The following is a 69450-nucleotide window of genomic DNA, read 5'->3' as shown; positions in this document are numbered from 1 at the left end:
ATTTTCTGTTGCTATGACCTATGATACATATGTCATATGTTTGATGAACAGGTGCAAAGTCCATAAATTCTCCCAAGAATTTTTTTTTCCATAATTAATTATGAACCAGTGGCTGATATCGTGTCAAAGAAGTTGAGGACTTTGCTTCCAATCTTTCCTCAATATTTATTGTACAAAGACCGGTCGGGTCAATCAAGTAAGACTTGATTAAATGATGATGAACGGAAACGGTCCAAAAATCGGGCCACTGCTCGCCGTTCATCAACAAGGATGGGTGGGTCTCAGTAAGTGTCATTAAAAACGTTGGACAAAAGAATCGCAAAAAGGTGCCTACGTTATACGCTCCCAACTTTTAAAAGAAATTATCAAAGAGCCGCTTATATTGATGGAAAACATTAATTTTAATAAAAAATAAATAAAATACCCTTCTTAAAAGACAAAAGTATCTTTCATCAGCTATGGGAGAAACGGTTCTTCAGGGAGACACTTTTATGATATTATACAAAAAATTAATGTTAATTTTCTATTAATAGGCAGCTCTCTCAGAAATTTTCTCAAATGCTAATAGGCACTGCATATTTGAGAATTTCTCTCTAATGTTGAGCACCAATTTGTAAACCTTTCAAAGTTGATAGTGATGTATGCCAAAGGTTGGGTGCCTTTTTGTAATTTTTCATAAAATAATACTCTATTTATGGCGCTTGAAGTTGTTAGTTTGAGGAGTTATTTGGCGATAAGAACAATAACTCATTATTCCTAGGGAGCTTGTCAAAAGCCTTCCTTCAAAGAACAACATGAAAAAACATAATTAATTCTTAGTTATGATAGGCGCATTATTTGTTAACAAAAGTAAAATTTGTATCAACAAAACCAAAAATATAAGCCCGATAACTAAGTCACATGTGTACTTTAGTACTTCAGCATATATACATGTATCGCCATACCTCCATCTAAAATGAGTATTTATCTAAAATGTGTACTTGGACACACATGATAATCCAAACTACTTAATTTTACTTGATTTAATAACTCAGTTTTCATTTTATTTTTTTGTTGTTCATTTACATATAATGTTTTTATTGGTATCACTTATTTATTTAAATGTTGATTTCCTTTTTTTTCATGTTTTCCTATTTTGCATATATTCGTATATGTCTCCAAAAGTACCCCTACTCATGCAACTTAGCCCCATGATAAAGATTGAAGCATAAAAAAAAGAGGAAGACTTGTCAAAGACCGAAAATTGAAGGGGAAGGAGCGTGGATCTTTCCAAGTAAACATCGATCCTAGGTCGTTGTGATCATTGACTTGGTGCTTATAAATACCAGATAGAATGCTTAAAACAAGACATAACAAGAGAAGTGATCATAATCAGAATCATGGAGAGCTACACACAGTTTTTTGGGTTTGTTCTTGTAGCTCTTGTCCTGGAAGTGGGCTTGGCCCAGGACACTCCACGGACGATTGTGACTTCTGATTTCTTCAATACCCTCCTTCCTCCAGATGGTTGTGAGGGGAAAGGCTTCTACAACTATGATTCATTCATATCCGCCGCTGAAAGTTATGGTGGCTTTGGCACCACCGGCGGCACCGACGTTCAAAAGAGGGAGATGGCTGTTGGAAATTTCTAGAAGGGAATCTAGTGCGCCAAGATAGGAGGCAGATCACGAAGAACACAGATCATGCAAAAGATCAGGAAAGAAGATCAAGTCAAACAAAAGTCAAGAGCAGATTAAGATTCTTTGAAAGAAATAAGAGTTTATCTTAATCCCTTTTTTTCCTTGCTGTGAAGATCTAGCTTATCACGTTCCTGTTTCTTTGCTCCCATCTTCTATATATAGAGTTGTACCGTGGTTCTGAAATATGAATGAAAAACAGACTTTTCCCTTCTCGTGGATGTAGGCTTAAAACTGCCGAACCACGTAAATCCCTCTTCTGTTTTTATCTAGCTTTCTTTGCTCTTGGATACAATGGTTTTCAACATGGTATCAGAGCAGGTTCTTGAGAGAGAGTGCTTCATAGTGTTTATTGTTCCTAAAGAACGCTAGTCACCAGAAGTATCACTCTGATCAGAGGATTGTTCGTTAGTCTTCTAAGTCTGATTGAAGACAAATTACAGAAGAAACCAGAGCTTCGCCTGAGAACAACAATCCTTCTGGCAAGGTTCTGCCTTTACGGTAACAGTTTTTTTCCTAAATCTCAGAATTGGGGATTTTCTATGCTTCGGTGATGTATTCTCATTATCGTCTGGATTAACTTCACCATTCATTGATTCTCGTTGGAGGAAGAGAATTTCTGTTTAAAAAGAAAAACAGAGACCACGCGAGGAAGTTCGTTTAATCATTCTCTGGCGACGTCAGTATTTTTTGGGATTTTCAGTTGTCGAGCAGAGTCCTCTTGAATCCTCCCAGGTCCTTTGGTAGTCATCTGTGACTAACGACTGAAATTTATCACCCATGCCCAAAGTTGTTTGCGCTCGGTGTTTTTTTGGATCTTGTTCAGTTTGATCTCTTGTGTATTTAATTTTTTGCCCTGCTATTTGAGGAGTCGGTGTGCTTTTTTCTCTGTCTTCATGGAAGAATCTAATCAAAGCAGCAATGTCAAAGAAAATCCAAGAAACAACGATCATAACGTCAACACATTGAAGATTACATCTACTCTTCTCAATGGCAAAAATTACTTAAGCTGGGCAAAAGCTGCTCGTCTGTTTCTTAGTGGACGATCAAAACTTGGATTCATCAATGGTTCTATAAAACAACCTGATAAAGATGATCCAAAATACCAAGAGTGGGAGTCAGAAAACGACATGATTATGTCGTGGTTAATCAATTCTATGGAGCAGCCAATTGCTAATTTGTTTCTTTACCAAGAAACAGCTAAAGAGGTCTGGGATACCTTGAAAGAGTTGTATGGAGAACAAAACAATCTGGCTCGTATTTATGAAATTCAAATGGAAATTTCTAAGCTTACTATGGGAGATAAGCCAATTCAACTTTATCTTGGTCAGCTACGAAGTCTCTATGATGAACTCTTACAATACCGACCAGCCACCTTTGATCCTGATGTTTATAAACATAGATTTGAAGAAGATAAGATCTTCAAAGTTCTTGCTGGTCTACCTGATGATTACGAAGCAGTTCGAAGTCAGATTTTGATGACGTCTCCTCTTCCAACATTTAACAATGTTTGTCAGACCATACAAAGAGAGGTAGCCCGTCGAAAAGTTATGAACGTGTCCTCAAAAATTAGTAGTGAAGAAAGTCTTGAGAAAATGGCATGTTATGTTAACAATAAAAAGGGAGACTCCAAACTACTCAATGATAGCAACAATGGCCAGAGAATCCGAAGCAGATTCAAATGCAATCACTGCGAGAAGATTGGACACACACGTGATAGATGTTGGGAGTTAATTGGTCGTCCAACGAAAGAGAAATCATCATCCAAACAATCAGATCTAGCCAACTTTGTGACCAAGGAAGATCTTGAAAAATTCTTTCAAAAGTTTTCAAAGACGAATCTGGTTTCATCTCAACCAGTTGAATCTGAAGGTAAGAATCATGCTCTTATTTCTGTTTCTGCTGCTTCAACTTGGATTGTTGACTCTGGGGCCACCGATCACATGACTGGAAATTCTTTTAAGATTACTAGTTTAGACAAAGAACAAAAACAACACGTCTTTACTGCAGATGGGTCTCCTATAGCAGTTGAAGGAGTTGGTAGAACTACTTTTCTTGAAAAAGATATTAAATCTAGTGTTCTCTATGTTCCTAAGATATCTGCCAGTCTAATGTCTGTGAGCAAATTGACAAAAACTCATAATTGTTTGGCTATTTTTTCTTCAAAGGAGGTGATTTTTCAGGATCGAAACTCGAAGAAAGTGATTGGTAGAGGACGCGAGCATGGAGGTCTCTATATGATAGATACGTGTGATGCTAGTTTCCTTACTTACAGAGAAAAAGAATCTGAGTACCAAAAGTGGCATGCTCGCCTTGGACATGTCTCTGATAGGAGTTTAAAGCAGCTGGTTCCTAATCTCACCATTGAAAGCAGGGCATGCGATGCTTGTGAGTTTTCCAAATCAACAAGGTTGCCGTTCCAACCTAACAGTGAGAGATCTTCTAATTTTTTCAGTTTAGTACATTCTGATGTGTGGGGGCCTGCCCCTGAGGATTCTTATGCTGGTTTTAAGTATTATGTTTCATTTATTGATGATAAGTCTAGAATGACATGGATCTATTTTCTCAAAAATAAAAGTGAAGTTCCCACATTGTTTGAGGAATTTTATAACATGGTTCTCACTCAATATGGTTCTAAGATCCAAAAGCTTCGATCAGACAATGGAGGAGAATATGTTAATGACATTCTAAAAAATTTCTTGAAAGAAAAAGGCATCCAACCTCAGTATACATGTGCAGGAACCCCTCAACAAAATGGAGTTGCAGAACGAAAAAATCGTCAGTTACTCAATATTGGTCGATCTATTATGATGCATATGAATGTTCCTTCACGTTTTTGGACTGATGCTATTGCTACAGCTTGCTATTTAAGCAATAGAACTCCAAATTCGAGTATAGATGATAAAATTCCTATTGAATTTCTTTTAGGAAGGACAGTTTCAATTCAACATCTCAAAGTTTTTGGGTGCAAATGTTATGTGCATGTTCAAGAAAATTTTAGGAACAAGTTTCAGAAACGAGCTACAAAATGTATTTTTCTAGGTTATTCTAGTTGAAAAAGAGGATACAAGTGTTATGATCCTATTTCTCGGAAACTTCTTGTTGCTCGTGATGTTAAGTTTTTTGAGCAGGAGCCATACTTTGGTGTCTCAATTCAGGGGGAGCAAGTAAGTAATGAAGATTTGCAGCACAGTGAGCAGGTTCAGCCTCTTGTTGATGTTTTTAACAACACCTCTGTTGTTGATCACCAGTCTATAGAATCTAACCCCATAGATCATAGAGAGGGATCTATCATGGAAGAACCTGAACAAATATTCCCAGAGATCAATGTATCTGAATCAACCCAAAGCCAAGGTCCTGAGCTACCTATTCGTCGTTCCACTCGTAATACCAGACCACCAATAAAACTGAGTGACTACTACACCTACTTGACTGCAGGCAAAGTTCATTCAATAGAAAAATATGTAACATTTCAGACCCTATCTCTTCCGTACCAAACCTATGTGTTAAACACTTACTCCCAAACCGAACCAAAAACCTTTGATGAGGCAAACAGGGACAGTAGGTGGAGAGAAGCTATGAAAGAAGAACTTACTGCGTTGCACAAAAATCAAACTTGGGATCTTGTTCCTCTCCCTGAAGGAAAGAAATTGGTTGGATGCAAGTGGGTGTATAAACTAAAGTTTAAAAGTGATGGGACAGTGGAACGGTTCAAGGCTCGTCTAGTTGGAAAGGGTTTCATGCAAACAGAAGGAATAGATTACAATGAAACATTCTCTCCAGTTGCCAAAATGAACACCATCAGGATTTTACTTTCTGTTGCAGCTAATAAAAGGTGGGAATTAATGCAGCTTGATGTGAAAAACGCTTTCTTGCATGGAGAACTTCATGAAGAAGTTTATATGGAAGTTCCGCAGGGTGTTCCAAACCCAAGTGGGTATGTCTGTAAGTTAAAAAAGGCTTTATATGGGTTAAAACAGTCTCCTCGTGCTTGGTTCTCTCGCTTAAGCGATGTTCTTACTCAAATTGGTTTTAAAAGAAGTTCAGCAGATTATACCATGTTCACCTATACTAGAGGATTGAAAATTGTTATCTTACTTGTTTATGTAGATGACATTATTTTGACAGGAGATGACACAGAATTCATGGCGCAAGTCAAACAACTCCTTAATAAGCAGTTCGAAATCAAAGATCTAGGTGTTTTAAGGTATTTTTTGGGTATTGAAGTTGCGCACTCTGACAAAGGTATTTTTATTTGCCAACGGAAATATATTCTTGACCTATTAAAAGAGACAGGATACATTGGAGCTAAGGCTGCTGACACTCCTTTGGAACTAAACTGCAAACTGCGTAAAGAAGATGGAGACATTGTTGAGAATATTCAAGGTTTTCAGCAACTTGTTGGTAAACTCATATATTTAACTGTGACCAGACCTGATATTGCTTATGCTGTTAGTTTAATAAGTCAGTTCATGCATAAACCAAGATCCACACATGTTGAAGCTGCCCATAGAGTGTTGAGGTATCTAAAAGGGACTCCAAGAAAAGGAATACTCATGAAACGTGATCAACAACTAGAAGTAATCGGATACGCCGATGCTGATTGGGCAGGAGATCCAAATGATCGCAGATCTACGTCTGGTTACTGCACATTTGTTGGAGGAAATTTGGTAACATGGAAAAGCAAAAAACAAACCGTTGTAGCCAGATCAAGTGCTGAAGCTGAATACAGAGCAATGGCAGCTTGCACTTGTGAACTTATGTGGGTCAAAGCAGTACTAAAAGACATGAACATTGAAATAAAGAAAGCTATGAGCTTATTGTGCGACAATATGGCTGCAATATATATTGGAGCTAATCCTGTCTTTCATGAGCGCACCAAACATATTGAAGTTGATTGCCACTTTATTAGAGAGAAAGTTCAAGATGGTACCATCACTACTCCGCACGTTAAAAGCGAAAGGCAACTAGCTGATATCTTCACTAAGAGTCTTGCAAAGGACAAACATCTTTACATATCAAACAAGTTGGGGCAGATTGATATCCTGCTCACCAACTTGAGGGGGAGATTGTTGGAAATTTCTAGAAGGGAATCTAGTGCGCCAAGATAGGAGGCAGATCACGAAGAACACAGATCATGCAAAAGATCAGGAAAGAAGATCAAGTCAAACAAAAGTCAAGAGCAGATTAAGATTCTTTGAAAGAAATAAGAGTTTATCTTAATCCCTTTTTTTCCTTGCTGTGAAGATCTAGCTTATCACGTTCCTGTTTCTTTGCTCCCATCTTTTATATATAGAGTTGTACCATGGTTCTGAAATATGAATGAAAAACAGACTTTTCCCTTCTCGTGGATGTAGGCTTAAAACTGCCGAACCACGTAAATCCCTCTTCTCTCTCTCTTCTGTTTTTATCTAGCTTTCTTTGCTCTTGGATACAATGGTTTTCAACAATGGCTGCTTTCCTTGCTAATGCCATGCATGAAACAGGAAGTATGTCCGCAACTAGCTCTCTTATGTGGCAACAATCTACCATGCAAAAATACTCCTTCTCAATTTGCATTATACAAGCAGTTGGTACTCATGAAGTGAAGTGTTTAATATGTTTTTTTGACAATATGAAAACTGTAGGCTTCTGCAAGATAAGCGAAACAGAAGATCGTTCCGACCATTGTAATCAAAGCTATCAGCAATATCCTTGTGTTCCAGGCAAAAGTTACTTTGGCAGAGGACCTTTGCAGCTATCATGGTATCAATCATTTACATATTAATTTCTCATACGTTAAGACAAATGCATGATTTCTTAGCATCATTTTTGCCTTATCACTGGTGTTTTTTCTTTTTCCTTCTCAAAAAGACGGCTGTGCTCGTACTTTTGTCTCCTGCTTTTATCATTTTCCTTGAGATCTAGTTAAAACATGAGTCAAATATGAAAGAAATTATATTCTCATGGTACTAATCCCTTGAAACCATAAACCGTGGGATCACAACACTCCTTGAAGAGTTTACTGCACCGCAAGGTTCTTGTTAAGGATTGTTAACCTCATGCTCACAGAGAAACTAAATCGACGATCAATGACCTTTTTATTTGTTTGTTTTAAAATGCCACCAAATTCTCTCTCTCTCTAGATATCTCTCTAACTTTAAAAGGATACACACAGGAACTACAACTATGGTGCAGCAGGGCAGGCCATTGGCTTCGACGGCTTGAACAACCCAGAGATCGTCGGGCAGGATGCAGGCATATCTTTCAAGACAGCAGTGTGGTTCTGGATGCTCAACAGCAACTGCCACCAAGGAATCACCTCAGGCGGTGGCTTCGGCTCCACCATCAGAGCCATCAACAGTGGTGAGTGCGGCGGAGGAAATCCAGGAGAAGTACAGTCGAGGGTCAGCTTCTACCAGCGGTTCTGCCAGCAGTTCGGCGTAGACCCAAGGCAGAACATCGACTGCTAGAATTTGCCAACGCCCTGCCCCGCCTGTCAACCTTGCTCCCTGATCCATCATACCATTTCATATATACCTCTACCACGTCTATGCTTGTACTCATATAAATAAAATGTAAGGTGTCACGTTATGCATAGCTAGAATATGTATCCTACAGAACATCAAGCTCTTTGTCTAGAGAACAAGTTGCATGTCTGGTACTGTCTCTGTCAACCTTATAGGCTGTTTGATAGTAATAACATTATGTTACTATGTATCTGTTTTCAAAAGATTGAAACATGAAAGGCTGTAACTTAGAGTTCTATGAAACTATTCCAATATTTAGGGCAGATGTACGAAAAAGTAGCATACTGTTACTATTGTCAAACTGCTCCTTAAATGTTTGGTACTGTTTGTGTGAACCTTATAAGCTGTTTGGCAGTAATGACATTATGTTACTATTTTATATATCTATTTTGAAAAGATTGAAACATGAAATGTTGTAACTTAGAGTTTTATGAATCTACTTCAATATTTAAGGCATACTATTATTATTGTCAAACGACTCCGACTTATGTTATGAGTCAGTTTCTTTCATGCATGCCAAACCCATGTTCGGCATCTTCTCTCATGTGTATATGACTACCAACACTCTTAACAAAATTCTCTCTCATGTGTGTGTACAAGAACTTCATGGTTAAAAGAAAAGGTACAGCTGCTATAAAAATACGGAGAGGCTTATATGTGCCCGCTGGTGCACAAATTTTTTGTGCCCCAGCATGCTTAATGACCCAAAATGCTCCTGATTAATTAAAAAAAAAAATTGAAAATAAGGAAACTGAAGAAGTAAAAAAAGACTAAACATGACATTTTCTTAAATAATTTTCAAAATAGCCCAACTTCCACCTTTTTTTTGGCGTATACGACTTACGCGCACCAAGTGGTGCACTCAACTCGCTCTCACAAAAATAGCGAGTTCTCAAATCAAACTCTGATAAATGCCGATAATTGCTTATGCTAAGTAAATGTTTATATATATATATATATATATATATATATAGAGAGAGAGAGAGAGAGAGAGAGAGAGAGAAAAAGAGAGAGAAATTGGTAAATACCAAACCACTTGGTAAGGGTCAAAAACCAGATCATAAATTTGTGCTGAAAATTATTTTAAGAAAATGTAAACATACTATTGCTTTTGCAAACGTCAAATTAATATAAATCATATTTGGGGTGAAGGTATTTTGCAAAAAGAATTTACTTTTCTATTATCACGATTTTGATTCTATAGGAGCGTCAGTTCATTTTTTAAATATTAAAACATATTTTTAAAGTAAAAAAAATAGAAGACTGAATACATGTTTCTCATCAAATCACTCTTGAAATCAAGCATGTGAGGTTAAATTAATAAAAAATAAAAAAACTTTAACAATTATTTTTGACAGGACTAGCCTTTTCCCATTAAACAAGATCAAGTCAATCACATAGAAAACCATCGCTTGAGATTTTTATCGAAACTTTGTAAACATGACCACTTTTTAATTGAAATTTGACAAACCGGTAGCTACTAGACTTTTATCTCTTCATCTTAATTTTCATCATCTAATTGTCTTACAATTACTTGACTGCCCAAATGATTTTATTAAATATGGCATATGAGGTTAAGTTGGTAGTTAACTGATAATTAATTTCTTTTAATTAAATTTGTGTATTGAAGATGAAAGACTCAGGCACATCTCCTTGAAATCAATTGCACTTTGTGTTCTTATTGGTGATTCAATGAGAGGTCGAAACCGCTCTTTTTCCCATGGCCCGATATAGGGCTACTTCAGGACTTAGATGATATGCAGGACAACATACTATCATCTGACAACATATCCACTATGTTCATTTCAAATATTAGAGCGCATGAAAATCAAACTCACAATCACCAACCCACTAGCATGACCAGTTACTCTACATTCCTCGATAAGCGTAGGCATCGGGCCAGCTGGACACCCGAAACCTGGGCTCGGGCCTCACCTGACAACCAAAACCGGGTCCGGGCTCGACCTGGTAGATGTGAAGAAGTAGGCCATTGTCTCGGCAATAATGAGCCAAGCTAGTATTTGCGGTGAATCCTCCTGTTATCGGGCTTACCTGGGTCAGCCTAAAGCTATGTTTTCTAGGACCGGAAGAGTCAGGCCAGGTAGTGGGTATTCTGCCGCGGCCCGGTGCCTCGTGAATACTTTTTGTCTTCATTTTACTTACTCCTCAAGCAAACTATTGACATTTCCGTTAGATCAAAAGGCACCGAGGGGAAGACCAAAGAAGTCCACCACCTTTGAAAACAAAACTTCCAAGCTCAATTTTTCATCAACAATTAATACACGGTGACGCCAGTTGTATGAACCCACGATTAGATATGTTAAACAATGACCATCGACCAAGTCAATTACTTGATGATATATTTCCTCATAGGAATGGTCCAAGAATCGAACCGTTTCTCGCCGTGAAGGACGGTCTCAACAAATTCTAGCGGTTCAGACTGTGAACAACGTCAACCGCACGTCCATCAACAAGTGCATGCAAAGTCCATTGACTCACTAACTTTTCATATTTTAAAAACTTGAAAATTTATATGTAAATCTAAAAAGTTTTAGTTTAATATATATAAAAAATCTAAAAAATTTTATTTCAACCCCTATTAAAATTTTAAAACTATAATTTGGCCCCTACAATAAAAAACTCTTGTCTCCGCCCCTGAATTGTGTTGAACTGGGCAGATCACGTTTATGGAGAGACCAAGTTATGTGTACAGCTGCTGCACGCAACAAGCATACGCCAAAAAGAAAAGGAGAGTATTTTTGAAATTGTTGAAAAAAAAGGTCGTTTTGAGACTTTCATTTTTTGCGATTTTCTTTTTTATCTTTACAGAAAATTAGTTTTTCTTTGGTACAAAGTAAAGAGATATTTTTGTCAATAACCATATTGGCACACAAAATTTGGTGCGGTGTACATAACTAGGTTCCGTTCACAGATATAGCTTTTAGCGTGGCTTTTGAGTACTCGCTTGAAGTTTATACAGAAAATCAAACACCTAACTGCTGAGTCGAGGTTGATCGAGCCAAACTCGGGTTGACTGAATTCGGGCTAGACTTTAGTAGTGTTCACCCCTACGAGAAGGGCATTAGTTTTACCAGGGCACTTCAAACTCATACCACCTTACCTTTGTAAAATGAAAACAAATTAATCATAATTTGATAAAAACTACAAAACTGTCCAACAAGTCTACATGCGAAGTTGGTTATGTATAGATTCCTACGCACCAAATGAACGGAGTGTGAAATGACGAAAATACTCTCAATTTAAATAAAAAAAGTAATTTTTTGAAAGGTATGCATCAGAGTGTGAAATGACTAAAATACCCTCAATCAAATAAAAAAGTATTAAAAGGGCAAAAATAGATTGTGAAAAAAGAAAAAAAAGTTCTAAAATGCCAGACGACAATTTTCACAAATACCCTCATTCTTTTCAGTGTAGTTTCACAGATATGTGCACGCAAGTCAATCTCGCTTACATGGTGTGCCGCCTCACCTGGGTAGCGCCTGCCTGGTAGGGATCCGGTCAATGTAAGCAAAGCCTACACGGGTGTGCGGTATCACATGGGTAGGGCGGGGATTCGGGCATGGCCGGGATCCGGTCAATGTAGAAGTGACCGGAAATTGAAGGGGAAGGAGCATGGATCTTTCCAAGCTATACCGGCTACTGACTTCCCTCACTCATTTAATAAGCTCAAAGACTCCATCAGTCGTCTGTCAGAAACGTTGAACATCAATCCCACAGCGCTTTGTGCTCATTGACTTGGTGCTTATAAATACCAGATAGAAAGCATAAAGCTGGACATTACAAGAGAAGTGATCATAATCAGAATCATGGAGAGCTACACACACTTTCTTGTGTTTATTCTTGTAGCTCTTTTCTTGGAAGTGGTCTTGGCCCAGGACACTCCAAGGACAATCGTCACTTCCGATTTCTTCAATACCCTCCTTCCTCAAGATGGTTGTGAGGGAAAAGGCTTCTATAACTATGATTCCTTCATATCCGCCGCAGAAAGTTTCAACGGCTTTGGCACCACCGGCGGCACCGACGTTCAAAAGAGGGAGTTAGCTGCTTTCCTTGCTAATGTCATGCACGAAACAGGAAGTACGTCCCTTTCAGATAGTTGTTTTGTGGCAGTAATTACTTCCACTCATATAGACACTGTTTTTAATTTAGTATTTCTCTTTGCATTTTGAATTATGCGTAGCTGTTGGTACTCACGACTTGTAGTGGCTAATTATTTGTTTCTTTTTAACAATATGAACAAACTGTAGGCTTCTGCTACATAAATGAACAAAACCCTTCCAGCATCTACTGCGATCCAAGCAACCAGCAGTATCCTTGTGCTTCAGGCAAAAGTTACTTTGGCAGAGGGCCTTTGCAGCTATCATGGTATTGCCAATCATTCACACATTAATTTCTCATATGTTGATGACCTTAATTGATTAGCATGTGGGGAAAATGATCTGCTACCATCTTTTTTCTCTCAAACTGGAGTGTTTTTCCAAAACAATTCCATTGAAGAGTAAAGACTGCCGTGTGTTCCTTAATTTTCTGACTTGCTTTTCAAGCATTTTCCTTCACCCTCTTACATTGGGACATTGACATATATATATATGCAAACACAGGAACTACAACTATGGTGCAGCTGGGCAGGCCATTGGCTTCGATGGATTGAACAACCCAGAGATCGTGGCCCAGGATGCAGCCACATCTTTCAAGACAGCAGTGTGGTTCTGGATGTCCAACAGCAACTGCCACCAAGGGATCACCACAGATGGTGGCTTTGGCTCCACCATAAGAGCCATTAACAGTGGTGAGTGCGGCGGAGGAAATCCAACAACAGTACAGTCCAGGGTCAACTTCTACCAGCGGTTCTGCCAGCAGTTCGGCGTAGACCCAGGCCAGAACATCTACTGCTAGACTAATTCCGCTACCAATGCCCTCCTAATTCCGCCATACTATTGCAGACATGTACTGGACATGAGCATATTTTCATTTAAATAAAATGATATTAAGATTAATTGAGTGAAAGTTTCCTGCATTTTCTCTCTCTCTCTCTCTCTCTCTCTTACATATGTTGTTTAGTGAGAGCCTCAATTTTTGGGCTTGGTTGAGCTTTTTAACTACGATTAATTGTGCCATATTTATGTTTTTCTCTCTTTGAGTTCTGGCTTCTGGGGGATCTTTCAATGCACAAATATCATCACTTAATGTTTATCTTGCTTGGCTTGGTGAAACTTTTCCACTTATGTGAAAAGCGGCAAAACCCATTAATTTGCTGACCTTTCCGGCAATTTGGGTGGTCTACTGCACACCCTTCATCCCAGTATTGTGCTCAAAGAATCACGTAGTGACAACTTCACGGTTTCTGTTCATTGTTTGATTGGTATAAGTACTGAAACACAAAGGCATTGAGATAATGTGATTGGAACATATAGGCCACACCACTTGGAGGATTAATGCTGTTGTAATAAGAATGCAGGTATTCTACAATAATCTCAAACAATCTCAGTAAATTGGTTTTCTAAAGGAAAATTTGCTTTGGTGATATCTTGAAGAGGTTGAAACCCATTTCCTTTTCCCTTGCCCCTAGAGTCCAAGGCTGTTCTGCGACCAGGGTAGAGAGTGGTACACCCGTTAACTAAAGTATTGTCGTCCATCTACCATTTACTGTTCAGACAAACAGCATTCATGAAAATTTAATTGACTACCAGACTTTTTACCGGTCTGCCTGCCCGGCCAGTTAATCTATGCTGGTTGAGCTTTCCTAAAGGCGTGGAGACTTGGGTGGGCTGGCAAGGAAAATTCAAGTATGTGCTTCATGTTATGAATTTCTTGATAGGAAACTCCAAGGTGATTAACAAGGAGGCAAGGACCTGTACATCCTTTATATTGCCCAACACATAACTACAGTTAAGTGATCAAGCCGAAGAAAATTGTAGTGATGATCCTTTGTTTGGTTTGAGAAATAGAAACAAATAATTTTCGTCGGCCTGATCATATAAAATTTTAACTAACTTTAAAATTTTGATTTAAGGTCTTCATTGTGCTTCAAAGTGTGTGGAACTCAAATCAAAGAAGGGATGAGAAAGTGGTCAGGCATATGAGATCCACAGATTTCAAGATGCATAAAAGATTTACAAATTTATACTAAGTTTAATTTGTGCATCTTTGACAAAAACAATTTGAACTATCCTTATTAGAAATCAAGGATCTGAAAGCCTAAAATCTAAGATCCTACTTCAGACAACAGACATGAGGTTATCAAATGCCTCTCAATGTCCACTTTAAATTAAAAACCTAACTTTTACTTATTATTTTTTCATGATATGCATGATATTAAACAGAGGCCTCTTCATCAGTTGGTAATTCTCAGCAAAATCAAGGCTTGCATCAAGAAAGCCTCTACATATGCTAGACTTGATGGGGTCTGTTGGGTCATTAAGTTTAAGATCATGCAGTGAAGATTAACTTAAAAAAATTAAAAATTTATTTGTATTTTAAATATCTCTCAAATGAGACGGAAAAAAAAAATTCAATTAACGAAACTCATTTTTTTCTTCCATTGAGGGGCATTTTGGACTCTCGAAGACACAATTGACCACCAATTTTAAGAAGATCACATAGTAAAGAATTAAGCAGAAAAAATGAAAATTTATTTGTATTTTCAAGAGACTGAAATATCTATCAAAGGAGACAAAATTTATCAATTAAGGAAACTCATCTGCTTCCTCCATTGAAGCGCATTTCAGTTTATTCAAAATCCAACTGGATTTCCTTCTTGTTCAACGTAATCACCACCGCTGGATTTCATTAAAATCAAAGACTTAAGCAATTCTCCCCAAAATATAGCGTATGAGGGTCTGGTAGCTACCTGTTTTACTACCAATGAGTTTAAATATAGAGAACATTGAAAGCGAAGGGAAAAAGAAGAACAAGTTATATGTTTATGTCTTCCCCATCATCTTTTCATCAACAATTCAAGAATTAGTTGAGATATTTTTTTTTTCTGTCAATAAAAAATTGGTCTCATATTTGGAGCATTGAGAAAATTAATATTAGACAACAACGACTTCCGGATAAGTTGATAAAATTTCTTCCCACATCACGTCACATTGTTGGGCATAGAAATGGTCCAGCAATCGGACCACCGATCGGCGTTCATCCACAAAGATGGACGGCGATTGTACAATCAAAACGTGAGCAACGTGAACTTGACTTCATCCACAAAGACTATAGACTCATGAATTCAAATGTTCGTGGATATGGTTTTTAAAATGCTTTAGATTATTAAAAAGTTAAGAAAAAAGGCCCCAAATGCTTAGGCAAGTTAACAAATCACTTCTCAACTTTTGAAAATTAACTGATATGCACCCACTTTTTGAAATACATTCTCTAAGTGATCATGTTTACTTATAAAAATTTGTATGCCTCATACTGTAAGAAATTAAATGACAAATCGCTACTCAACTTTTAAATGTTAAAAGATACGCATAAAACTTTTGGAGGAATTAACTTCCCCACTAATGGAAATTAAATATTTAATAGAAAACAACAAAACGTCGTTCGTAAAGACAAAAAATATCATTCCTTGGTCAAGGGAGGACCGGTTCTTCTATTAATAAGCAATTTTAACAGCACCTATTTTTTAGTTTTTTTGAAACTTATATAGTGGTTTGTTATTTGTCCAATCACTTACAATTTTTTCTTTGTATTACTCTCTACTTTGTCATGATCCAAGTTCACAATGTCGACCCAAAGAATGCTGAAATTGCTTGCTGGTCATATAGGGGCGGCTTGACTTTCATTGGTTGCTTGATTTTGACTAGCACAGACAGAACAAACAAGTGTTTTCAAGGGTCGAGTGTGAGCCAGGGGCCTTGACCGCCCCCCAGATTTCAAAATCTATAAATCTATATGTTAACATTTTGTGCGTAATAGATGGGTGGGGTTGGTAAGTAGTCAGTTTTCATTTCAAATTTCCAAAACCCTAACTTCTTATATTGCAAATGTAAGCACCAATATCTAAGTTGAAGCATGAAGAATATCACATTTGAACACCAAAACAAATCGAATATCTTGAAGCAATGGAAGAATAGTAAGGGGCTTTAGCCTTTTTGTTGAGTGGTAAGATGAAATACTAGTTCAACTCACCCAACCTATTAACATTTTTAAGATCTTGTTTTGGCTTATGTAAATATTTTCCAAAATATAATGGCCCCTGTGACCAGGGGTGGAGTCAAGGGGCTGGCAGGAGCCATGGCACCGCCCCCTCTCCTTTCCCAAAAACTTTTCTTTTAATTTATATGTGAATTTTAAAAAATTTCACTTATCCTATATAAAAATTTTAAAAAAATATATTTCAACTGTAATGAAAGAACAGCATGAAAAGCATTCAATTATGACATGATTCAAGTGGAGCACGTCTTTGTATTATTCGTCCACAAGATAAAAGCCAGTATCAAGAAAACCAAAAATATGAGACCCCTAATGAGGACTGAAGCTAAAAGAAAAGGCCTGTGCAAAAATTCCGCAAATGAAAAGACTGGTCAATGTGGAAGTAGTGGCAGGAAATTGAAGGGGAAGGAAAATGGAGCTTTCCAAGCTACACTCAAGACCGACTCTGCACCCTCAATTGATAAGTTCAAAGACTCCATTAGTGTGATCACTGACTTGATGCCTATAAATGCCAGATAAAATGCACCAAGCTGGGCACAACAAGAGGAGTGATCATAATCAGAACCATGAAGAGCTACACACAGTTTCTTGGGTTTGTTCTTGTAGCTCTTGTCCTGGAAGTGGGCTTGGCCCAGGACACTCCAAGGACAATCGTCACTTCTGATTTCTTCAATACCCTCCTTCCTCAAGATGGTTGTGAGGGAAAAGGCTTCTATAACTATGATTCATTCATATCCGCAGCAGAAAGTTTCAATGGCTTTGGCACCACCGGCGGCAGCGACGTTCAAAAGAGGGAGTTAGCTGCTTTCCTTGCTAATGTCATGCATGAAACAGGAAGTATGTCGTCCATTAGATTTCTGTTTTGTGGCAATAACTACTTCCATGCATACAGATGCTGTTTCTAATATAGTACTTCCCTTTGCATTTTGAATTATGCAATACTATGTTTGTTTTAACAATATGTACAAACTGTAGGCTTGTGCTACATAAATGAACAAAACCCTGGCAGCAACTACTGTGATCAAAGCAACCAGCAATATCCTTGTGCTGCAGGGAAAAGTTACTTTGGCAGAGGACCACTGCAGCTATCATGGTAACTGTCATTTACATATAGACTACTCTAGCATTTAAAGAGAAAACACCATGTTTCACCATTGGTTTTTTTTTTTCTTTGTTTAAAAAAATTCTGTGATTCTTATTTTTCCATCCTACTATTAACATTTTCCATTAGATCCAGTTAAGAGAATCAATCTCTATTTTCCATTTGTCGGCAACTCTCTCTCTATACACTTTTTTGGGGTGAGTAGGAGCTGTTGGAAGGAGGGCCTAGCTCTCCCTCCTTACACAGTTGGTTTGGGATCTGAGTGGACTATGACATACTGTTCAGTTCTTGAGTAATGTGCATGAGTAGAGCTAGAAATTTTTCTTGAAAGGGGTCAAATTAAAGTTTTAAATTTTGCGAGAAGCTAAAAATATCGTTTTTCAAAATTTTTACATGGGACAACTGAAATTTTTTAAAATGTACACGTAAATTTTTTAAAAAGCATTTTTTGTCGGGAGGGCAAAGCCCGTGTGAGCCCCCTTCTCTGCCCATTTGTGAGTAGCACCCATGAAATGAACTAAAGACAAATGTTATTCAAGCTGCATATTTGCCCATCATTCTTACTTTGGGATATGGATATGCATACACACGTAGGAACTACAACTATGGCGCAGCTGGCCAGGCCATTGGCTTCGACGGCTTGAACAACCCAGAGATCGTGGCCCAGGATGCAAGCATATCTTTCAAGACAGCAGTGTGGTTCTGGATGTCCAACAGCAACTGCCACCAAGGGATCACAACAGGTAGTGGCTTTGGCTCCACCATCAGAGCCATTAACAGTGGTGAGTGCGGCGGAGGAAATCCAGCAACAGTACAGTCGAGGATCAACTTCTACCAGAGGTTCTGCCAGCAGTTCGGGGTAGACCCAGGCCAGAACCTCTACTGCTAGAATTTGCCACCGCCCTTCCCTGCATGTCAACGTTGCCCCTGATCCATCATACTATTGAATAGAGACCTCTACTACTATGCTTGTACTCAGATAAATAAGATGTTATTGTCATTGAGATCAGTAAAATGAAGTTTCCTGCATGCTCTCTCCCCTTCCCTATCTCTCTCTTTTGATCATATGTAATCACGGGTGAAACCAGAAAGTTCTGGCTAAACTAAAAGTTTTAAATTTTAATTTAAGAGGCACCCAGTAGGTAAACTGAAAAAACTGTTCTAAAGTATCAATATGAAAATAATTTTTTTTTTTTTTGGCATGTGAAGGCAATTATCCACACTTGCCTCTGGCCCTATATGTGGTTAATCTGAAAGCCTTTGCATGTAACCAACCTTTTGATGGAACATGAGAAGTATTCACCATTTCTGTCGTCAGCATAAAGTATAATGCCTACCTTTGAAATCTCGGGACAGTTTTGCGTAGAAACTGACTATTTACCAACCCCACCCTGTCCTTTACAATAATCCCCTCTAGAATAAACACACATTCTCTCTCTCCCCCCCCCCCTCTCTCTCTCTCTCTCTCTCTCTCTCTATATATATATATATATATATATATATATAGTTACATGGACCTAAAGTAAATAGATGGTTGAAAGAACAACAATGACAAAAAAATGTAAATGAATATCAAATGATGAAAATGTGTATCACATTTTTTCTTTATTTTTCTGATAACTGTCCATCATATAGAATTGGATAGTGCATATTGGTGTCTTTAAAAAATTAGAGTAATCATTCAACATATATATATATAAAGTTCTTTCAGTGTAAAAGTATGGTCTTTTGGTACTATCTTGATTGGCTTTGCATTTTCTCTATGAATCTGTTCAATTCGTCTTAATCAACGCGCTGCAAAACCTTTTAATTGGCAGCATCTAATTAATTAAATTACCCATACAGAGCATGAGACAGCAAATTCTGGAGTTCACCAGAGCACCCAGCAAACCATTCAGATCCCAACCAGGGGTCGAACAAGAAAACTGAGCATTCTTATCTTCTCAAAATTCCAAGAGCAAATATTGACGTTTTTTCTCAAAAGATTTCAGGACCAGAAATGGACGCTTATCGATATGTATATATTTGATTCTTTTGTATGTGCAAAGATAATAAATTAAGCATCCTTCTTCGCCCCATTGGTAGTCTAAAATTCTTATTTTTGAAAGGGCATTACAAGAGAAGTGATCATAATCAGAATCATGAAGAGCTACACACAGTTTCTTGGGTTTGTTCTTGTAGCTCTTGTCCTGGAAGTGGGCTTGGCCCAGGACACTCCAAGGACAATCGTCACTTCTGATTTCTTCAATACCCTCCTTCCTCAAGATGGTTGTGAGGGAAAAGGCTTCTATAACTATGATTCATTCATATCCGCAGCAGAAAGTTTCAATGGCTTTGGCACCACCGGCGGCACCGACGTTCAAAAGAGGGAGTTAGCTGCTTTCCTTGCTAATGTCATGCATGAAACAGGAAGTATGTCGTCCATTAGATTTCTGTTTTGTGGCAATAACTACTTCCATGCATACAGATGCTGTTTCTAATATAGTACTTCCCTTTGCATTTTGAATTATGCAATACTATGTTTGTTTTAACAATATGTACAAACTGTAGGCTTGTGCTACATAAATGAACAAAACCCTGGCAGCAACTACTGTGATCAAAGCAACCAGCAATATCCTTGTGCTGCAGGGAAAAGTTACTTTGGCAGAGGACCACTGCAGCTATCATGGTAACTGTCATTTACATATAGACTACTCTAGCATTTAAAGAGAAAACACCATGTTTCACCATTGGTTTTTTTTTTTTCTTTGTTTAAAAAAATTCTGTGATTCTTATTTTTCCATCCTACTATTAACATTTTCCATTAGATCCAGTTAAGAGAATCAATCTCTATTTTCCATTTGTCGGCAACTCTCTCTCTATACACTTTTTTGGGGTGAGTAGGAGCTGTTGGAAGGAGGGCCTAGCTCTCCCTCCTTACACAGTTGGTTTGGGATCTGAGTGGACTATGACATACTGTTCAGTTCTTGAGTAATGTGCATGAGTAGAGCTAGAAATTTTTCTTGAAAGGGGTCAAATTAAAGTTTTAAATTTTGCGAGAAGCTAAAAATATCGTTTTTCAAAATTTTTACATGGGACAACTGAAATTTTTTAAAATGTACACGTAAATTTTTTAAAAAGCATTTTTTGTCGGGAGGGCAAAGCCCGTGTGAGCCCCCTTCTCTGCCCATTTGTGAGTAGCACCCATGAAATGAACTAAAGACAAATGTTATTCAAGCTGCATATTTGCCCATCATTCTTACTTTGGGATATGGATATGCATACACACGTAGGAACTACAACTATGGCGCAGCTGGCCAGGCCATTGGCTTCGACGGCTTGAACAACCCAGAGATCGTGGCCCAGGATGCAAGCATATCTTTCAAGACAGCAGTGTGGTTCTGGATGTCCAACAGCAACTGCCACCAAGGGATCACAACAGGTAGTGGCTTTGGCTCCACCATCAGAGCCATTAACAGTGGTGAGTGCGGCGGAGGAAATCCAGCAACAGTACAGTCGAGGATCAACTTCTACCAGAGGTTCTGCCAGCAGTTCGGGGTAGACCCAGGCCAGAACCTCTACTGCTAGAATTTGCCACCGCCCTTCCCTGCATGTCAACGTTGCCCCTGATCCATCATACTATTGAATAGAGACCTCTACTACTATGCTTGTACTCAGATAAATAAGATGTTATTGTCATTGAGATCAGTAAAATGAAGTTTCCTGCATGCTCTCTCCCCTTCCCTATCTCTCTCTTTTGATCATATGTAATCACGGGTGAAACCAGAAAGTTCTGGCTAAACTAAAAGTTTTAAATTTTAATTTAAGAGGCACCCAGTAGGTAAACTGAAAAAACTGTTCTAAAGTATCAATATGAAAATAATTTTTTTTTTTTTTGGCATGTGAAGGCAATTATCCACACTTGCCTCTGGCCCTATATGTGGTTAATCTGAAAGCCTTTGCATGTAACCAACCTTTTGATGGAACATGAGAAGTATTCACCATTTCTGTCGTCAGCATAAAGTATAATGCCTACCTTTGAAATCTCGGGACAGTTTTGCGTAGAAACTGACTATTTACCAACCCCACCCTGTCCTTTACAATAATCCCCTCTAGAATAAACACACATTCTCTCTCTCCCCCCCCCCCTCTCTCTCTCTCTCTCTCTCTCTATATATATATATATATATATATATATATATATATAGTTACATGGACCTAAAGTAAATAGATGGTTGAAAGAACAACAATGACAAAAAAATGTAAATGAATATCAAATGATGAAAATGTGTATCACATTTTTTCTTTATTTTTCTGATAACTGTCCATCATATAGAATTGGATAGTGCATATTGGTGTCTTTAAAAAATTAGAGTAATCATTCAACATATATATATATAAAGTTCTTTCAGTGTAAAAGTATGGTCTTTTGGTACTATCTTGATTGGCTTTGCATTTTCTCTATGAATCTGTTCAATTCGTCTTAATCAACGCGCTGCAAAACCTTTTAATTGGCAGCATCTAATTAATTAAATTACCCATACAGAGCATGAGACAGCAAATTCTGGAGTTCACCAGAGCACCCAGCAAACCATTCAGATCCCAACCAGGGGTCGAACAAGAAAACTGAGCATTCTTATCTTCTCAAAATTCCAAGAGCAAATATTGACGTTTTTTCTCAAAAGATTTCAGGACCAGAAATGGACGCTTATCGATATGTATATATTTGATTCTTTTGTATGTGCAAAGATAATAAATTAAGCATCCTTCTTCGCCCCATTGGTAGTCTAAAATTCTTATTTTTGAAAGGGCATTACAAGAGAAGTGATCATAATCAGAATCATGAAGAGCTACACACAGTTTCTTGGGTTTGTTCTTGTAGCTCTTGTCCTGGAAGTGGGCTTGGCCCAGGACACTCCAAGGACAATCGTCACTTCTGATTTCTTCAATACCCTCCTTCCTCAAGATGGTTGTGAGGGAAAAGGCTTTTATAACTATGATTCCTTCATATCTGCCGCAGAAAGTTTCAACGGCTTTGGCACCACCGGCGGCACCGACGTTCAAAAGAGGGAGCTAGCTGCTTTCCTTGCTAATGCCATGCATGAAACAGGAAATATGTCAGCAATTAGCTCTCTTATGTGGCAATAATCAACTATAAAAAATATTCCTTTTCAGTTTGCATTTTAAGTTATAGAAGCAGTTGGTATTCATGAAGTGAAGTGTTTAATATGTTTCTTTGACAACATGAAAACTGTAGGCCTCTGCAAGATCAACGAAACGTTAGATCCTTCTGTACACTGCGATCAAAGCTACCAGATATATCCTTGTGCTCCAGGCAAAAGTTACTTTGGCAGAGGACCGTTGCAGCTATCATGGTAACAATCATTTACATATTAATTTCTCATGCGTTAAGACAAATACATGATTTCTTGGCGTCATTTTTGCCTTTTCACTGGTTCTCCCCCCACCCTAGTTTCCTTCTCAAAAAGACGGCTGTGCTTCTTATTTTAATTTATCATTTTCCTTGGGATCTAATTAAAACATGAGTTAAGTTTGAATGAAATAAAATTCTCATGGTACCGTGGGATCGCAACATATGACCTTTTTATTTCTTTGTATAAAATGCCACCAAAACAACAACATTGAAAATCTTTCATTCTCTCTCTCTCTCTCTAGATATCTCTCTAACTTTTACGGGTAGGAACTACGACTATGGTGCAGCGGGGCAGGCCATTGGCTTCGACGGCATGAACAACCCAGAGATCGTGGGGAAGGATGCAGGCATATATCTTTCAAGACAGCAGTGGTTCTGGATGTCCAACTGCAACTGCCACCAAGGGATCACCTCAGGCGGTGGCTTCGGCTCCACCATCAGAGCCATCAACAGTGGTGAGTGCGGCGGAGGAAATCCAGGAAAAGTACAGTCCAGGGTCAGCTTCTACCAGCGGTTCTGCCAGCAGTTAGGCGTAGACCCAGGGCAGAACATCGACTGCTAGAATTTGCCACCGGCCTGCCCTGCCTGTCGACCTTGCTTCCTGATCCACCATACCATTTCATATGTACCTCTACTACGTCTATGCTTGTACTCATATAAATAAAATGTAAGGTGTCACGTTATGCATAGCTGGAATATGTATCCTACGGAACATCAAGCTCTTTGTCTAGAGAACAAGTTGCATGTCTGGTACCGTCTGTGTGAACCTTATAGGCTGTACATCAAGTTGTCTGTCTGGTACTCAGATCAATAAAATGTTATTGTCATTTGAGTTGAATAAAATCAACTACATTCTCTTTTCATTCGGAGTCTCTTTCTTTTGAACACGTGATTTGAGGGTCTTTGCAGAAGTATTCTATCCTGTCTTAGAGTTGAAGCTCCCAACCTTTTTCCCAGCAGAAGGTACCTGGCCTGACTTCGGTGCGTGCATATCAATGTCTTTCATTTATGCAGCAAAGAGATGATGCCCCTTGTGCTCCAAATGAATATTGAAGGCCATTGTTGTATGCTCGGTTGAGCTTTTCAACCATGTTTGCCACACATTTATGATATGCCAGCTCTCCCTCTGATCTCTGCAAGTTCTTTCAAGTGTACAAATATCATCCTTTGGTATTTATCTTGATTGCCTTTGCATTTTCTCTATCCATCCGTTCAATTTGTCTTCAGAGCCTGTGAGCAGCGGCAAAACCCTTTAATCTGCTGCATCTAATTCCCCGTACAGAACACGAGACAGCAAATTCTGGACTCCACCGGACCACCCAGAAATTTGGCATTCAGATCCCAACTAAAGGTCGAACGAGAAAGCTAAACAGTCTCATCTTATCAAAATTTCAAGAGCAGATACAGACGTACGTTCTTTCTCAAAAGATTTCAGAGCAGAAATGGACAGTTATAAATGTATATTTGAATCTTTTGTACTGATCATAAATCAAGCATCCTTTTCCCGCCCATGGGTAGGAGCGGAGCTAGAAACTTTTTGTTACAAGATTGAATTATAGTTTCGAAATTTTAAGGTGGGCTGAAATATTTTAAAATTTTTATATAAATATTTTGTATTTTGCATGTAAATTTTTAAAATTTTCAAAAATCTCATCCAAGGGCCCTGCCTGGACAAGGCCACCGCTGCAGGGACAAGATTTTTCAACTGACTGGCACTCCTGTCACTGTGTCTAATGTCGGGGCTTTACTTATTTGTTAAAAAGCAAACTGAAAAAACTTAAAAAAACACTAACAACAATTTGATAATTTCTAAAATACCCCAACTTCCACTTTTTTTTGGGCATAGGCTCAACTCACTCTCATAAAAACAGGGAGCTCTCAAATCAAACTGCCATAGTTGCCACGAGTCTTTCAAGAAAATTTGTGAAAGCAAGAAAGCCGATAATTATTGATGCTAAGTAAACATTATATATATATATATATATATATATAGAGAGAGAGAGAGAGAGAGAGAAAAAAAAAGAAAGGGATGAGGTAACTACAGACTACTTAGGTAGGAGACAAAAACCAGATCACAAATTTGTGTTGAAAATTATTTTAAGAAAAATGTAAACATACTATAGCTTTTGTAAACATCAATTTAACATAAATCACGTTTTGGTTCAAGGTATTCTTGTAAAAAGAATTTACTTGTCTATTATCACGATTTTGATTCTACAGGAGCGTTGGTTCATTTTTTTAATATTAAAAGATATCTTAAAGTACAAAATGACTAAATACATGTTTCTCATCAAACCACTCTCAAAATCACGCCAGTGAGGTTAGATTAATAAAAAAATAAGGACATTTTGACAATTAGTTTTAACAGCACTAGTTTTTGCCCATTACCAAAGTGGTCTAATATTTGCCAACTAGGTCTCTCTTTTCTCCCTAAATGCAACATCAAAGATCAAGTCATCAAATATAGAAAACCATCATTTGAGATTTATGTCGAAACTTTGCAAGCGTGGCCACTTTTTAATTGAAATTTGACAAACACGTACCTACCAGACTTTTATCTTTTCATCCTAATTTTCATCATCTAATTGTCTTCAATTCATTGACTGCCCAAATGATTCTATATGAGGTTAATTTGATAGTCAACTGATAATTAATTTCACTTAACTAAATTTGTATATTGAAGATGAAAGAGTCAAGCAGATCTCCTTGAAATCAATTGCACTTTGTGTTTTTATTGCTGACTCGATGAGAGGTCGAACTTCCGTCGCCTGGATATAGGGCTACTTGAAGACCTCCCAGGGCAAAGTTCCATCATCTAGTGGTGTATCTACTATGTTCAGTTCAAAAAATAGACTGCATGAGAATCAAACCGACAACCGAATTTTGACCGACCCAGTAGCCCGACCAATTACTCTACGCTCCTTCTCGGTGATGCTTTTGGTTAGATCTAAAGGCATTGAGGGGAGACCCAAAAAAAGTCCACCACCTTTGGAAACAAAACTTCTAACCTCAATTTTTTTATCAACAATTAATACACAGAGACGCCAATTGTATGAACGCGCAATTATATATTTAACAATGAACGCCGACCAAGTCAATTACTTAAGATGGTATATCTCCTCATAGAAATGGCCCAAGAATCGGACCATTTCTCGGAGTAAAGGACGGCTCTCAACAAATTCTAATTGTTGTGTCCAGGCAACAAGCATACGCCAAAGGGGAGGGTATTTTTGAAATTGTTGAATGTCATTTTTTAAAAACAAATTCGAACCGATTTCTTAATCAGATATTACTCTCCTTCGCTCGGCAACCAAAAGGAAAAAAATATATATATACTTAAACAATGATACTAAATAATTGTGTCATGCACCCTCACATGACAATTAAATTCAACGTCTCCTTGTTAATCAGCAAAAGTGAGACTGCAATGTTTTATTTTATAAGCCTATTTAAAAATTTCTCAAATTAAAAAGGTCTAACAACGATTTATGTGTGATTGCTCTCGATGTGCCGTGATGTGATGGTTGATAAAAACTATAATTTAAAAACATTAATTATAAGATGTCAAATGACCTAAATACCTTCAATTCAATTAAACGAAACTTTTTAAAAGGAAGAAAAAAGGTTGTGAAAAAACTTTTAAAATGCTGCACGCAATCTTGCTTACATGGGTGTGCCCCCTCACCTGGGTAGCGCCTGCCTGGTAGGGATCCGGTCAATCTAAGGAAGGCCGGTATCACCTGGGTAGGGCGGGGATCCGGGCATGGCCGGGATCAGGTCAATGTAGAAGCGACCGGAAATTGAAGGGGAAGGAGCATTCATCTTCCAAGCTATACCGGCTACTGACTTCCCTCATTCATTTAATAAGCTCAAGTTTGCCTGAAACGTTAAACATCCATCCCACGGGTGTTTGTGCTCACGGTGCTTATAAATACCAGATAGAATGCACCAAGCCGGGCAGAACAAGAGAAGTGATCATAATCAGAATCATGAAGAGCTACACACAGTTTCTTGGGTTTGTTCTTGTGGCTCTTCTCCTGGAAGTGGTCTTGGCCCAGGACACTCCAAGCACAATCGTCACTTCCGATTTCTTCAATAGCCTCCTACCTGCAGGTGGTTGTGAGGGAAACGGCTTCTATAACTATGATTCCTTCATATCCGCCGCAAATAGTTTCGACGGCTTTGGCACCACCGGCGGCAGCGACGTTCAAAAGAGGGAGTTAGCTGCTTTCCTTGCTAATGTCATGCATGAAACGGGAAGTATGCAGCAACTTCTTCCACGCATATAGACACTGTTTTTAGTTTAGTACTTCTCTTTGCAATTTGAATTATGCATAGCTGTTGGTACTCATGACTTGTAGTGGCTAATTATTTGTTTCTTTTTAACAATACGAACAAACTGTAGGCTTCTGCTACATAAACGAACAAAACCCTCCCAGCATCTACTGCGATCCAAGCAACCAGCAGTATCCTTGCGCTTCAGGCAAAAGTTACTTTGGCAGAGGACCTTTGCAGCTATCATGGTATTACCAATCACTCACACATTAATTTATCATATGTTGATGACCTTAATTAATTACCATGTGAGGGGAAAATGATCTCCTACCGTCTTTTTTTCTCTCAAACTGGAGCATTTTTCCAAAACTATTTCATTAAAGAGTAGACTGCCGTGTGTTCCTTAATTTTCTGTCTTACTTTCCAAGCAATTTTCCTTCACCCTCTTACATTGGGACATTGATATGAATATGTATGCAAACACAGGAACTACAACTATGGTGCAGCTGGGCAGGCCATTGGGTTCGATGGATTGAACAACCCAGAGATTGTGGCCCAGGATCCCAGCATATCTTTCCAAACAGCGGTGTGGTTCTGGATGTCCGACAGCAACTGCCACCAAGGGATCACCACAGACGGCGGCTTTGGCTCCACCATCAGTGCCATTAACAGTGGTGAGTGTGGCGGAGGAAATCCAGCAGCAGTACAGTCCAGGGTCAGCTTCTATCAACAGTTCTGCGGGCAATTCGGCGTAGACCCTGGCCAGAACATCGACTGCTAGGTTCCCCCACCACCGTCCTTCCCTGCCAACATTGGCCATCACCCACATACTATCAGAGACATGTACTACATCTAAGCATGTTCTCATTGAAATAAAATGATACTATGCATGATCAATAAAGTTAATGCTTCCTGTATGTTTGAGTGGAAGAAGACGTACGCCGGCGTCCGGCACCACCAACATCGTCTTTTGTTGATTCATCAACAATTATCTATTGAGATATTTTAATTCTTCCCATCCACACCATACTTTGCCGTTCAGAAAAAGTATCCGTGTCACCATTGACACAATGATTAGACCATAATATAGAAAAGGTCTAAAATCAGACCGTTGCTCGCCGGTCATCCACAAGGATGGACTGCTCTCAACAAATTTCATCTTTTTAAAATGCTTTAGATTGCCAAAAAATTGCAAAAAAAAAAAAGTGCCTTGTGATAAATCATTTCTTAACTTTTAAAAGTTTAATGATATGCACTCAATTTTTAAACTGCATTTTCTAACGAGTCGACAAGCTTTATATAAGTACCTAATGTTTGGGGAAAATTAAATAAAACCATCACTCTTTTTCCCTCAAATTTTCAACACCTACTTTTTTAGGCTTTTAATTAGCTTGTTTTGTAATTTCTTCATAAATTATTGTCTTCGTAATGAAATGATTGGCATGTTTTGTAATTTCTTCTTAGATTATTGTCTTTGTAATGACAACCAATAAATTAATTCCGCCACCAATGCCCTCCTAATTGAGTGAATGTTTCCTGCATCTCTCTCTCTCTTACAAGTTACAAATGTGGTTGGTTTAGCAAAGCCTCAATTTGTGAGCTTGGTTGAGCTTTTTAACCATGGTTATTTATGATCCGATCTCTCTCTCTCTCTAACGCACAGTTCTGAGTGATCTCCACAGTGCACAAATATCACCATTAACTGTTTACGCAAGCACAAATATCACCATTCACATTATATTATATTGCTTGCACATAACGTGCAATCATACATTGTATTATATTGCTTGCACATAGAAATGGTCAAGTGTTGAACCATCTCTCAAACAAATGCGGCCAAGACTTTGAACAACCTCAACTCTAAGTCCATGTACAAATGCAAGTCTATGGACTTATGAATTTGTGGTGAATTTGTCAGATTATGTTCACGGAAACAGACATGACTCTCAAAGTCACCTTAAATCATTAATTATCTATTAATCACACTTGAAGTTTATGCACTCACAAGCAAGTGAATGGTGGTTTGTGAGAGAATCACCCTCCTTCTGCTCCCCCCCACCCTCCTAAAAAAAAAAAAAAAAAAAGGAACTCGGCCCCCAAGTTTAGGATTGCTTTGAGATTTGGGTGGTCTCCTGCACACCCTTCAACTCAGTATTGTGCTCAAAGAATCACGTAGTAACAATTTCATGGTTTCTGTTCTGATTGGTGTAAGTACTGAAACACAAAGGCACTGAGATAATGTGATTGGAACGTATAGGCCACAACAACTTGGAAGATTAATGTTGTTGTAAGAGGAATGCGGGTACGGGTAGAACCAGGATTTTTTTTTTTTTTTTGGGCGGATCAAACGGTCTATCAACTTATCCAGGTAAGGTCAAACTAAACCTGAATCTAAAAATACATTAGCCAACAAAAAATTTTCAATTTTTGTAATGTAATTTTTTTTTCTTAATTAGTTGGGATGGGGCCATGGCCTAGGCTGCTTCCTCTGGCCATGAATGCGGGTATTCTGCAATATTCTCAGACAATATCAGTAAATAAATTGGTTTTTTAAAGGAAAATTTGCTTTTGGGTAGGGGCAAAGTCAGAAATTTTTTATTATGAACGCTTAATTATAGTTTCAAAGTTTTAACATGGACCAAAATATAAATTTTTACATACCTTAAACTAAAATATTTTGTATTTTGCATGTAAGTTTTTGTTTTTTTTTTTTTTTGTCAAAAATCTGTTAAGGGTCCAGGGTCCTTGCCCGCCCCCTGCCTAGTCTTGTTCGTCACTCCCTCGCTTTCACAGTCCAGCAGCCATTCACAACATTGAAGCTTCTAGAGAGGCTCCCTTCCGCAAGAACTAGTTTTGTCCTTCGTAGGCCGCGGCTGCAGGGACGAGATTGTTTCCCTAACTGGCACTCCAGTAACTGTGTCTAATGTCACAATTCATGTAATTTTTAAGTCATCACGATATAATTTTAAATTTTTAAATAAACAGCCGACACCAAGGTTGGAGTTAGGGGCTCAAATTAAAGTTTTAAAATTTTGACTTTGTCAAAAAATCATTTTTTAAAACTTTTATATAAAATAAATAAAATTTTCTAAAATTTCATGTAATTTTTTTTTAGGTGCGGCCAAGGCCCATGCTAACCCTACTTTAGCTCCACCCCTCCAAACCTCCTAATCTCCACCTCCTGTACGAGAGGCAACGTCGTTAATGGCGTAACTATGGTTGGTCTACACTGAGGACATCGTGATCATATTAACGGGACGTCGGAGACGATGGAGGCAAAGAGATAAGCAGTGGCAGAGGAAGTTGTTCAGGTAGCGGACTCGGAGGTCGTTGCTGATATTAATGGTGCAAATTAATCCATAGCCAGAGAATTGCCTGCCCCGTCGGATCGCGTTTTGCTTGCGTCACCCTGATCCTCAACATGCAGCTGGGTCATGTTAGTTATTTTTGAAAAGTAGATGAATATTTTCAGGATTTCACATTTTTCACTTTTCACCTTTTGTCCTTGACAATCAAATAGTATTTTTGGTAATTTTCACTCCCACGCACAAAGTGTAAAACTGACCTTACACAGAAAGTTTACATGGGTGAAAAATTACGAAATGCCCTTTGTAAGTTAAAAAAATCATAAACCGAAAAAGAAAAAGAAAAAAAACAAAAACTCTATCACTTTTCAGTCTTGTCTTTAGGACAAAGCTGTTTACCAAAAAGCCCTTTACTCTCCTGGCTTTTGTTTGGGTGCTTTTTGTTTATCATATTTTGTATATTGAAGATGAAAGAGTCAAGCAGATCTCCTTGAAATCAATTGCACTGTGTTCTTATTGCGGATTTGTTGGGAGGTCGCTTCTTTATTAAAAAATCATTATCGGGCCCACCCCGGCCAGCCCAATGTCATTTTTTCCAGCCCGAGTTAGGCCGGGTACCGGATACCCCCAGAGGCCTGGTCCGATGCTCAGGCTTATTTCTTTGGGATACTTTTTTTTTCTTCATTTTACTTACTCCTCAAGCAAACTCTTGACATTTCCGTTAGATCCAAGGCATTGAGGGAAAGACTCAAGAAGTCCACCACCTTTTAAGCTCAATTTTTCAACAACAATTAATACACAGTGACGCCAATTGTATGAACGCACAATTATATATTAAACAACTACCGTCGACCAAGTCAATTACTTAAAGATGATATATTTCCTCATAGAAATGGTCCACCAAGTCAATTACTTAAAGATGATATATTTCCTCATAGAAATGGTCCACCAAGTCAATTACTTAAAGATGATATATTTCCTCATAGAAATGGTCCAGGAATCGAACCATTTCTCGCCGTGAACAACCTCAACCGCACGTCCATGTACAAATTTATGCAAAGTCGATTGACTCACCAACTAATTGTGGCGATTCGTTCAGATCATGTTCATGGAGATAGCAAGTTGTGTGCGCCGCTGGGTGCACGCAACAAGCACACGCCAAAAGGAAAAGGAGGGTACTTTTGAAATTGTTGATAAAAAGGGTCCTTTTGGAACTTTCCCTTTTTGAGATTTTATTTTCCATCTTTACAATTTTTTTTTTTGGTAAAGAACCTGAGCATTTTTGTTAATAACAAAATATCATAGGGTCTATATAACCAGGTTAGGTTCATAAATATGGCTTTTGAGTCATCATCGATGTCTATACAATGTAGAAAATTTTTTCTTAATAAAATGGTTGGAGGCCTATTATTTGGCCTGAAATCGTCACCTTTCATTTGGTAGTGACGGTGTTTTGGTCATTTTCAGCCTTTAATTAGTAGTCCTTGTGACTATCATTTTTAAGACACTCCTCTCATCATATTTAAGGGAGCATTTGATGCACAAGGAAGAATTTAACGTGGTAAATTTATCACGATAAATTTTTTTGAAAAAAAAAAGCAGAATGAAATTTAGATGCACATGATGAGGTCATGTTTGATGCAAAGGAAGAATTTAACTTGGTAAATTTATGATGCACGAAGAAGAATTTAACTTAATAGAAAAATTAAGGAATTTTTTTCAAAAATGACGAGTTTTGGCCGAATATGTTCTTCCTATTACATTAAAAATTAAAATATAAATGAATGTTGTTCCATGACAAAGAACGAACCCCTGTACAGACTCCACTAGATGATTCGTATACTTTCATTACATCAATTTCTGCTCCTCATTGCTTCTTGGTTATGATGTTTTTGGCATTTTCGTTTGTTTGTATCTTCGTATGGGCTTCTTCTCCAAGCCTGCTTGGACAGTTTACATAGCTATGCCGGCCAGAGTTTGGCACAGACAGGCAGTGAACAGAACCGGGAACAGCCGATAGGCAGGCGGTGAACAGAACCGGGATCAGCCGATAGGCAACCGCTTCCCCAATCTTCATCTGAAATTGGGATTTCGCCCTCCTTGTTGATTCATTTCTATGATTTCCCCTTGTTTTCATTTAGTTGTTTAATCTGTTATGATTGATTTGGGGATTTTGGTGTAATCTATCGAATCTCTCCAAGGGAGACGCTAACGCAGCTTGTTACCAGGTTCTACCGGAAACCAGCGGCGAAGGAATCATCTCCGGTGCTATCTACGGTGGCATCTAGCTGTCGAGCAGGATATGGTCGCCTTCCTGAATGTGTTGAGGATCGGTGGACGCGATTACAGCGCAATCGGAGCTGCTGTGAGTTAATGCCAAGATTCCAAAGCTCCGCCTGAACCTGAAAAACGCTGGAACAGGGGAATCACGTCCTGCCGGCGACAGACGTGAGAAAGGGAGACAACGGTGAGAGCGGCGACTGTGGCGTTGGGGGAGCGGCGAAAAGGCAATGGTGAGAGAGCCGATGGCGGAGCGGCGATGGTGAGAAGGGAGATATGCTCGACCACGAGGGAGGAGAAGCTGTCGTCCACTGAGGAGGAAGGATGAGACAGGTGAAATCTTGTGAGGGTAATGGCACGAGAGGGAAAAGCAAGAGCGGGTGATATTTCACCCGCTCAAAAGTCAGACAGACCTGTAAGGTCGGACTTTTGAGTGGGTGAAATTCCACCCGCTCGTCCTAGATTTTTTTTATTTCAACCGGGCAATCAAACACACCCTGATTTTTTTATTTCAACCGGGCAATCAAACACACCCACACCCTAAAGGGTAGGGGAAAAGTAGGGCATCAATCGATGGGATTTAGACCCACACCCTAAAGGGTAGGGGAAAAGTAGGGCATCAATCGATGGGATTTAGATATATACTCTTAATCATACCCGTTTTTTGAGATAGTCGCATTCTAATTCAAATTCGGATTTAAATAAAGATAAAAAAAATTTATATCCAAATCCAAAAATCACAAATTTATATCCAAATCCAAAATGTGATTTGACAATGCGAATCTGATTTTTATATCCAAATCAGAATTTTGAACTGAATTTTGCTAATCTTCAAAATGTCAAGTATTAAACATATGATATTTGTCTAAAAAGAAATTTGATCCCAATATGTATTTAAATCAAACCCAACCCAATATTTATGTATATTGATCGAGGTGTGAAATGACCAAAATACCCTCAATCAAATAAAAAAGTAACTTTTTATAAGGTCAAAAAAAATTGTGAAAAAAGAAAAAATGTTATAAAATGCCGATTACTTTACAAAAATTTTCACAATGTCTCGCTTACATGGGTGTGCCGCCTCACCTGGTTAGCGCCTGCCTGGTAGGGATCCGGTCAATGTGGAAGTGGCCGAAAATTGAAGGGGAAGGAGCATGGATCTTTCCAAGCTGTGGCGATCACTGACTCACATCATTAATTTAATAAGATCTCCGTCAGTCGTCTGCCTGAAAACATCGATCCACAGGTCTTTGTGATCATTGACTTGGTGCTTCTAAAATACCAGATAGAATGCACAAAGCTGGACATAACAAGAGAAGTGATCATAAACAGAATCATGGAGAGCTACACACAGTTTCTTGGGTTTGTTCTTGTAGCTCTTGTCCTGGAAGTGGGCTCGGCCCAGGATACTCCAAGGACGATTGTCACTTCAGATTTCTTCAATACCCTCCTTTCTCAAGATGGTAGTTGTGAGGGAAAAGGCTTCTACAACTATGATTCGTTCATATCCGCCGCTGAAAGTTATGGCGGCTTCGGCACCACCGGCCGGCGGCACCGACGTTCAAAAGAGGGAGCTAGCTGCTTTCCTTGCTAATGCCATGCATGAAACAGGAAGTATGTCAGCAACTAGCTCACTTATGTGGCAGTAATCAACTATGCAGAATTTTTTCTCACTTTGCATTTTAAATTACAGAAGCAGTTGGTACTCATGAAGTGAAAGTCTTTAATATGTTTCTTTGACAATATGAAAACTGTAGGCTTCTGCAGGATAAGCGAAACAGATGATCGTTCCGACCACTGTAATCAAAACTACCCGCAATATCCTTGTGCTCCAGGCAAAAGTTACTATGGCAGAGGACCGTTGCAGCTATCATGGTAACAATCATTTACATACTAATTTGTCATACGTTAAGATGTGCATGATTTCCTAGCATCATTTTGGCCTTATCACTGGTGCTCCTTTCCACCCACCCCCCAAACCCAAATTTCCTTCTCAAAAAGACGACTGTGCTTCTTTTTTTTATTTATCATTTTCCTTGAGATCTAATTAAAACAAGAATTAAGTTTGAAAGAAATTAAATTTTCATGGGTGTTAATCCCTTGAAACCATAAACCATGGTAACCGAAATTAAGAGAAATTAAGCCGACAACCATATGACCTTTTTATTTCTTTGTATAAAATGCCACCAAAACAACCACATTGAAAATCTCTCATTCTCTTTCTCTAGATATCTCTCTTACTTTTACGGATACACACACACAGGAACTTCAACTATGGTGCAGCAGGGCAGGCCATTGGCTTTGACGGCTTGAACAACCCGGAGATCGTGGCTCAGGATAAAGACATATCTTTCAAGACAGCAGTGTGGTTTTGGATGTCCAACAGCAACTGCCACCAAGGGATCACCACAGACGGCGGCTTTGGCTCCACCATCAGAGCCATTAACAGTGGTGAGTGCAGTGGAGGAGCTCCGGACAAGGTGCAGTCCAGGGTAACTTCTACCAGCGGTTCTGCCAGCAGTTTGGCGTAGACCCAGGTCAGAACGTCTACTGCTAGATTAATTCCGCCATACTATTGCAGACATGTACTAGATATAAGCATGTTCTCATTTAAATAAAATGATATTAAGATCAACTGAGTGAAAGTTTCCTGCATCTCTCTCTCTCTCTTACATATGTGGTTTAGTGAAAGCCTCTATCTGTGAGTTCTCTCTCCTACATATGTGGTTTAGTGAAAACCTCAATTTGTGAGCTTGGTTGATCTTTTTAACCACGGTTAATTGTGCCACATTTATGATCCGGTCTCTCTCTCCCTCTCTCTCTCTCACACACACACACACACACACAGTTCTGGAGGATGTCCACAGTGCACAAATATCATCATTAACAGTTTATGCTGCTTGACTTTCATTCTCTGTGAAACTTTCGATTGATTTCCATCAACACCTATGTGAAAACGGGAAAACCAATTAATTTGCTGACCTTCGCCGCGCAGGATATGAGGCATATTTAATGTCAGAACAAGGCTTAAAGAGTAGGTAGGATATTTTGATAAGTTTTAAAAAAGAAATGTTTTTTACAGTGTTTTTACTTTTTATATGTCTACTTTTGTCATTGCAGAAAGTTTTTCTCTTTAGTGTGAACTGAAGTTATTTTAGTCATTAACCATGTTACCCACGAAATTCCATGCACCAATATAGCGCATATAATCATGTCCAATTTAACATGCTCCAATTAGTTGTGGCATTTTCCTTCTTTAATTTTTTGAAATGAATCCATCCTTACGAGGGACCCAAGTCAGTTTCCGCACCAGATATGGCAGTGAATTGCATGCACTAAGGTGGTGCACACAACAAATATGGGGTGTTGAAAAAACGTGGGGGGAGTTTTAGAGATTTAAAAAAAAAATGCCTTTTTTTACATTTAAGTTTTTTCACTATTTTTTTGTCCTTACAGGGGTTTCCCTCTTTACTAATCAAGGGCATCCTTGTCATTATTCTAGTGCACAATTCAACCAGACATTGGTATCAAGGAATAATGTGCAATCATATATTAAACAATGACTATACAAGTCAATTAAGTTAAGATAATTTTCGTTCAAATCCAAACATTATATTGCATTCTCATTCTCTGAACAAATGCGGCCAAGACTTTGAACAACCTGAACTCTTGAGTCCATTTACAAATGCAAGTCTATGGACTTATGAATTTGCGGTGAATTAGTTAGATTATGTTCACGGATCTATGCATGGCACTTAAAGACACATTAAATCATTAATTATCTATTCATCGCACTTGAAGTTTATACACGCACAAGCAAATGAATGGTAGTTCTTGAGAGGTGAAGCCCTCCCCTCTCCCCATTCCCCAACACCACCCTCCCCATACCCCTCCCCCCCCCAAAAAAAAAAAAACTTCAGCCCGTGAGGTTTATAGTTGTTTTCAGATTTGGGTGGTCTACTGCACACCCTTCAACTTATTATTGTACTCAAAGAATCACGTAGTGACAACTTCATGGTTTCTGTTCAATGTTTGATTGGTATAAGCACTAAAACACAAAGGTTGGAACACATAGGCCACACCACTGATTAATGCTGTTGTAATAGGAATGCGGGTATTCTACAATATTCTCAGACAATCTCAAAAAATTGGTTTTCTAAAGAAAAATTTGCTTCGAGAAACTTAGTGATACCTTGAAGAGTCTAAAAATGTAAGATCATTTGGTGGGCCGGCATATGTATATGAGGAATTTCAGACATTATAGCTGTCTTATGGTAAATATCTGCTTAAGTGATTGCATTTTGGGATATTACGTCATTTTATATGGTATAGGGTAATTTTGAAATGTATAGATACCTGTTTGCAATTACGGACTCTTTGATGGGTTGAATCCGTAATTGCTCTTAATATAAAATAGTAGTAGTCCCTGGGGTCGTGCAAATGGTTGTCTGAGACGTTGATTTTTAGGGTTTTCTCTTCCCCATCCGAGAGAGGCCTCACGCGCACCGCACGTACCTTGAAAGACCCTGCTGTGATCTTCCTGTGCACCAGTTCAGATGGATTCAGGTACGCTTCCGCTACAGTTAAGTTTATTTTGTTTAATTCAATGATTTAGCATGAGCATGATCCTGTTTAGGGCATATCGTTTTGTGTATGCATGAGGGAGAAATCCCAACAATTGGTGTCAGAGACCATGTTCTTTGTCAAATCATTGATTTTTTGGATGATTTTGTCTGTCTCCCCATTAGATGTTCCCTTTCTTCGGTTGCAAGTATTGTTTTCAAAAAAAAAAAAAATCTGGAAAGGGGGCGACGGCCTCCATCGCGTGGGGGATGGAAGCCGTCGGCTTCCGTCGCAACCGGACAAAGGGACAAAGGGAGGAGAAACGGTCGGATTCTGCCGTTAAGGCGGGATGGGTGGGCAGCAACCGCCGGCTTCAGGCGACGGCCGGCTGCTCGCTTGCCGTGCACCCTGCCTTCGATTTCTGAAAGGAACGGGCAGTGAGGCACGATGATGGGAGAAAAGGTTTTCGCCCACCTCCGTCCGGCCACGTCCAGCCTCGCGGAGGAGTTCACCGTCGCCGGATGGCACCGTAAGACGCACGGGTGCCCACCCACAGCCTGCCGGTGGCTTTCTGGCCACCGTTTTCAGCGCCCAAAAACAGAAAGGGGCGGAAATAAAAAAAAGGGTAGAAAAACGGCCGATTCCGGCCGGTTTTCGGTGGGGGACGGCCGGGCATCGCGACGGGTGGCCGGTGGAAGGCCACCGTCTGCCTGCCGTTCGGCAGGCGAGCGGTGGAGACGACGCCCACGACTGCTCGCGCGGTCGAGCGGGCGGGTCGGGTCTTGACAGACCCGATCCAGATCCATCAGCTTTAAAAAAAAATGCCGCCCGCTTCCGCCGGCTTTAAGTTTTTCTAACCGGGTCAGGTCCGACCCGACCCGTATCCATACGGTTTGTTTTGAAACAGAACCAGTTCATTAAGTTTAGAACCGATTCAGTTTGATTTATAACCGGTTCGAACCTTTTAGAACCGATTCGGACCATTTTCAAACCGATTCAGTTGTTTTCCAGACCGGTTCAGTTGATTTTCAAATTTTGAACTCTTTTGATCCCATATCATTGAATCATTTGGTCTTGGATTCAAAATAGGGTTAATGTTGTATGCAATTTTAATTTATGTATCATGTTTTGCAAGTTATTAAAATTGTGAATGTGCTTTAGGTGAATGTTTGGACCATGAATTGAACTTTGGCCATGTCTATTGTTCGCAATGAGTAAGCTTGTACTTTATGTTACCAAAGTGACCTTTGTTGTACGAATTTGCCTGTTTTGAACATTAGATAATAGTATACTTGATTCATGCGGGCAATGATCAACCCAAAGGAGGATTGTTGTTTGGTCAAGTTTAAGTATACAGAGCAATGAATATGTGATAATTTTCCGGTTTCCATGTGAATAGCGAGTCAATCCAAAGATAGGCTTGTTGTTTGATAGAGTTAATTATCTATATTCATTGTTGACGAAGGATACCACTTGCAGATAGTATTTCAATCCAAAGATTAGATATTTACGTTGCACCGGTGCCTTGTGATGGGTTTTTGGGCCATTGTGTTTAAATTTGTTTATATTTGTTGTTTCATCTTTGTACATGTATTGATTGTGAGCATGCTTTGGTTTGTTCGTTATACAGTGAGCTCTGCTTCCATGATATCTGCAAATTTGAGTACTATTCCTGAGTTAAATGGTTCGAATTTTAAGGACTGAAAAGAAACAGTCATGATTGTTCTAGGTTGTATGGATATAAACCCTGCATTTAGGGAGTCATGCCCACCTCATCCAACAGATGAAAGTTCCCATGAGGATAAGCGGTACTTTGAACGGTAAGAACGCTCAAACCGCATGTGTCTAATGATCATGAAGAGATCAATTTCAGAAAACTTAGAGGCTCAATCAATTAATGAAAAGGCTAGTGCCAAAGCGTTCCTCGAAGAGATTGAAAAACGTTTTGCTAAAAACGAATAGGCTGAAACAAGCACTCTTTTGAGTAAACTTGTAACGCTGAGGTATAAAGACAAGGAGAACATACAGGAGCACATTATGGAAATGTCTCATCTTGCTTCAAAATTACAGGCACTAGGTTTGAGGTTACCTGAAGACTTTATAGTGCATATGGTTCTCCTTTCTCTTCCACCACAGTTTGGACAGTTTAAAGTTAGTTATAACTGTTAGAATGAGAAATGTTCTCTTAATGAACTCATTTCGCACTGTGTGGAAAAAGAGGAGAGATTGAAGCATGATAGGATAAAAAGTGCTCACTTGGCTACTGCGCCTAAAAGTAAGAAAAGAAAGACTGTTAAGGAAATTGCAGTTGATCACGCATCCATTAAGAAACAGAAGAAGCATAAGGAAGGCAAATCAGGCTGTTTCTTTTGCAAGGATGAATGTCATATGAAGAAGGATTGTGCTAAGTATCACGCATGGCGTAAAAAGAAAGATACAATTTTCACTTTGATTTTGTTCTGAGGTTAATTTAATTTCAGTACCAAGACACACTTGGTGGGTTGATTCGGTTGCTACTACTCACATAAGTGTTTCTCTGCAGAGCTACCTGAATTGTCGGACGCCAAATGATGTTGAAAGATTCATCTAAGTGGACGATGACAAGAAGACGAAGGTTGAAGCCATAGCAGATTTTTGGTTATTGTTAAAGATTGACTCCTATTTGAATTTGACGAAAACTTATCTAGTACTATCTTTTAGACGAAATTTGATTTTTTATTTCTTTACTGCACAAATTTGATTATTATTGTTCATTTGAAGAAAATAAATTTAAGTTGTTTTTTCATTCAAATTTGATTGTCATTGGTTCTTTGTCTAATAGCAATAACATCTATTTGCTTGATACGGTTGTTTCATTTCATGAAACCTTACATGTTACACCTAGTGGTACTAAAAGAAAATTAGCCAATGAGAATTCTGTTATGTTGTGGCATAGGCGCTTAGGATATATTTCTGAAAAGGGAATAAAAAGGCTTATGTCGAATAGAATTCTTGAGTCCCTTGATTCTTTAGACTTTAATGTTTGCATTGAATGTATAAAGGAAAAATGAACAAACATTAAGGAGTTATAAGTTTTATAATCCATCCAGTAAGTCTTTCTTTGAAACGGGAAATGCCCATTTCTTTGAAGATATTGAGTTTGGGGAGGTGATCAGGTTAGAAGCATTGCCTTTGAACATGGACCTGAGTCCACTCATACGGATGTTGTAAGCAATAGTAAGGTATTCATTCCTACCATTGTTCCATCAACATATTCAGAATAAGACAATGATGTCGATCTCCCTACTGAAGAACAAACTCAACAACCTATCTATGAGCTAAAGCATGCTTCCCGTCAATGGTATTACAAATTTCATCAAGTTATAGTTTCATTTGGTTTTGAGATTAATATGGTTGATGAATGAGTATACCAAAACTTCAGTGATGCAAATTTATTTTTCCGATTTTATATATCGTTGATATATTGCTGGCAAGTTGATGTAGGCATATTGCATGAAACTAAGACATTTTGTCAACAAAGTTTGACATGAAGGATCTTGGTTGTACATCTTTTGTATTGGGTATCCAAATATTTTGAGATCATTCTTAGGGTATTCTTGGATTATCACAAAAGGCCTACATTGATAAGGTGCTTCAGTGATGTGGCATGAAGGATTGTAAACCACGAGATACTCCAATTGCTAAAGGAGACAAGTTTAGTCTCAAACAGTGTCCTAAAAGTGAAATCGAATCTAAGGAAATGGAAAGGATTCCCTATTCGCCTATTGTAGGAAGCCTTATGTATGCTGAGGTCTGTACTCGTTCGGATATTGCATTTATCGTTGAAATGTTAGACAGATACTTAAGTGATCCTGGTATGGATAATTTGAAAGTAGCCAAAAGAGTTTTGAGGTACTTATAAAGAACAAAAGATTTTATGCTCACATACAATAAATCAGACCAGTTGGAGATCATTGAGTATTCAGATTCTGACTTTGCTGGGTGCCAAGACAGTAGCATAGCATGTTACAAGACATCCAATCATGCTTTGTTATTACGGAATTTTGTCACGGAGCTGCGCATTGTGAGTGGTATAGAAAGGCCATTAAGGTTGTTGTTTGACAATAATTCAACAATCATGTACTCTAATAACAGCCACAGTTTATCAAAGTCGAAGCACATCGACATTCATTTTTGGGCTGTTAAAGAGAGAATACAGAATGGTTAGGTGTCTTTAGAGCATATTTGGACAAACTCTATGATTTCAGATCCGCTTACCAATGGTTTAACACATAAGGTCTTTCACGAACATGTTGTTCGTATGAAGGTGTTATCCTTGGATGATATGCTAGTTTACTGGGAGTTTGTATTTTGTTTGCTCTTATGTATGGACACATATTTAGTTTTTTACAAAATAAAGTTTAAAGTTATTTGGTCTCATTTTGTATTTATGTGTTTTTTGATCTCCATAACGTTTTAAAGTTGGACCAGTTGAGAATAGACATGTTGTAATCACGTTACATGTAATTCTAATGTTATAGATCCATATCAGATCTATGTCATTGGTTGTGTTAACATTTGTGATCATTGAAGGTTTAGCTAATTTTAACATAGCGAAAGCTGCTTTGGTTATGTGTTGATATGATTATGGACGAGATTGGTGAAAATGACGTTTAATAAGATAGTAGTTATGAGTTCCTAAGGTTTTATGTAATGTTTGAATGTATAAAAACATATTTAGCCCAAGTGGGAGATTGTAAGATCATTTGGTGGGTCGGCATATGTCTATGAAGAATTTTAGACATTATGGTTGTCTTATGGTAAATATACGCTTAAGTGATTGCGTTTTGAGATATTACGTCATTTCATATGGTATGGGGTAATTTTGAAATGAATCGATACCTGTTTGCAATTACGGACTCTTTGATGGGTTGAATCCGTAATTGCCCTTAATATAAAATGGTAGTGGTCCCTGGGGTCGTGCAAATGGTTGCCTGAGATGTTGGTTTCTAGGGTTTTCTCTTCCCCATCTGAGAGAGACCTCACGCGCACCGCATGTACCCTAGAAGACCATGTTGTGATCTTCCTGTGCACCAGTTCAGATGGATTCAGGTATGCTTACGCTGCAGTTAAGTTTATTTTGTTTAATTCAATAATTTAGCATGATCCTATTTAGGGCATATCGTTTTGTGTATGCATGAGGGAGAAATCCCAACAAAAAACCCATTTCCCTTCCTCCTGCCCCTAAAGTTTATGGTTGTTTTGTGACTTGGGCAGAGAGTGGTACACCCCATTAACTAAAGTACTATCATTCATCCACTATTTACTATTCAGATGAGTATCATCTACGAAAATCTAATTGACTACCAGACCTTTACCGGTCTGCCAATGCGAGCAAATATGCTATGCTCCTTGATCCTTTCGAGTAGCTTGGAGACTTGGTTGAGCCAGCAGTTGGTAATATGTGGGCACCAGCTCCTTGCTCTTGCTGAAGCATGCTACAGCCTTGGGGTCATTCCCCATTGGCGATCAGCTATGCTCCTCAGGTCTTTCGAGGAGCTTGGAGTCCTCGTTCAGCTAGCGGTTGGTAGTATGTGGGCACCAGCCCTTGCTCTTGCTGAAGCAAGCTACAGCCTCGGGGTTATACCCCACTAGCAATCTTTTGGAGGGGGGGGGGGGGGTGTTTCCAATAAAACAGGAAAAAAAACTAGTAAGGAAAATTCAACTATGGGCTTCAAGCCATGAATTTCTTGACAGAAAACTTCAGGGTGATTAACAAGGAAGCAAGGAACTGTACACCCTTTCAATGGTGGAGACAAGACTTTTTAGTCATGGAGCACTTGCACTGGTTACACAAATTTGCTGTGGGCACTGCGTATAATTTTGGAGTCACAACAATGTAATGTTGGGACATTATAATGCAAGTTTTAATAAGCTGGTGTAGGAAGTGGCCCGCCCCAGTTAACAAGTAGCTCCACTACTGCACCCTTTATATTGCCCAAAACATAGCACCAGTTAAGTGATCAACGAGAAAAAATTGTAGTGATGATCCTTTGTCTGGTCTGAGAAACAAAACCAAATAATTTTCAACTTAAAATTAACAATCAAAAGTGTAAATGAATTTTCAGTGTCCTATATAGGAATTAGTACTAACAAGGAAAATTGTAGTAATAAAGAGAACCGAATCACCACGGAAACATACTTGGCAAGTATCTAAAAAAAGAAGTGCCCGATTTATCTCTAAATGAGAGGCTTTCATGAGCTGGTAAATGAAGCAGCTTGTTTGTTATGAGTGTGGTGCAGTCTCCATCGGGATGGGTGTTAAAAAGGGGCCTTTCATTTCACATTCTTTCGTGAAAAGCCCGTAACATGGAAATCGGCCTCAATAGTAAATATTAGACTTGTATAAAAGAACCAAAAATTAATGAGTGGGGCTAGCTGCTGATTATGTTACTTATATATTCTACATCTGTTTTTGTTTAGAAATTAGATGAACAGTAGATTATTCACTTATAAACGAACACTTATATTGCCCAAAACATATCTATAGTTAACCGATAATTTAAGCTGAATGGTGATCCTTTGTCTGGTGTGAGCAATAGAAACAAATAATTTTCAACTTAAAAATAACATTCAAAGGTGTAAAATAATTTTACATGTTTCGATATGACATAATTTTACATGTTGCTTATATTCTATCTCTTTTTTTTGTTGAAAGATGACAAGTATATTTTAACTTAATGAACACTTGGTTATCGAGCCCAAGTCTTAGAACTATGAATGCTTAATTTTCGTGGGCCTGATGACATTAAATTCTAACTAACTTTAAAATTTGGATTTAAGATCTTCATTATGCTTCAAAATGTATGGAAGTCAAATCAAAGGAGGGAGGAGAAAGTGGCCAGGCATACGAGATCCACAGGATAAATGATTTACAAATTTATACTAAGTTTAATTTGTGCATCTTTGACAAACAATTTTGAACTATCCTTATTAGAAATCAAGGATCTGAAAGCCTAAAATCTAATGTCCTACTTCAGACAATTGACATGAGGTTATCAAATGCCTCTCAATGTCCACTTTAAATTAAAAACATAAACTTTTACTTATTATTTCTTCATGACATGCATGATATTGAAGAGAGGCCTCTTCATCAATTGGTAAATTGTCAGCAAAATCAAGGCTTGCATCAATAAAGCCTCTACATATAAAAGAAAACAGGTAGATACTGGACCTTAATATGCTAGACTTGGTGGGGTCTGCTGGGTCATTAAGTTTAAGATCATGCAGTGAAGATTAAATTGAAAAAAGGGAAAATTTATTTGTACTTTAAATATCTCTCAAATGAGACAAAAAAAATCAATTTACGAAACTCTTTTTTTTTCCTCCATTGAGGGGCATTTTGGTCTCTTGATGACACAATTGGCCATTAATTTTAAGAAGATCACATAGTAAAGAATTAAGCAGAAAAAATGAAAATTTATTTGTATTTTCAAGAGACTGAAATATCTATCAAAGGAGAAAGGAGACAAAAATCATCAATTTAATAGTTATATGTTTCTGGGACAGACGGGGCTGTTTCTTCCCCATCATCTTTTCATCAACAATTCAAAGTTGAGACAGTTTTTTCCCATCCGCAAAAAACAAATGTCTCAGTCAAGAAAAAAATGGTCCCATATTTGGAGCATTGAGAAAATTAATATTAGGCAACAGTGACTTCCGGATAAGTTGATAAAATTTCTTCCCATATCACATGTCACATTGTTGCGCATAGAAATGGTCCAACAATCGGACCACCGCTCGCCGTTCATCCACAAGGATGGATGGCTCTTGTATAATCAAAACGTGAGCAACGTGAACTACACTCCATCTACAAAGACTAAGACTCACGAATTCAAAATGTTTGTGGAATTGGATATGGTTCTTAAAATGCTTCAGATTATTAAAAAGTTTTTTTTTTACAAAAAGCCCCGAATGTTTAGGCAAGTAACAAATCACTTCCCAACTTTTGAAAATTAACTGATATGCACCCAATTCTTGAAATAAATTCTCTAAGTGATCATGTCTACTGAAAAGCAATAAAAATGTGTATGCCTTATACTGTTTAAGAAATTAAATGACGAATCGCTACTCAACTTTTAAATGTTAAAAAATAAGCATACAACTTTTGGAGGAACTAAGTTCCCCACCAATGGAAATTAAATATTTAATAGAAAACAATAAAAAACATCCTTCTTAAAGACCAGAAGTATCATTCATTGGTCAAGGGAGAATCGGTTCTTTTAGGAGAGGTATTTTGTCGTTTATGTGAAATTTTAAGTTTTTTCTATTAATAAGCAATTTTTTTAACAGCACCTATTTTTTAGTTTTTTTGAAAGTTATATAGTGGTTTGTCATTTATTCTACTTTATCAAGATTGAAGTTCACAATGGCGACCCCAAAGAATGCTGGAATTGCTTGCTGGTCATATAGGGGCGGCTTGACCTTGATTGGTTGTTTGACTAGCATGGACAGAACAAACAAGTGTTCTTTCAAGGGTGAGAACGAGCCAGGGCCTTGACCGGTCCCCAGATTTCAAAATCTATAAATTCATATGTTAACATTTTGTGCCTAATAGATGGTGTGGGTTTTGTGCCTAATAGATGGTGTGAAGTTGGTAAGTGGTCAGTTTTCATTATGAAACTCTAAAGCGTGAACTTTTTATATTGCAAGTGTGACACCAATATGCAAGTTGAAGCAAGTTGAGTGCTATTCTGAGGGAATGAGAGAAGGGTGAGAGACTTCAGCCTTTTTGTTGAGTGGTAGGATGAAATACTTGTCCAACTCATTTAACTTACTAACATTTTTAAAATCTTGTTTTGGCTTATGTAAATATTTTGAAAAATATGATGGCCCGTGTGACTAAGGACGGAGTCGGGGCTGGCATAGGCCATTGCGCCGCCCCATCCTTTCCCAATATTTTTTTAGATTTATATGTGAATTTTAAAAAATTCAATTATCCTATATAATAACTTAGCAAGTTATTTTCAACTCCAGTTAAAATTTTGAAATAATAATTTGGCCCTCCCAGAGAAAATTTCTGTGTGCCCTTGCCTTTGACAATCAAAATGCTTGTATCCTTGACTTGATTATAACATGTGGAATTAGCAACAATGCTCTAGCAACAGGACAGGCATGAAAATAAATGCAAATTTATTCCTCTAGGGATTCGCCTTTTAACTGAATTTCTTGGAGGAAGGCTCCAAGGTTACAAATTGGGGTGAACAACGAGCTCTACTCTTGAACGAATTCGAGAGTCATTTGCTTAACGAGTTAATCTCCAATTCATGAGTCGATTCGTTCAAATAATCAAGTTGAGTTCGATCTCAACACGTAACTGCCGAGTCGAGCTCAAGCCTTAATCGAGTTTGTAGAGTCTTAATCGAGTCGAGTTCGAGCTCCTCATGTAACGCTGAATATCAATTCTATTCTAATGAGTTTGTCGAGCTTTAATCGAGTCGAGTTTGAGCTCAACAAGTAACAATGAATATTAATTCTATTCAAACGAGTTTGTCGTGTCTGAATCGAGTCGAGCTCGAGTTCAACACATAACTGTCGAGTCGAGCTCGAGCTGCTTTCGTCGAGCAATTTTCGAGCTCGAAACGAGTCGAGCTAGAGGTTTCATTAGTTGAGCCTAGTTCTAGCTAACTGAACTTGGGCTTGACTCTCTCATGTTCATCCCTAGTTATAAAGGCCAACTTTTTTTATTGCATTTAACACATATATATATATATATATATATATATATATATATATATATATAAATGCTGACATGAACTACATGATACTATCATTTTTCTCCAGTGTAAACAAAAAAAATAATTTTCTACTTAAAAAATAATATTGAAAAATGTGTCTTTCATGCATTGTTAGTAGGACTGGCCATCGGTGTGGCTCCACAAGAAATCGGTTTTGGGTTCATTGCAACTCGAGCACGTCTGCCCAGGCCTGAGGCTCGATCCGATTAAAACAAAAATATGTTCTTTAATGTAATATAACACACAATCGTACTTCAGACCTCAGATTAAGAAAGCCTCCTATTTAAAGAACAGCATGAAAAGCACTCAATTATGACATGATTCAAGTGGAGATCACGTCTTTGTATTATTCGTCAACAAGATAAAGGCCAGTATCAAGAAAACCAAAAATATGAGACCCCTAATGAGGACTCAAGCAAAAAGAAAAGGCCAGTGCAAAAATTCCGCAAATGAAAAGACTGGTCAATGTAGAAGTAGTGGCAGGAAATTGAAGGGGAAGGCAAATGGAGCTTTCAAAGCTACACTGAAGACCGACTCTGCACCCTCAATTGATAAGTTCAAAGACTCTGCTAGTGTGATCACTGACTTGGTGCCTATAAATACCTGATAGAATGCACCAGGCTGGGCACAACAGGAGAAGTGATCATAATCAGAACCATGAAGTGCTGCACACAGTTTCTTGGGTTTGTTCTTGTAGCTCTTGTTCTGGAAGTGGGCTTGGCCCAGGACACTCCAAGGACGATTGTCACTTCTGATTTCTTCAATACCCTCCTTCCTCAAGATGGTTGTGAGGGAAAAGGCTTCTATAACTATGATTCCTTCATATCCGCAGCAGAAAGTTTCAACGGCTTCGGCACCACCGGCGGCACCGATGTTCAAAAGAGGGAGTTAGCTGCTTTCCTTGCTAATGTCATGCATGAAACAGGAAGTATGTCCCTCGAGATAGCTGTTTTGTGGCAGAAACTACTTCCATGCATATAGATAATGTTTCTAGTTTAGTGGTTCTCTTTGCATTTTGAATTATTCATTGCTGTTGGCACTCATGAATTGAAGTCGCTAATATGTTTATTTTGACAATATGAACAAACTGAAGGCTTCTGCTACATAAACGAACAAAACCCAGGCAGCATCTTCTGTGATCAAAGCGTCTCGCAATATCCTTGTGCTCCAGGGAAAAGTTACTTCGGCAGAGGACCACTTCAGCTATCATGGTAACAATCATTTACATATTGACTCCCTATACCTTTACTCTAGCATTTAAAGGGAAAACAGCATGATTTCTGTCTCATCGATGATTGGCGCCCTTTCTTTTTTAAAAAAATTCCATTTTAAAGTCTGCACTGTGGTTCTTACTCTTCCATCCTACTGTTAACATAGGTCCAGTTAAAGAATAAAAAGCAAAGAAAACAGTACTGTTAACTAGGGGTGAACACCAGCCAAGTTGAGTCCGAGTTCAGCTAGCTCTATTTCTGCTCGACTAATGAAACCTCGAGCTCGGCTCAAGCTCGAGAATAGCTCGACAGAAGCAGCTCGATTTCGAATTAGCAGTTACGTGTTGAGCTCGAGCTCGACTCGATTAAAGCTCAACAAACTTGAAGGAGCTTTGTAAAAACATACACAATTAATTAGCGTCAGCATACTAGTTTTTTCATTTTCAAGCCAAGTAAAGCTTTAACAGTTCGAGTTCAGTAAACTTGAACTCTACTTGATTATTTATGAGTCGACTCACGAACTCAAACTCGACTCGATAAGCAAATGACTCGGCTTGAACTCATTCACAAGTCGACCTCGTTGTTTACCATAACTTAAAACAATAGTATTGATAATCAATCTCCCTCTCTCTGCACAAATTTTTTTTTTGAGGTGAGTAAGAGCTGGAAGGAGGGCAGAAGCCCTCCTCCCTTCCCTCCACACCCCAAGGTCCAGAGTTACATCGGGATCAGGTTCGGTTCTTGAGTATCGTGAGTAGTAATCATACAAATCGAAATAATGACAAATATTATGCATGTTGTTACTTGACCATCATTCTTACTTTGGGACATGGATATGCCTACACGCGTAGGAACTTCAACTATGGTGCAGCTGGGCAGGCCATTGGTTTTGATGGCTTGAACAACCCAGAGATCGTGGCCCAGGACGCAAACATATCTTTCAAGACTGCAGTGTGGTTCTGGATGTCCAACAGCAACTGCCACCAAGGGATCACAACAGGTAGTGGCTTTGGCTCCACCATCAGAGCCATTAACAGTGGTGAGTGCGGTGGAGGAAATCCAGCAACAGTACAGTCGAGGATCAACTTCTACCAGAGGTTCTGCCAGCAGTTCGGGGTAGACCCAGGCCAGAACCTCTACTGCTAGAATTTGCCACCGCCCTCCTGCATGCCAACGTTGCCCTTGATCCATCGTGCTATTGGATATATACCTCTACTAATATGCTTGTACTCAGATAAATAAGATGTTATTGACATTGAGATCAGTAAAAGTGAAGTTTCCTGCATGCTCTCTCCCCTTCCCTTTCTCTCTCTTTTGATCATATGTAATCACGGGTGGAACCAGAATGTTCTGGGTAAGGGGCCACTAGTTTAAAGGTTTTAAATTTTAATTCAAGAGGCACCCAGTGTGTAAACTAAAAATACTATCTTAAAATATTAATATGAAAATAAGTTTTTCTTTTTCTTTTTTTGGCATATAAGGGCAGTTGCCCACACAGTAGCACACTTGCCTCTGCACCTGTATGAGGTTGATCTGAAAGCCTTTGCATGTAACCACCATTTGTTGGAACCTGAGAAGTATTTCACCCTTTGAGATGGTGTTACATACTCAAAATAGAAACTGACTTCTACCAACCTCCACCCTGTTCTTTTACACCATATATATATATATATATATATAGAGAGAGAGAGAGAGAGAGAGAGAGAGTGGGTGTGATAAAGCTACCCAGCCATCACAAAGGCTATCTACTTAGAAGCAAATATAAAAGGTTAATAAAAAAAACAAGAAGAAAAAGGTGTAAACTAATATTAGATAATGAATTTTTTTTTTATGTTTCTTTTAATTGTCCATCATGTTGAATGGGACGATAAAAACTAAATGTTTGAATATATATATATATATATATATATATATATATATATATATATATATATATAATGGTTCTTTGGACTATCTTGATTGGCTTTGCATTTTCTCCATGAATCTGTTCAACTAGTCTTGGCCTGTAAAAATCGGCAAAAACCTTCAATTGGCTGCGTGTAGTTAGTTAAATTACCCATACAAAACATGAGACAGCAAATTCTGGAGTTCACCAGAGCACCCACCCACACCCAGTAAACCATTCAGATCCCAACCAAGGTTCGAACAAGAAAACTGAACATTTTATCTTATCAAAATTTCAAGACAAGATATAGACGTTGGGAAGAGTTAGTATATATATAAATAAATAAATAATTATAAAAAGTTTATGTATAAATAAATAAAAATTTTGTTGCTGGATGCACCAGCCTATATTCCAGCCGTATTATATCCATTCTTATTAGAGCAAAGAACAAGAGAATCAATAAGGAGTTGGGAGAAGCACTCACAGAGGAGTACGGAGGGCACAAGAAAACTCTTTCCAAGACTTGAACCCAAGTTCCTCAGCAACATCACTAGTTTGACTTGTTTCTAACAAAAGAGGGCACAAGAAAAATAGCCGAAACAGTGAATAACCCCAAAACCAAACATTAATAAAACAAAGCAGCAGTTTTTAATAAAACAACTCAGCTTCTCTCTAGTCAAACCAACCCATGATTCATGGCTTCCAGTACGCCAAAAGCAACAGAAATAATTATAATTAAAGATTCAAACAAATAGAAACAAACAAGAATCTCAACCGATTGACCGAATTCTCTTAGGGATTCTTTGCCTCCGTCGCCGTCCACTGATCCGTTCATCGCCTCATTGCCTCCATCGCGGTCGCCGTCCACCGGTCTCCCGTCACCATCCACCGGTGGTCATCACCAAATGAAGAAACTCAGAGGCAGAGAGGGAGGAGACGAGCCATTTAGTGTTTTAAGTTTTCCTTTTTTTTTCTTGGATCTAGTTTCAAAAACTAGATCCAAACGTACCACCACGTATTGACATACCGGTACGGGTATGTGGGTGGGTCTGGCGTACCACGGTGACATAGCTAGCGGCCCTTTTTCCCAAGGACTAACCTTTCCTTTCACACAAGCAATTTGGGATGGGGCCGCCACTGTCTTTTTATGGTCTTGGGTGCTTTGAGCACCAGCGGTAGGAACAAGTTGAACCAGAAAATTTTGGTGGGGAGCACTAACCGATCTCTAGCTTAAAAGAATGAGCACTGTTTCAGGTCTGATTTGGGCGCTTCACTTAATTTTTAAGTCAACACAATATAATTTTGAATTTTTCCAAAGAATTGAGCACACCAGCCCCCTTCACTCCGCCATTGTTTGGGAGTCAACATGAATGGGGTAACTATGGCTGGTCTACACTGAGGACATTCTCTGATTGTCATATTAACGAGAGGTCGGAGACAACCGAGGCAAAAGGCCAACCAGCGGCAGAGGTGCTGATCAGGAAGCGCATTTGAAGTCGTTGACAGAATCAAATGGTTTGTGCCAATTAATCCATAACTGGACAATTGCCTGCCTTCTTGACTGCACGTGCAACAAGAGCAGAGCGATATTTTTTGTAATTTTTTAAAAAGGAATGTTTTTTTTACTTTTTTTTATTTTCCATTTTTGTCTTTATAAAAAGTTTTGTTTTTCTATGGAATTGGGTGTATTTTTTTTATTAACCAAAATAGCTCGGTTGAAGTAAAAGCAAGACCTTTTTTTTTAGATAAAAAATGTTAAAAGTCTACATGTCTTTATCAAAAATTTTGAGATCACCCCAACTCCTTCTTTTCCTATTTGCACGATCCCCTCTAATCCGATATATATATATATATATATCAGTCATGCTAGTTATCTTTTGAAAAAAGAATTTGATATCTCCAAAATTTCACATTTTTCACTTTTCATCTTTTGCTCTTGTCGTGGGGCTTTCACTTTGACAGTCCAAACGCATTATGGTCATTTCCTATATTCCCATGGATGCAACCAGCGCTCGCCGTTTTAGAAAGGTTATATTTCGGTCTCTGTTATAATTTCTAAACTAGAGTTCAACATTCTTAACAAAAAATTTATAATTTCAAAACTAGAGTTCAACATTCTTAACAAAAAATTTATAATTTCAAAACTAGAGTTCAACTTTCTTAACAAAAAATTCCTAACTCTGCCTTATGTGGCACGTTATTGCTGGAATCTGTGTCATACATCAAGCTCTTGTCCAGTGAACCAGTTGTAACAAGTGCCGTCAAACACGTATTTTCTGGACATAGAGACAACATGTCCACTTGTCTGGCGTCAACAAACATGTTGAACTTAGAGGCAGCTTGATAAATACCAGACCACTTAAGAGGCAAAAACCATATCATAAGTTTGTTTCCAAAATTACTTTAAGCAACAGCGCTAGGGGCTGGGAAGTGGGAGGGTGTGGGTGGTCAGCGGGGTAGGAGCTTTCTTCACAGTGTGCATTCTGCTATCTGAGCGTATGTAGCGTTCTGGCGCCTATTGCTTTCTTTCCTTAGCTAGCTAGCTTGCTTGCTGGTGGCTAGCTTGCTACCCGACCAAAAGACTGATATCAAAACCTCTTTCCTGCCCCTTTTTGGAGACTTTCACCACCTTCCCCGGAATCAAGGTCTCACGATGAGCCAGAGCATGAAGCTCATTCACAATCCCCAGTGTCTGAAAGGCGGCTGGAGCGGCTCACTGACCACCAACAAATCAACTGTCAACTTCTTCTTAGACTTCGGAATGGCAAACAGCGGAAAGGGGGGCTTTTAGGCGTGAGGCATGAGAAAGACAAAGAAAGGGACGGTGAAGTTGAAGTGGACCTCAACGGACATATGAAAAACTTCCCAAGCATGAACTCAAACGAGGCATCACACAAGGCCAATCCAAATCGCTCGAAAGACGAAACTCAACTAGCGCTTTCTTTCTATACGAGAATCATCGTTCTCTATCTGAGATTTGTTCTCGCTCGCGAAGGGGTACGTCCACGGATCACTAGGACCGGGAACAGATCGAGACGGGAAAGGAAAAGCCGTTATAAAGAAGCATAGGTCTGAACCTTCTTCGTTTGCTCACCATACGTCATGAGCACTGAAAAGCGAGTGCTTTGAAGGAGAGTTAGAACTGAGCCAATTGGCCATTAAAATTTAATGCAGGAGAGTTAGATAATCCTAAATCTCAATGTTCCAACATCAGGTTATACACAATTATTGCAGGAGAGTTAGATAATCCTAAATTTCAATGTTCAAACACCAGGTTATACACAATTACAACAGGAGAGTTAGATAATCCTAACTCACCAGGTTATACACAATTACTGCAAGAGAGTTATATAATCCTAAATCTCAAATACCAGGTAATAAACAATTATTTTCATGAGAGTTAGATTATCCTAACTCTCTGCCCAAGTGGGGTCGTCTCTCTCGTAAACACTAATTTAAGATAAATCATACCTTGGTTAAAGTTATTTTAGTAAAAAAATTTGCTTTTCTATCATCACGATTTTAATGGTATAAGAGCGCTTGTTCTTTTTTTCAATATTAGAAAACATTATTAAAGAAAAAAAAATGACTAACTCAACAAATGTTCCTGATCAAATCATTCTTAAAGTCATATCTATGACGTCAACTTAATAAAAATAGAAAAATTAATAATTCCTTTAACGGGCCTAATTTTTTACCCTTATCAAAGTGATCTAATATTTACTGGTCTCTCTCTCTCTCTCCCCCCTATATATATATATACATACATATACATGAAAAAGTTATGCATAATAATTTTATAAGTCTTGATGAGAGTGTGTGTGTTTGTTTTTTTGTTTTTGTATAAATTAAGGATAACTAGATTGCAATAACTTACAAGTGCAACAATACAAATAATTAATCCACCTTAAGCGTTTAATGTTTGTATATATAACAGCTCATCAATGAGAGCACTAGGTCTGATGACTTTTATGGCCAAAAGCAACAATAAGATCATGCTATCACATATATAAAACCGTCCGTGAGATTTATATCGAAACTTTGAAATCTTGCCACTTTTCAATTGAATTTGAGAAGCCGGTAGCTATCTTCTACCTCTTCAATTTAATCTTCACCCCAAATAATTCTATTAAGTCAAGCAAATCTCTTAGAAATCAGTTGCATTTTGTGTCCTTAAACTGGATCCCTTCTTCCCACTCCGAGATCCAAGGCTACTTTAGAACTTTGATGAGAAGTAAAGAACATATGTCAAATAGTGTAATGCATCCACCATTTGTAGTTCACAAAAGTAACACATATGTGAATCAAACTAACAGCTAGACCTTGATTCCTTTTGGAGATGCTTTCTATCATTATTGTACTTACTCCTCAAACATACTTTTGTTGATTGCGAGAGGCAACCTCCCTCCCCTCACCATATATACCATAATCCAGTTGGACCCATGATGCATTCATCAATTAGAGTAATGTGAATCAAACTAACAACTAGACCTTGACCCATCAGGCCAGTTATATTACACCCTTTGGAGATGCTTTCTATCCTTATTGTACTTACTCTTCAAACACTCTTGTTGATTGCAAGAAGCAATCCCCTTCCCTTCACCATCGATACCGGAACCTGGCTGGACCTATGATGCACTCATCAATTAGAGTTATGTGAATCAAACTAACAACTAGACCTTAACCCATCAGTCAGGCCAGTTATGTTATGTCCTTTGGGGATGCTTTTTATCATTATTGTACTTACTCCTCAAACATACTCTTGTTGATTGCAAGAGGCAACTCCCCTCCCCTCACCATCGAAACCAGAATCCGGTTGGACCCACGGTGCACCCATTAATTAGAGTTGCACACCCACATTTTGTAGTCAAGAACAATAGTGCTTATAGGAATCAAAATAATGACTGACCTCTCACCAACCCATCAGTCCCACTAAATCTGTTAAACCCTTCAAGGCACTCAAACAAACTCTATATGTTATCATTAAAAAATGGCGTTGAGATTTAGGAGGAAGACCCAAAAAAGTCTACCACCTTCGAAAACGCTAAACGTCTAATGTCATATTTACTTCATCAACAATTATTAGATGGTGACACCAATTGTATGAATGCACAAATATATATTAAGCAGTTATTGTTCAAGTCAGTTAAGTTGAGATGATTTCTACCAAATCCACAAATAAAGATTGTTGTCGCCTAAAAATGCAGAATCATATAGTAAACAATGACCTTCCGAGACAATTAATTAAGTTGATATATTTCCTCATAGAAATGGTCCAAGATTCGGAGTACCATTGCTCGCCGTGATGGATGGTTCTCAACAAATACTGTCCAAGCTGTGAATCAACTTAATATTAATTTTACATGTAAATTTTAAATATTAATTTTATAGGTAAATTTTAAATATTTTACTTTAATCTATGTAAAAAAAATGAAAAATTATATATCAACCCGGATTAAAATTTTAAAACTGTAGTTCGGCCGATGTAATGAAAACTTTTCAACTCCAGCAAAAGTAATTTTACAGTTTAAAACTGCTACTTTGTCTTTTTCAAAAGTAATTTTACAGTTTCCATTTTTGTCCTGGTAAGAGGAGATTCTTTCTCTTTACCAATGGGGGTATTTTGGTCATTTACACCAATAAGCAGCCTTTCTTAATAAAAAATCTGAAAAATATGGTGGCCCCAATGGCTGGAAAATGAAGGGAAGGAGCATCGATCTTTCCAAGCTATCATTAGTTTAATAAGATCAAAGACTCCATCAGTCGTCTGCCTGAAACGTTAAACATCGATCCCGCAGGTCTTTGTGCTCATTGACTTGGTGCTTATAAATAGCAGATAGAATGCACGAAGCTGGACATAACAAGCGAAGTGATCATAATCAGAATCATGGATAGCTACACACAGTTCCTTGGGTTTGTTCTTGTAGCTCTTGCCCTCGAAGTGGGCTTGGCGCAGGACACTCCAAGGACGATTATCACTTCTGATTTCTTCAATAGCCTCCTTCCTCCAGATGGTTGTGAGGGAAAAGGCTTCTACAACTATGATTCATTCATATCGGCCGCGGAAAGTTACGACGGCTTCGGCACCACCGGTGGCACCGACGTTCAAAAGAGGGAGATGGCTGCTTTCCTTGCTAATGCCATGCATGAAACAGGAAGTATGTCAGCAACTAGCTCTCTTATGTGGCAGTAATCAACTATGCAGAATTTTTTCTCACTTTGCATTTTAAATTATAGAAGCAGTTGGTACTCATGACGTGAAAGTCTTTAATATGTTTTTTTGACAATATGAAAACTGTAGGCTTCTGCAAGATAAGCGAAACATTAGATCCTTCCGTCCACTGCAATCAAGGGTACCCGCAATATCCTTGTGCTCCAGGCAAAAGTTACTATGGCAGAGGACCGTTACAGCTATCATGGTAACAATCATTTACATATTCATTTCTCATACGTTCATTTCTCATACGTTAAGATATGGATGATTTCCTAGCATCATTTTGGCCTTATCACTGGTGCTCCCCTCGGGCCCCTCTCGCCCCCCCACCCAAATTTCCTTCTCAAAAAGACGACTGTGCTTCTTTTTTTTATTTATCATTTTCCTTGAGATCTAATTAAAACATGAATTAAGTTTGAAAGAAATTAAATTTTCATGGGTGTTAATCCCTTGAAACCATAAACCATGGTAACCGAAATTAAGAGAAATTAAGCCGACAATCATATGACCTTTTTATTTCTTTGTATAAAATGCCACCAAAACAACCACATTGAAAATCTTTCATTCTCTTTCTCTAGATATCTCTCTTACTTTTACCGATACACACACAGGAACTTCAACTATGGTGCAGCAGGGCAGGCCATTGGCTTCGACGGCTTGAACAACCCGGAGATCGTGGCTCAGGATAAAGACATATCTTTCAAGACAGCAGTGTGGTTCTGGATGTTAAACAGCAACTGCCACCGAGGGATCACCGCAGATGGTGGCTTTGGCTCCACCATCAGAGCCATTAACAGTATTGAGTGCAACGGAGGGAATCCAGGAGCAGTACAGTCGAGGGTCAGCTTCTACCAGCGGTTCTGCCAGCAGTTCGGCGTAGACCCAGGGCAGTACATCGACTGCTAGAACTTGCCACCGCCCTGCCCTGCCCTGCATGTAGGCCTTGCCCCTGATCCACCGTACTATTGGATATATACCTCTACTGCATCTATGCATGTACCCAGATAAGATAAATAAAATGTTGTCATTGAGATCAATAAAGGGAAGTTTCTTGCATAATCTCTCCTTATTTTTTTTCTCTTTTTGATCGTATGTGATCTGAAAGCCTTTGATGGAACAGTAATTATTTTTTCTTTTCGCCTGAAAGCCAAAGCTTCCACCCTTTTTTCATTAGGCTAGAGTACCAGGTTTATCTTTAGTGCCTTGCCCTTTTTCAATTAAGCTAGAGTACCAGGTTTATCTTTAGTGCCTTGGGATCCCAATATGCTTCAACTTACATAGAGTTGACACTATCAACTCTCATGGTTTGGATGCCTCTGTCCAACGGCAGGAGGACGAATGGTACCCCTACCTCTTTCTTCCCACATGATGGTGGATTCCTCCCCTCTGGCCGCCAGATGGTAGCACCCTGCCTTTGCGGGCACCACCCGACTGCCGACCATTAGGGGGCGTTAGTAAAGGGCTTTGCGCTAAGTCCAGCGGTGGAGGGAGGAATCTTTCTTCCACCTCTTCCTTCAACCTCCATAGTGCAACTTATTGAAAAAATAAACATGGAGATCATGGCCGTCCAATCAAAAACATCGGACGGCTGGAGGCTGGTGTCCCCTTGCTTTTTTTTTTAGTCACGTTTTATATATATATATATATATATATATATATATGGCATGCATGTTTTGTATAAATTAATGATAGCTAGATTGCAATAACTTACTAGTGAAGCAATACAAATGATTAGGTCTACCTTAAGCATTTAATTACTGTATATACAACAACTCATCAATGAGACGACTAGGTTTCTCTTTTCCCACTAAATGCAACATCAAGATCAAGTCATCACATACAGAAAAACCATCGCTTCATTTTTATATTGAAATTTTGAAAACTTGGTCACTTTTTAATTGAAATTAGAGCAATTTGTATCTACTAGACTTCTATTTTTTCAACTAATTAATCATCATCATCTAATTTCGTTACAACTGACAGCCCAAATGATTCTATTAAGTCTAGTATATGACGGTAATTTGGTAGCTATAATGGACCCGTGATGCTTCTGTCAACTAGAGTGTCGAATAGTCATCGTTTGCTGTTTAGAAAAATAACACCTATGAGAATCAAACTGACAACAAGGCTTTTTATGATACTCAAACAAATTCATGATGTTTCTGTTAAGAAAAGACATTGAGATTTTAGGAGAAGACCCAAAAAAAATCCACCTCCTTTGAAAACCTAAAACTTGTAACCTCATTTTTTCATCGACAACTATTTGCACAGTGACGCCAATTGTAAGAACACACAATGATATAGTAAACAATGACCATCCGAGTCAATTAAGTTGAGATGATTGCTTCCAAATCCACGAGCTTGCTCTTGCCTAAAAAGGCACAAATTATACATTAAACAATGACCATCTGAGTCAATTAATTACTGAAGTTGATATATTTCCTTTTAGAAATGCAAGAATCGGACCATATTGCTGGCGGTGATGGACGGCTCTCAACAAATAATGTCGAGACTGTGAACAACCTCAACCGCACATAGGGGTGGAGTGGAGGCAGGGGCCCGCCGTGGGCCACGGCGCCCACCTCCTCAGATTTTTAGAAAATTTAAAATTTACATGTAAACTTTAAATATTTTATTTTAACATGCACAACAAATTTGAAAATTATATCTTAGTTGTGATTAAATTAGGAAGATCATGTTCATGGATGTGGCTCTTAAGATGCCTTTGCATGGGTTTTGTAAATTCACTGTGCTTGAAGTTTATATAATGTTGGATTAAAACTTTGCTTAATAAAATGGTTGGAGGCTTATCTTTCTGCAGGGGTGTTCGATAATGAGATATTTGCTCGAAAAAGTTGTGTTTCATTCGATGTTTGATTAGTATGAACAAAAACAAAAACGCGTTATCATCCAACCCCTGGTCCTCGTAGATTTTTCATGAAAATAAACAAAATGATGGTCTTTGTATTTTTTTAAAGAAAATTTTTTTAGTTTTCATTTCTGTCCTTCTCAATCACCAATGAGGATGTTTTGGTCATTTCCAGTCCATAAAAATTAATTACTGATCAAGGGTATTCTAGTCATTGCATTCTCTGTGCACAATTTTTTCTGCACCAAGCTGTGCATATAACCAGCTTCAATCAGACATTGCTGTGAAGGAGAATGTGCAATTATATATTAAACAATGCAGCCAGACTTTGGACAGCCTGAACTCTGAGTCCAAGGACTTGCAGATTTGTGGTGACTTAGTCGGATTATGTTTCACGGATATATGCATCATGGCTCTCAAAGATGCGTTAGATCATTAATATGTCACATTTGAAGTTTATACGCTCACAACTACATGAATGGTGGTTTGTAAGAGGTGACGGCCATCGGAACATATAGGCCACACTACTCGGAAGATTAATGCTGTTGTAACAGGAATGCAGGTGTTTCAGCAACATTGTCCGACAATTCTCAGTAAATTAATTTTTTTATAAAAATAAATAAGGAAAATTTGCTTCAAGAAAGCTTAGAGATACCCGGAACAGACCCACGTCCTTCCTCTTTTCCCCCCTACCGTCCACGTCAAGGCTACTTCAACTACAGGTAGAAAGGGGTACACCCATCAACCAAATTCACATGCATTCACATCAACCAAAATCTCATACATTCACCATTAATAATTCAAAAGAGTAACACCCATAAGAATAGAATTGATAACCAAACTTTTAGCTGTCTGATTCTGACCAGTCATGCTACACTCTTCAGGACTCTCCGAAGAGCTTAGAGACTTGGTTAGCCCATCGGCTGGTAGTAGTTGCTGAGCTCATGTGATCGGAACATATAGGCCACACTACTCGGAAGATTGATGCTGTTGTAACAGGAATGCAGGTGTTTCAGCAACATTGTTCGACAATTCTCAGTAAATTAATTTTTTTTATAAAAATAAATAAGGAAAATTTGCTTCAAGAAAGCTTAGAGATACCCGGAACAGACCCAAGCCCTTCCTCTTTTCCCCCTACCGTCGAGGTTATTGTTACTTCAAGTACAGGTACAAAGGGGTACACCCATCAATCAAAGTTTCATGCATTCACATCAACCAAAATCTCATGCATTCACCGTTTATAATTCAAAAGAGTAACACCCATGAGAATGGAATTGATAACCAAACTTTTAGTTGTCTGATTCTGACCAGCGATGCTACACTCCTCAGGACTCTCCAAAGAGCTTAGAGACTTGGTTAGCCCATCGGCTGGTAGTAGTTCGGTGCCAGCACCTTGCTCTTGCGGAAGCATGCTACGGCCCTAGGGTTTTACACCACCAGACGAGCAACCAAGTCTCACAGCTAGGGAGGGTTTCTCTAAGTAAAACAGAAAAGAAAAATATAAGGAAAAATTCTGGTATGGGCTTCGTGTTGTGAATTTTTTTTAGTGGAACCTTGAAGGTAGTGGTGGAGCCAGAAAATTTTCATTGGAGGAAACTAACCGATCTCTCGCTTAGGAGAATAAGTGATTGTCGGGCACTGACTCAGGTGTGGTGTGGACACCACATGCGGCTAAACTTAACTAAACCTAAATCCAGCTTAATCACAGTGCAAGATTTCAAGGGCTAACGTTGGCAATGGCCCACGCAGTCAGCTATTGCTGGAAGGTGATTACCAAGTACCTATACGCCCTTTATATTGCCCAAAATATAGCTACAGTTAAGAGATCATTTAAGCAGGAAAAAAATTGTAGTGATCCTTTCTCAGATCTGAAAGAATAGAAAGAAATAACTTCCAACTTAAAAATAATAGTAAAAAGTCTAAATTAACTTTACATGTTACGATATGCAAATGGAACAGCTTGTTTGATATGAGTGTGCATGGAAGGGCTAGGTGTTCATGAGATGTCAGGCTTGTATATTTTTTTTTTTAAAAAAAAAAAAAAAAAAAAAAAGCTAAAAGGTAACGACCAGGGCTTGCTGTTATTATTCTATATTTGTTTTTGTATAGAAAGATGAAATGTAGAATTTTAACTTAATGAACACTTGATTATCGAGCCCAAATCTTAGAACTGTGATTGGTTAATTTAACTTGTGGATATCACCTTAAATCCATGTTATAATGAACTGTAAAATTTGGATTTAAAATCTTCTTTATGCGTCAAACAATGCATGGAACTCAAATCGAAGGAGGGACGAGAAAGTGAACTGGCGTGAGATCCACAGATTTCAAGATACATAAAATATTTACAAATTTATGCTAAGCATAACTTGTGCATTCTTTAACATAAGCAATTTTGAGTTATCCTCATTAGAAATCAAGGACTTGAAATCCTAAAATCCAAATCCCACTTTGGACAACAACAACAACAGGCATGAGGTTAATTATTAAAAAACAGACTTTTATTGATTGTCTCTCATGACATGCATGATTGAACAGAGGCCTCTTCCTCAATTGGTAATTATCAGCAAAATTAACGCTTGTAACAAGAAAATGCAGCCCCATAATACCGTTGGAAGAAAAAAAAAAACAAATGCCTCTATATATAAGGGAAAGCATGTAGATACCAGACCTTAATATATCAGATTTGATGAGAATTATCTAGGTCATTAATTTTAAGAAAAATCATATGGTGAACATTAAGTTGAAGAAATGAAAACCTAATTGGATTTTCAAGAGAATGGGCTACCTCTCAAAGGAGAAAAAAAATCAATTAAGAAGATCACACAGTGAAGATAAGTTGGAAAAAAAATGTAAATCTATTTGTATTTTCAAGAGACTGAAATATCCCTCAAAGGACAAAAAATTTCAATTAAGTAAACTCATTTGTTTCCTCTGTTGAAGGGCATATCAGACTCTTGGAAACAATTAGATTTCATTATTTTCAATGTAATCTCTAGCGTTGAATTTCATTAAAATCAATGGCTGAGACTGTTCTCAAATAATTTTTAAATATGGAGGTGATTGAAACGGAAGGAAAAAATCAGAACAGGTTAGAATGACAACAATGACTTTGGAGTCATTTAAGTTAATAAAGTTTCCTCCCATATCACACGGCACATCGATGTCACGTAGAAATGGTCCAATAATCCGACCATCGCTCGCCGTTCATCCAGAAGGATGGACGGCTGTTGTGTCGTCAAAAAGTGAGCAACGTGAACGAAACTCCATCTACAACAAAGTCTATAGACTCACAAATTTATGGGGAAATAGGTGGATTATGTTCATCGATGTGGTTTCTAAAATGCTTTAGATTATTAAAAGGTTAAAAAAAGGCGCTAATGTTTAGGTATGTAACAAAGCACTTCTCATTGTTTTTAAAATGTAACTGATATGAACTCAATTTTTGAAATAAATACTCGAACAAATCATGTCTAGTGGTGCATGCCTCATATTGTTTAGGAAGTTAAATAACAAAAGCACCACTCAACTTTTAAATGTTAAAAGATATGCATACAATTTTCGGAGGAAGTAAGTTCCCCACTGATGAAAATTAAATATTTAGCAGGAAATAATAAAAAAATACTCTTCTTCAAGATTAAAAAAAAAATAGCATTCATTGGTCAACGGATGATCGGTTCTTTTATGGGAGGTACTTTTGTCGTTTTATATCAAAAATTGATTTTTTCAATTAATAAGCAGTTTTTTTTTTTTGCTATCAGCACCTATGTTTTAGTATTTTTGAAGTTGTGTGGTGGTTTGTTATTTGCCCAATCCTTTAGCGCTTTTTATAAATTTTTTCGTTAGGTTGCTGTTTCAATCACAATGAATGCTGAAATTGCTTACCAGTCATATAAGGGCAGCCTGACTTTCATTTGTTGGTTGAGGAAGGTGGACAAAACAAACAAGTGTTATTTAGAGGGTTGAGCATTATTTAGAGGGTTGAGCATGAGTCAGGGGCCTTGACTGGGCTCCCTGAGATTCCAAAAATTATCATTCATATATTAAAATTTTTTGCCTAATGGACATAGTGACGTTGTTAGGTGCTTAGTTTTTGTTTCGAATTTTTAAAGCATCAACTTCTTATACTGCGAATGAATGTACTGATATGTCATTGAAGCATAAGAGGTGTCATCTTAAAGTACCAAAAGAAGGTCTGGTATTCTGGGGTAAATATAGGAAGAGTAGAATGTTTTCGTTTGTTGAGCGGTAGGATGAAATACTCTTTCTACTCACCCAACCTGTTAACATTTTAAAATCTCCTTTTTAACTCCTATAAAATATTTTGAAAAAAAAATAATAGCCCTAGTGACAATCAATCCTCAGACCATTCTCCTCCTCCCCTTCCTCACCCACGCACAAAAGAAAAAACAAAAATCATGGATCCACTGTTGTGTCCTTTTTAAGTCTTTAACTTGAGTAGAACATGTAGGCTCCACCTCACAAAATTGCCTTTGTAAAAAGGAAATATGAAAATTTCCCTCTAAGGTCACAAAGACCTGCCTTTCCCATCGCATTTAATTTAGATCTAGTTAATATATATTTATGCTGACATGAAGAACAAGATAGTGATCCTTTTTTTTTTTTGTGGTATGGACAAAAAAAAAAAATTTTATTTAAAAAATAATAATATTGAAAAGCACGTCTTTCATGCATTGTTAGTAGGGCTGGGCATAGGTCCGACAGAAGTCGGGCTTGGGCCAGGCTGAAGCCCATAACTGCAAACGAGCCCGTTCCTATTGCCCGAAGTACTTGAAACCTCATATTGAGCTTATCAAAAGCCTCCTATTAAAGAACAGCATGAAAAGGCATAAATTTTCAATTAGGACATGATTGAAGTAAAGATCACGTCTTGGTATTTTTTGCTAACAAGTGTAAGGTCGGTAAGAAAACCAAAGAATACGAGAACCCTAATAAGGACTGAAGCCAATGAAAAAGACTGGTCACTGTAGAAATTAAAGGTGAAAGAATATGGATCCTTCAAAGCTATACTGAGGACCGACTTTGCGCCTTTAATTAATAAGTCCAAAGACTCCATTAGTGTGATCAATGACTTGATGCCTATAAATACCAGAGAATGGACCAAGCTTGGTATAACAGGAGAAGTGATCATAATCAGAATCATGAAGAGCTACACACAGTTTCTTGGGTTTGTTCTTGTAGCTCTTGTCCTGGAAGTGGGCTTGGCCCAGGACACTCCAAGGACAATCGTCACTTCTGATTTCTTCAATACCCTCCTTCCTCAAGATGGTTGTGAGGGAAAAGGCTTCTATAACTATGATTCCTTCATATCCGCCGCAGAAAGTTTCAACGGCTTTGGCACCACCGGTGGCACCGACGTTCAAAAGAGGGAGTTAGCTGCTTTCCTTGCTAATGTCATGCATGAAACAGGAAGTATGTCGTCCATTAGATTTCTGTTTTGTGGCAATAACTACTTCCATGCATACAGATGCTGTTTCTAATATAGTACTTCTCTTTGCATTTTGAATTATTCAATACTATGTTTGTTTTAACAATATGTACAAACTGTAGGCTTCTGCTACATAAATGAACAAAACCCTGGCAGCAACTACTGTGATCAAAGCAACCAGCAATATCCTTGTGCTGCAGGAAAAAGTTACTTTGGCAGAGGACCACTGCAGCTATCATGGTAACTGTCGTTTACATGTTGACTACTCTAGCATTTAAAGAGAAAACAGCATGTTTTTTGCCTCACCATTGGTGTTTTTTCTTTTTAAAAAAAAAACTCTGTGATTCCTATTTTTCCATCCTACTTTTAACAATTTCCATTAGATCCAGTTAAGAGAATCAATCTCTGTTTTCTATTTTGTCGGCAACTCAATCTCTCTCTCCCTCTAGAAATGAACTAAAGACAAATGTTATGCATGCTGCCTAGTTTGCCCATCATTCTTACTTTGGGACATGGATATGTATACACACATAGGAACTACAATTATGGTGCAGCTGGCCAGGCCATCGTCTTTGACGGCTTGAACAACCCAGAGATCGTGGCCCAGGATCCCAGCATATCTTTCAAGACAGCGGTGTGGTTCTGGATGTCCAACAGCAACTGCCACCAAGGGATCACCACAGACGGCGGCTTTGGCTCCACCATCAGAGCCATTAACAGTGGTGAGTGCGGCGGAGGAAATTCAGGAGCAGTACAGTCCAGGGTCGGTTTCTACCAGCGGTTCTGCGGGCAATTCGGCGTAGACCCAGGCCAGAACATCGACTGCTAGACATTGGCCATCACTCACATGCTATTAGAGACATGTACCACATCTAAGCATGTTCTCATTTAAATAAAACGATACTATACGTGATCAATAAAGTGAATGTTTCCTCTCTCTCTCTCTTTTTGAAAGATCCTTCTGTGCACAAATATCATTGTCTCTGTCTCGCTTTTCATTTTCTCCGTGAATCAGATGATCTTGCCTGCAGCACTTGTGTGAGCAGCGGCAGAACCAACAGTCAATGCCGGAATTTTCCCTGCACAGGACATGCGGCATGCAGCGAATTCTCGACTCCGTTGGACCACCCAGAAACTCGGCCGAGCCCATTATGATCTCTGTAGTTAGAATGGCATAACTTTTTTCACAGCAATTAGTTGTTGTTTTCTATACCACTTTTGTTAATTAATCCATCCCTATAAGGAAGATACCCGACTAAGCCCTTCTTTCTTTCTTTTGTCCTGTTCCCGGGTGTTAAGGACTCTTTGGTGACCCAGGTCTAAAGCAGTACGATTAACTAGAATGTTATATATGCAACCTTTGTAATCTGAATATATATATATATATATATATATATATATATATATATATATATATATATATATATATATATATATATATATATATATATATATATATATATATATAATTAATGGCTGTCGGAGTCAATGAAGTTGAGAAAAAATTTCTTTCAATGGGCACGGCATATTGCTTTCCATAAAAATTGTCATATATATATATATATATATATATATATATATATATATATATATATATATATATATATAAAATAACTGTCCTTTGTCCGAATCAATGAAGTTGAGATAATTTTCTTTTGAATCCACATGGCATATTGCTTTACCATGAAAATTATCAAAGAATTGAACCGTTTTTTGTCATCCTATCTTTGGTCAAGTCTTTGAACAACCTGAACTGTACCTCCATCCATAAATTCAAATCTATGGACTCACCAATTTGTGGTCCGCTCGAGAAAATGAAGAAGACAATTGTTGGAGTCTAGGGCCAAATTAAGACCTCGGTATACTGTTGTCAATTCATGGTTTGCAGTAGAGTCTACTGAAATAAAATAACATGTATAGGAATTGAATATGCTAACGAGGGGTAGTAGCGTACTGGAAGGTAAGGTGGTCCGGTTTTTTCTAAAGTCTCAGGTTCGAGTCTTTAAGTGGTCATTGTCACGTCACAGTGCACTCTAACCTCTAGTCACAGTGCACTCTAACCTCTAGCCTGTAAAAGGGCACGAAGCATATTCTCTAAAACCTAAGGGGTGGGCACAGGAGGGTCAATGGCCTCTTTTAAGAGCGGTGTAATGAACCACTCACCCTTTAAAAAAAAATTAAAAAAAAAAAACTATGTATTATGCTAAGCCCTTAAAATTGTCTATTCATTGCGCTTGAAGTTTGCATATTAACAACCAAATGTGTCAAACATGCATTTTTGCGTGGGGTTTTACACGTCAACAACCAAGTCCCTCAATTAGATAAAACATAGTAATAATAATAGAAAAATTGATCTCTTAAAGACTGGAAGTATGGGCTTCATATTTCCAATTTTTTGGAAGGAGACTCTAAAATGACAAGGACATAGCCTTTATATTGTAAAGTGGAGTGAATTTGGCAGGCCGTCGGATTGAACTTAAGCGGCAAGACAACACCCATCCCCACCCCCTACCGTGCCTCCCCTCCAAAAAAATAGATAAATAAATAGATAAAACACAAACGTATGCGCAAAAAAACTTTTTTCCTAGATGCTTGGAGGAAATTATGTATGCCGCATCGGGCTTTCAAACGGCGGATCTACTTCATACTATTGATATTGCTCTAAATATAGAGTTAGTTTTGAATGAACAGGGGGAATAAGTCATCCTACCATCATCTATCCTTCTCCTGCATCCCCAAAAATTGTAGATCTGGTTCCAGTGCCTTGATGTAGAGCACTTATGCTTCAAATTACATATAGGTGTCTTATTGCAACATAGACAGTTTATGTCCGACAGTTTATGTCCCAAATGTTTGAAAAGAAGAATGATCATCTAGCAGTCCATGCCCCATCCACTGCGTCAAGCCTCTCAAGGATAATAGAGGGCTTGTTAAGTGTGATCATTTAAGTTGAAAGTTACAGTATTTTTTTGAAGTTGTGTGAAAAAAAAAAAATCAAACATAATATTGCAAAGCCTAAATTTTATATGTTCCTAACAAACATGAGGCATGTATAGGCCTTAAGGGGTGTAACACCATCACGTGATAACACGGATCACTTCCAAAAGAATTCGAGGTTCAAATGGTCCAGACAATATTACTCTAACCTGCAAATGGTGAAAAATGTGATACTTGATGAGTTGATCAGTATATTGTATGTCTACCCCATCCCCAAAACAACCATAACTTTGGAGGCTCTGGAAGTTTTACGCCAAAGACAGTTCTTACGAAATTAATACTAAAAAAAAATATGCGGCTTGAACAGGAAAAAAAAAAAGAAAACAAAAATATGATTCCCGATGACCTACTTTAAAAACAAATGCTTTTAACTATTACCTCTCATGACAGGGTTGAAAGGAAGTCCTCTTCAATTGGTAATTATCAACAAAATTAGGACTTGCATCAAGAAAACCTGAAAAAAAAATCCAAAAATACCGTGTAAAGAAAAAAAAACAGAAAAAGAACCTGATTCGATGCTGACTCAGGTGTGGCAGTAAAATAAAAGAGTCCGGTGTGGCAGTAAAATAAAAGAGTGGCTTAGCTTTGAAGTGTGGAAGTGACGAGAAACTGGGAAAAAAACTCATTATATGTTTGAGGGGAAGACGTACGCCGGCGTCCGGCACCACCAACATCCTCTTTTGTTGATTCATCAACAATTATCCATTGAGATATTTTAATTCTTCCCATGTATCCGTCTCACCATTGGCACAATGATTAGACCATAGTATAGAAAAGGTCTAAAAATCAGACCATTGCTCGCCGGTAATCCACAAGGGTGGACGGCTTTCAACAAATTTCATCATTTTAAAATGCTTTAGATTGCCAAAAAATTGCAAAAAAAAAAGTGCCTTGTGATGATAAATCATTTCTCAACTTTTAAAATTTTAATGATATGCACTCAATTTTTAAAATGCATTTTTTAAAGAGTCGACAAGATTTATATAAGTACCTAATGTTTGGGAAAATTAAATAAAAAGCATCACAATTTTTCTCTCAAATTTTCATTACCTATTTTTTAGCCTTTTAGTTAGCTTGTTTTGTAATTTCTTCTTAAATTATTGTCATTGATTTTTTCTTCCTAGATTATTGCCTTTGTAATGACAACCAATAGAATGTTGAACTTGCTCTCTACTTGTCATAGAGGGGAGACTTGATTAATTTACATTGGTTGTTGGCCTACAATGGGCAAACAATAAGAGCACACCCTCACACCCTTATGGCACAATGGCACATAGGGTGGAAGCTGGTAGGTAGTTGGTTTTTATTTTAAATCCTTGCGCATCAACTTTTTGTGTCGTAAAAAAAGAGGCCCACTAACATGAAAGTTGAAGTACGGCGAATGTACTGGCACTCCGAGACACATAACGCAAACCTGTACCATAGGGTTTGATGGTTGTACCTTAGGACAGAACAGGAATATAGTAGTTAACGCACAGCACATGTTCCAACCACGATACCAACGGAGCCCTAGATCCTAGAGACAAGGAAGGGGGGGGTGTCTTATATCATACATTCAAAGAAGCTAATATGTGTGCCGATTTTCTTGCCTCATGGGATTTTCAAGGATCTTTTGGAGTGACCATTCTTTCCAATCCACCTGGTCATTTGCATCGATTGATTGAAGATGATCTGAATGGTGTAGCTCGACCTCGTGCTATAGTTAGTTAATGTGGTTCTAAACCGCTCCTATGTACCAAAAAAAGAAAAAA

At 38.2% G+C, this 69450-nt stretch overlaps 9 protein-coding genes and 1 pseudogene across 9 annotated transcripts; all 10 read left to right on the top strand.

Moving 5' to 3' along the window:
- Positions 1 to 7125: 7125 nt before the first annotated feature.
- LOC116254490 (endochitinase 4-like) lies at positions 7126 to 8260 on the top strand. Its single transcript, XM_031629911.2, has 3 exons — positions 7126 to 7165; positions 7304 to 7421; positions 7834 to 8260. Exons 1-3 carry the CDS (start codon positions 7126 to 7128, stop codon positions 8126 to 8128), a joined length of 453 nt encoding a protein of 150 aa, XP_031485771.1. The 3' UTR covers positions 8129 to 8260.
- Positions 8261 to 11974: 3714 nt separating this feature from the next.
- Positions 11975 to 13213, top strand: LOC116254451 (endochitinase 4-like). Its single transcript, XM_031629852.2, has 3 exons — positions 11975 to 12283; positions 12454 to 12571; positions 12808 to 13213. The coding sequence occupies exons 1-3, from the start codon at positions 12013 to 12015 to the stop codon at positions 13100 to 13102; spliced, it is 684 nt and encodes a 227-aa protein (XP_031485712.1). The 5' UTR covers positions 11975 to 12012; the 3' UTR covers positions 13103 to 13213.
- A 3689-nt stretch (positions 13214 to 16902) lies between these two features.
- On the top strand, positions 16903 to 18506 carry LOC116254462 (endochitinase 4-like). The gene is made up of 3 exons (XM_031629861.2): positions 16903 to 17197; positions 17336 to 17453; positions 18057 to 18506. The coding sequence occupies exons 1-3, from the start codon at positions 16927 to 16929 to the stop codon at positions 18349 to 18351; spliced, it is 684 nt and encodes a 227-aa protein (XP_031485721.1). The 5' UTR covers positions 16903 to 16926; the 3' UTR covers positions 18352 to 18506.
- A 1076-nt stretch (positions 18507 to 19582) lies between these two features.
- Positions 19583 to 21243, top strand: LOC116254470 (endochitinase 4-like). The gene is made up of 3 exons (XM_031629872.2): positions 19583 to 19874; positions 20013 to 20130; positions 20735 to 21243. The coding sequence occupies exons 1-3, from the start codon at positions 19604 to 19606 to the stop codon at positions 21027 to 21029; spliced, it is 684 nt and encodes a 227-aa protein (XP_031485732.1). The 5' UTR covers positions 19583 to 19603; the 3' UTR covers positions 21030 to 21243.
- Positions 21244 to 22262: 1019 nt separating this feature from the next.
- LOC116254477 (endochitinase 4-like) lies at positions 22263 to 23626 on the top strand. Its single transcript, XM_050076799.1, has 3 exons — positions 22263 to 22554; positions 22699 to 22816; positions 23143 to 23626. The coding sequence occupies exons 1-3, from the start codon at positions 22284 to 22286 to the stop codon at positions 23435 to 23437; spliced, it is 684 nt and encodes a 227-aa protein (XP_049932756.1). The 5' UTR covers positions 22263 to 22283; the 3' UTR covers positions 23438 to 23626.
- Positions 23627 to 26745: 3119 nt separating this feature from the next.
- Positions 26746 to 28067, top strand: LOC116254443 (endochitinase 4-like). Its single transcript, XM_031629842.2, has 3 exons — positions 26746 to 27135; positions 27281 to 27398; positions 27637 to 28067. The coding sequence occupies exons 1-3, from the start codon at positions 26865 to 26867 to the stop codon at positions 27929 to 27931; spliced, it is 684 nt and encodes a 227-aa protein (XP_031485702.1). The 5' UTR covers positions 26746 to 26864; the 3' UTR covers positions 27932 to 28067.
- A 4230-nt stretch (positions 28068 to 32297) lies between these two features.
- LOC116254484 (endochitinase 4-like) lies at positions 32298 to 37289 on the top strand (annotated as a pseudogene).
- Positions 37290 to 47707: 10418 nt separating this feature from the next.
- LOC116265093 (endochitinase 4-like) lies at positions 47708 to 49670 on the top strand. The gene is made up of 3 exons (XM_031645631.2): positions 47708 to 48002; positions 48168 to 48285; positions 49137 to 49670. The coding sequence occupies exons 1-3, from the start codon at positions 47732 to 47734 to the stop codon at positions 49429 to 49431; spliced, it is 684 nt and encodes a 227-aa protein (XP_031501491.1). The 5' UTR covers positions 47708 to 47731; the 3' UTR covers positions 49432 to 49670.
- Positions 49671 to 56046: 6376 nt separating this feature from the next.
- On the top strand, positions 56047 to 57430 carry LOC116267584 (endochitinase 4-like). The gene is made up of 3 exons (XM_031649409.1): positions 56047 to 56328; positions 56472 to 56589; positions 56996 to 57430. Exons 1-3 carry the CDS (start codon positions 56058 to 56060, stop codon positions 57288 to 57290), a joined length of 684 nt encoding a protein of 227 aa, XP_031505269.1. The 5' UTR covers positions 56047 to 56057; the 3' UTR covers positions 57291 to 57430.
- Positions 57431 to 64401: 6971 nt separating this feature from the next.
- On the top strand, positions 64402 to 65628 carry LOC116266488 (endochitinase 4-like). The gene is made up of 3 exons (XM_031647750.2): positions 64402 to 64686; positions 64825 to 64942; positions 65237 to 65628. The coding sequence occupies exons 1-3, from the start codon at positions 64416 to 64418 to the stop codon at positions 65529 to 65531; spliced, it is 684 nt and encodes a 227-aa protein (XP_031503610.1). The 5' UTR covers positions 64402 to 64415; the 3' UTR covers positions 65532 to 65628.
- The last annotated feature ends 3822 nt before the right edge of the window (positions 65629 to 69450 follow it).

This window comes from Nymphaea colorata, chromosome 1 (assembly GCF_008831285.2).
Source record: "Nymphaea colorata isolate Beijing-Zhang1983 chromosome 1, ASM883128v2, whole genome shotgun sequence".
NCBI classification, from domain to species: Eukaryota; Viridiplantae; Streptophyta; class Magnoliopsida; order Nymphaeales; family Nymphaeaceae; genus Nymphaea; species Nymphaea colorata.
Note: the sequence above shows the minus strand (reverse complement) of the source record. Positions and strands in the feature narration are given on the sequence as shown.

Excerpts from the sequence above, each read along its gene's own strand:
- LOC116254490 (XM_031629911.2), top strand. The coding sequence starts at position 7,126 with ATGGCTGCTTTCCTTGCTAATGCCATGCATGAAACAGGAA. Across the intron at positions 7,166-7,303 it reads TGCCATGCATGAAACAGGAA|GCTTCTGCAAGATAAGCGAA; the intron begins GTATGTCCGCAA and ends TGAAAACTGTAG. Across the intron at positions 7,422-7,833 it reads GGACCTTTGCAGCTATCATG|GAACTACAACTATGGTGCAG; the intron begins GTATCAATCATT and ends GGATACACACAG.
- LOC116254451 (XM_031629852.2), top strand. The coding sequence starts at position 12,013 with ATGGAGAGCTACACACACTTTCTTGTGTTTATTCTTGTAGCTCTTTTC. Across the intron at positions 12,284-12,453 it reads TGTCATGCACGAAACAGGAA|GCTTCTGCTACATAAATGAA; the intron begins GTACGTCCCTTT and ends AACAAACTGTAG. Across the intron at positions 12,572-12,807 it reads GGGCCTTTGCAGCTATCATG|GAACTACAACTATGGTGCAG; the intron begins GTATTGCCAATC and ends ATGCAAACACAG.
- LOC116254462 (XM_031629861.2), top strand. The coding sequence starts at position 16,927 with ATGAAGAGCTACACACAGTTTCTTGGGTTTGTTCTTGTAGCTCTTGTC. Across the intron at positions 17,198-17,335 it reads TGTCATGCATGAAACAGGAA|GCTTGTGCTACATAAATGAA; the intron begins GTATGTCGTCCA and ends TACAAACTGTAG. Across the intron at positions 17,454-18,056 it reads GGACCACTGCAGCTATCATG|GAACTACAACTATGGCGCAG; the intron begins GTAACTGTCATT and ends ATACACACGTAG.
- LOC116254470 (XM_031629872.2), top strand. The coding sequence starts at position 19,604 with ATGAAGAGCTACACACAGTTTCTTGGGTTTGTTCTTGTAGCTCTTGTC. Across the intron at positions 19,875-20,012 it reads TGTCATGCATGAAACAGGAA|GCTTGTGCTACATAAATGAA; the intron begins GTATGTCGTCCA and ends TACAAACTGTAG. Across the intron at positions 20,131-20,734 it reads GGACCACTGCAGCTATCATG|GAACTACAACTATGGCGCAG; the intron begins GTAACTGTCATT and ends ATACACACGTAG.
- LOC116254477 (XM_050076799.1), top strand. The coding sequence starts at position 22,284 with ATGAAGAGCTACACACAGTTTCTTGGGTTTGTTCTTGTAGCTCTTGTC. Across the intron at positions 22,555-22,698 it reads TGCCATGCATGAAACAGGAA|GCCTCTGCAAGATCAACGAA; the intron begins ATATGTCAGCAA and ends TGAAAACTGTAG. Across the intron at positions 22,817-23,142 it reads GGACCGTTGCAGCTATCATG|GAACTACGACTATGGTGCAG; the intron begins GTAACAATCATT and ends TTTTACGGGTAG.
- LOC116254443 (XM_031629842.2), top strand. The coding sequence starts at position 26,865 with ATGAAGAGCTACACACAGTTTCTTGGGTTTGTTCTTGTGGCTCTTCTC. Across the intron at positions 27,136-27,280 it reads TGTCATGCATGAAACGGGAA|GCTTCTGCTACATAAACGAA; the intron begins GTATGCAGCAAC and ends AACAAACTGTAG. Across the intron at positions 27,399-27,636 it reads GGACCTTTGCAGCTATCATG|GAACTACAACTATGGTGCAG; the intron begins GTATTACCAATC and ends ATGCAAACACAG.
- LOC116265093 (XM_031645631.2), top strand. The coding sequence starts at position 47,732 with ATGAAGTGCTGCACACAGTTTCTTGGGTTTGTTCTTGTAGCTCTTGTT. Across the intron at positions 48,003-48,167 it reads TGTCATGCATGAAACAGGAA|GCTTCTGCTACATAAACGAA; the intron begins GTATGTCCCTCG and ends AACAAACTGAAG. Across the intron at positions 48,286-49,136 it reads GGACCACTTCAGCTATCATG|GAACTTCAACTATGGTGCAG; the intron begins GTAACAATCATT and ends CTACACGCGTAG.
- LOC116267584 (XM_031649409.1), top strand. The coding sequence starts at position 56,058 with ATGGATAGCTACACACAGTTCCTTGGGTTTGTTCTTGTAGCTCTTGCC. Across the intron at positions 56,329-56,471 it reads TGCCATGCATGAAACAGGAA|GCTTCTGCAAGATAAGCGAA; the intron begins GTATGTCAGCAA and ends TGAAAACTGTAG. Across the intron at positions 56,590-56,995 it reads GGACCGTTACAGCTATCATG|GAACTTCAACTATGGTGCAG; the intron begins GTAACAATCATT and ends ATACACACACAG.
- LOC116266488 (XM_031647750.2), top strand. The coding sequence starts at position 64,416 with ATGAAGAGCTACACACAGTTTCTTGGGTTTGTTCTTGTAGCTCTTGTC. Across the intron at positions 64,687-64,824 it reads TGTCATGCATGAAACAGGAA|GCTTCTGCTACATAAATGAA; the intron begins GTATGTCGTCCA and ends TACAAACTGTAG. Across the intron at positions 64,943-65,236 it reads GGACCACTGCAGCTATCATG|GAACTACAATTATGGTGCAG; the intron begins GTAACTGTCGTT and ends ATACACACATAG.